This window comes from Alosa pseudoharengus, unplaced genomic scaffold (genome assembly GCF_046254945.1).
Source record: "Alosa pseudoharengus isolate Yale_2024_CS ecotype anadromous, Long Island Sound unplaced genomic scaffold, YU_APseudo_1.1 YU_APseudo_1.1_scf_13, whole genome shotgun sequence".
Classification (NCBI taxonomy): Eukaryota; Metazoa; Chordata; class Actinopteri; order Clupeiformes; family Clupeidae; genus Alosa; species Alosa pseudoharengus.
Genome location: NW_027468598.1, coordinates 33,066,835 through 33,131,311, shown reverse-complemented (window position 1 = coordinate 33,131,311; position 64,477 = coordinate 33,066,835). Strand labels below are relative to the sequence as shown.

The 64,477-nt window shown below is 43.4% G+C and overlaps 1 protein-coding gene across 2 annotated transcripts; it reads right to left on the bottom strand.

Annotated features, from left to right (window-relative positions):
- Positions 1 to 14,610: 14,610 nt before the first annotated feature.
- eml2 (EMAP like 2) lies at positions 14,611 to 52,305 on the bottom strand. 2 transcript variants are annotated; one of them, XM_076282878.1, is made up of 22 exons: positions 52,228 to 52,305; positions 45,939 to 46,124; positions 44,711 to 44,837; positions 41,436 to 41,540; positions 33,206 to 33,234; positions 32,027 to 32,156; positions 30,794 to 30,943; positions 28,868 to 28,937; positions 28,153 to 28,263; positions 27,096 to 27,191; positions 24,652 to 24,786; positions 23,590 to 23,689; positions 22,869 to 23,023; positions 20,213 to 20,338; positions 19,249 to 19,380; positions 18,493 to 18,560; positions 18,043 to 18,131; positions 17,389 to 17,486; positions 17,052 to 17,139; positions 16,699 to 16,794; positions 15,846 to 15,976; positions 14,611 to 15,211 (listed from the first exon to the last, which is right to left on the bottom strand). In XM_076282878.1, the coding sequence occupies exons 1-22, from the start codon at positions 52,292 to 52,294 to the stop codon at positions 15,086 to 15,088; spliced, it is 2,415 nt and encodes an 804-aa protein (XP_076138993.1). In that variant the 5' UTR covers positions 52,295 to 52,305; the 3' UTR covers positions 14,611 to 15,085. The 2 variants fall into 2 exon arrangements, with proteins under 2 accessions (XP_076138993.1, XP_076138992.1); XM_076282877.1 differs by lacking the exons at positions 41,436 to 41,540; positions 44,711 to 44,837; positions 45,939 to 46,124; positions 52,228 to 52,305 and adding an exon at positions 37,421 to 37,582.
- Positions 52,306 to 64,477: the final 12,172 nt, after the last annotated feature.

The following is a 64,477-nucleotide window of genomic DNA, read 5'->3' as shown; positions in this document are numbered from 1 at the left end:
TTCGGAGGGTGTCATAATGATCGTACACTTTCAATTTCTTGCAGTTTTGACCATGTCAGCCAGAGATATTGTGATGAAAACACCTAATGTTTTGCTTTTAAATGTTTAACTAGGTGGCGCTATACATGAAATAAGTGGTAATGGGATAGGTTGACATGCCCCCTTAAGACCAACATACAAAAAAAAGGTGGACCTCCTAGGCCCTACGGTTCTCGAGATATTCACAGAAAACTGTCTCCAGCCACCTACAGGCCAGTTGGTGTATAGTAAAATAAATTAATTTATTGTGTGGCGCCCCCATGAATGGAATTCCACGAAACTTGGCGTGCGTTCAGAGGGTGTCATAATGATCCTACACTTCCAATTTCGTGCATTTTTCACTATGTTAGGTCACAGATACCTGCGATTACAACACCTCATTTTTACTTTTTTGTGTTTAACTAGGTGGCGCTATACATGAAATGAGTGGTTATGGAATGGGTTGACATGGCCCCTTGAGATCAACATACAAAAAAAATGGTCCTCCTAAACCCTACGGTTCTCGAGATATTCACAGAAAACTGTGTCTGCCCTACCCTCCTTCGGGGGGTCCAGTCCAGCGGGGGGGGGGGCTACAGATCAAAACGAAAAAAGGAGGTTCCATGTTATCCATGTGGGGTTACATGCCCACCAAGTTTCGTGTACCCCGGTCTTACAGTGTCCCGGGAATCCTTGACGGAAATATGGACATGCGAAAAAAAAAAAGAGTAAACCTATATGACCGCCGCTTCGCTGCGCGGCGGTCATAATAACAAGTGGGTAATGAATGGCTGTGGACGTCTGTCTAGTCAGTATATTCTGGTAATGAATGACACTGCCAATATACACAAGCTACGATAATCCAGTGCAAACACCGCTTCTGGGTAAAACCCATACAAGGGAAACATCTGTGTTTTCAGGCAGAATACTCATTCTCATTTCCAATTACTAAAATAAAAAAATGTTCCAGTCATCATTACCAGTAGTTCTTAGGAGAAGAGAAAGTGTAAACACAACGGCTACGTCTTTCTTGTTCATGATGAAATGGTGGAAATGGTGGAGTATCCCTTTAAAGGGTTCCACTGTGAGTTTAAGATGAACCAGACCAGACTAAGACCTACAGTAAGACAAACGATCTGGCAGTGAGTAGACCATGACAAATGCAGACATTTGTAGAGATGTTTGTTACTGAGATGCTCTCAAAACCACCTACAGCGACTCCATTTGTTGGGGAATGCTATTTGTGCGGTTGTGATTTGAGATTTGATATAGAATGAAGACTCTTGGCTTTGAACCAATAAGGAGAGCCAGTGTTTTTCTAGCGCTTTGATCTTATTCGCTTATTCATAGCAGGATATTTGTCAGCTTCCTCCACTAAATTGTGTGCAACTCTTTACTGTAAAGGTCACTTCAGTTACCTTTTTCAAAGCATTTCCCACCAAACTTTTTTTTTAAAAACGTTGCATACCCCCTCACATTCTGTCTGGAATTTTTGCATCCGGTGACCGGTAAAACCCATACAAGGGAAACATCTGTGTTTTCAGGCAGAATACTCATTCTCATTTCCAATTACTAAAATAAAAAAATGTTCCAGTCATCATTACCAGTAGTTCTTAGGAGAAGAGAAAGTGTAAACACAACGGCTACGTCTTTCTTGTTCACAGAGGCAGTGTGCTGCATGAATAGTTTCAGAACAGATCACGGATCCAGTCAGAGAGTGAGTGCTGAATTTGATCTGAATATCCTCTGATATTAGCCTAGAAATCTAGATGCACCCTAGCGGCAGCAAATGTAATTTGCAGCAGGGTAGTCGTTGGTTTGCGAGCTGGAAAAACCAAACTCTAGTCAGGCCAATCACATCGTGTATAGAGTAGGTAAACGGGCTTAACATAATGACGACAGAGTTGCGACGGTACCGCGTGAATTCCCTGCTACTTGAAAACAAAGAAGATGGATGCTGCTGCTGGCGAACAGCGGTCTTTGAATCGGCTTGAGTTAAGCTTGTTTTTTTTAAGTTGGCAAAAGTTTGATCAACTAGCCAACTAGCTCCGCTGGTGGGAAAATGCATGGGACTCATGGGTTGTAGCGCTATTGTATTGCATGCAGAGGGAATTTGAAAGACAACCGTTTACCCCGCCCCACGGATTGAGCACTGCCAATGGTGAGTTCCAAGACCTTACATCTTGATGTGGGTCTGGCTTGTCAGGCTACTCTGATATGACACCATAATCACAATGTTCAAATCTCTAAAACCATCAAGCATGGAAACACTGATCTGCTTCACTAACTGTTTTAATCAGATTGTACGACATGCCTCCATGGCATGTTGTTGCCCTTACAAAATGTAATTACAGTACTTTTGGTGATGGTGATGACATCATAAAAGTGCAAAACAATGAATGTAGCCTCTGACTGGTCCTGGTTTAGTCATTTGCCCAGAGTTCTTGTGATCAGAGTATTGAGATTCAGTAGGATGAACCAGTGCAAGGTGAGTAACGTGTAGGTTGCTCACACACACATTACACACCCTCTCTCACACCATCCTCTAGCTTCTTGAGGTCTTTATACATCAGTTTTTTCTTGAGAACTTTAATCATCTGATCACATGGAACCGGTTATGTGGTTCACCTGCAACATTGTTCAAAACTTGCCTCCTTGGGCAGCGCTGTGGCGCAACTGGCTACAGCATCCGTACCGTGTTTGGGTCCAATTGCCCACGGGGACCCAGGTTCGACCTGTAGTCATTTCCCGATCCCACCCCATCTCTCTCTCCCACTTGCTCCCTGCCGTACTACACTGTCCTGGGCAGCCGTGGCCTACTGGTTAGCACTTCGGACCTGTAACCGGAGGGTTGCCGGTTTGAACCCCGACCAGTAGGCACGGCTGAAGTGCCCTTGAGCAAGGCACCTAACCCCTCACTGCTCCCCGAGCGCCGCTGTTGATGCAGGCAGCTCACTGCGCCGGGATTAGTGTGTGCTTCACTTCACTGTGTGTTCACTGTGTGCTGTGTGTGTTTCACTAATTCACGGATTGGGATAAATGCAGAGACCAAATTTCCCTCACGGGATCAAAAGAGTATATATACTATACTACTACTACAAATCAAAAGCCCAAAAATATACTTTAAAAAAGTTGCCTTATGTATCATCTAAAGCAGCACAATTAAAAATCCATATTTATCCCCCTTGGTATCAATATAACACCATTTAGCTCTTTTGACCAAGTTTAATGTTTTATTACATTTTGTCCCTGAAATCCCTGAATCCACCTTTCTGTTGGGATTAGGGTAATCCTAATTTTTTGGATCAAATTTATCCCAATCCAACTCAAAAGTTTTGAACAACACAAAGTGAAGGTTTTATCCAGATCAAAACCTAGATTATATGACGTGATCCAATCCGATTCCAGGATCCTTTTTTCCTTTTGAACAACCCACTTTCAAGATTTGATCCAATCCGATAGCCGAAATCCGATCATTTCTTTTGAAAAACCGGGCCAATGTCTCTCGAGGAAAAAGTACCTTTAAGATTGTCCTGTGTGTATGTACTGTCTGAACCGCGTCTGTGACACCATATGAGACACTCCACAGCCTTCTCTATCTTATCGGAGGGCTTTGGAGAGAGCCGAGGTAAGGCAGTGTGTTGGGAGTCTCATTTCTTCTGGCAGCTGAACAGTTTGTCTTTCAGCACGGCCCTGATAACCGTATCAGAGCTTTCACAGGGAAAGAAGGACCGGGGTCGGGGGTCACTTTGCGGCTGCGGCGGATGTCCATTCATCTATCTCCGTGCTGGGGTCTGTGTCAGTGCGGAGAATCGAGTGTTCTACATGTGTGGCCTACAGATGAAACCTCGGAGTCTTGGAGTCGACTCCCGCTGCACGCCGGCACCGTCCCAGAACACAGTGGGGAAGAGCGTGGAAGTGTAGCATGAACCTCTCCCTCTCTCCATCTCCCTCTCTCTAGTCTCCATCTCTCTCTCACACTCTCTCTCTCTCTCTCACTCTCTCCCTCTCACTCTCTCTCTCTGCCTCTCTCTCTCTCCATCTCTCTCTCCCTCTCTCTAGTCTCCCTCTCTCTCTTCCAGAGATTCAGAAATTCATTAAATAATATAAATTATTTTATGTCAACATTGAAATACCAGAAATAAAGCCAATAGATAGTATTGCATTTTTTGCTTCCCAATCTATGAGGTTTTGGTTGTACAAACATTTCTGTTTTCTACATATCCCATTCTAACAGCATCTTATTCAGTGACCTTTAATACTATTTTTACATATGCCTGCAAGTCCTTATATTGTACATCAGCATATCATACAAGCATTGCTTTGTCTTCTTCTTCCATGTAACTCATGCGTCTGTTAGTTCATTTGTATACAGATAGACTTAAGCTGTAAACTGATATCAAAGTCCATCTCGTGTAGACCAACATATTATGTACACTTTATATAGTAATTCATTACTCCTGACTACACAAATACATACAGTCTAGTTTGCATGGCCAGGTTTTCCTTATAGGACACATCCATGATATAGCACAGTGATCTTAAGACAGACGTGAAGAACACATCTTCATCATCATCATTCAGCCTCAAACAATGTGCTTTCAAGAAAATATGTTGGAGATTCATAGCCTAGAAATCTAGACGCACCCTAGCGGCAGCAAATGTAATTTGCAGCCAGTCTAGCAACTTTCTGTTGGCTTGCGAGCTGGAAAAATTAAACTTCTATCAGGCTAATCACATCGTGTATAGAGTCGGCGACGGTTCCGCGTGAATTTCCTGCTACTTGAAGACAAAGAAGATAGATGCTGCTGCTGGCGAATATCGGTCTTTGGATCGAGACTCGAGTTAAGCTTTTTTTAAATTGGAAAAAGTTTGATCAACTAGCCAACTAGCTCCGCTGGTGGGAAAATGCATGGGACTCATGAGTTGTAGCGCTACCCTATTGCATGCAGAGGCAATTTGAAAGACAACCGTTTATCCTGCCCCTCGGATTGAGCAGTGCCTATGGTAAGTTTCCAGACCGTACGTCTTGATGTGGGTCTGGCTCGTCAGGCTAGGAGATTCAGGGAATGTCACATTAAACTTCCATATACTTAAAATAAGTAAGTAAGTATTGACAAACACATATTTCCCAACGGCTTTTAAATCCTAACCCATAGTGTTTATATGAAATAATGAATAAAATCACTTGAATTAAGAGATTAAGACACAGTCACTCCAGACAATTTCTAAGTGAAAGAGAATGTGCACTTCTGCATGAAGACACAATTTCTTCATCCCTGGCTACCCTTAACGTATGGCACTGCTCCGCATAGAGTGATTACACTGAAAACATATGTGCGTGCCGTACACACACAACACACATACACACACACACAACACACATACACACACACAGAAAAACACACACTCTGTCACACACACACGCACACACACACAGACACACACACACACAGAAAAACATACACTCTTGTCACACACACATGCACACACACACACACACAGAAAAACACACACTCTGTCACACACACACACATACACACAACACACACACATACTCTCTCTCTCTCTCTCTCTCTCACATACACACACACACACACGTACACACACACACACACATTCTTTCACACACATACATACACACACACACAAACACACATACTCTCTCTCTCACACACACACACACAGAAAAACACACACTCTCTGTCACACACACACACACACATACACACAACAACACACACACACTCTCTTTCTCTCTCTCACATACACACACACGTACGCACACACACACACATTTTTTCACACACATACACACACACACACAAACACACATACTCTCTCACACACACATAGACACATACTCATACTCTCTCTCTCACACACACACACACACACACACACACACCGAGAGGGGTGCGGAGAAGCGGCCAGCTGTGTCTCAGCTCCTCTGGGGACGGTGAGGAGTCAAGGCTGCGAAGACGCAGTTGAATGTGCTCTGCCAAGGAGGATGGCCTTGGACCTGGCCAAAGCAAACAGGGCGTGCAAAAGCAGGACAGCAAATAGTGCAGCCTCAGCTCCGCTAATAGGGTGGCTTAGGGTCCGGGTCAGCGCCCTTAAGAGATGCTGCCTGGCCCAGACTCATAGGGATACAGCTCTCGAACCGGACTGTACGCCTGCCTGTGCTCTCTCTCTCTCTCTCTCTCTCTCTGTCTCTCTCTTTCTCTCTCTCTCTATCTCTCTCTGTCCCTCTCAAATTCAAAAGTTGCTTTATTGGCATGACAAATGAAAACTTGTATTGCCAAAGCAATTGGTACATGTTAAAGGTAAGACATAACAACAATAATTACAGAGACACTACATATACTGTACATATACTTTAACCTGATACATTTGTATAAACATACTACTTCACTGAGATGTGTGAACAATAGTACAGTACTTAGTTTTACATTGGTTCATTGAATAGTATTAATGAGAGTTCATTGAGAGCAGTATGGTGCCTGCCTGCATGTGGAAGTGGCTGTATGTGAGTTCATCAGCGTGTTTGCACATGTGTGTGTGTGTGTGTGCGTGCGTGTGTGTGTGTGTGTGTGCGTGCGTGTGTGTGTGTGTGTGTATCACTCATTGTCCCTCAGCTGGTGGCAGGTGAAAACATATTGTGCAGCTATGAGACAGCTGTCCTTTTTCTCTCCTAGCAAGTATGGTAGTTTATTGTGTTAAATAATTAAATCCAGGGTGTTTCTCATCAAGTTTTGGAAAGTAGAGATCACAAACTGACTGAAATGAGTTGCACTCGGTCAGAAAGTGTAGCTCTGTCTCAACAACACTGTCTTTGCACTGCTGGCATAGGCCCTCTCTCTCTGTCTTTCTTTCTCTGTCTCTCTCTCTCAATTCAAAGGTGCTTTATAGGCATGGCAAAAAAGGTATTTGCATTGCCAAAGCAATTATACAAAAGAACTGTCTCTTTCTCTCTCTCTGTCTTTCACAGAGCAACAGGTGCTACATGGCATTCAGACACTTGTGTCCACCATAAACCCATAATGCACATACAGTAGAGACGGTCATTGTGTCCATTTTAGTTATACCCACTCTCTGCTTTTCACGTTCAAACATTCTTCAAGTACAAATGCACACTCTCACACACACACACAAACAGACAGATACACACACACTCTCTCTCTCTCTCTCTCACACACACACACACACACAAAGAGATGCACACTCTCACACATACAAACAAACAGACAGATACACAGACACTCTCTCTCTCTCTCTCTCACACACACACACACACACAAAGAGACATACCCACAAAGAGATGCACACTCCTGCATGAAGGCACACAAATGCAAACACGCGCAGACACACATACACACACACACACACACACACACACACACACACACACACACACACGTGTATTGACAGAGCATCTAGTGGCGTACAGTATTTACATTCAACAGAAGACCCGGTGTGAACTCCCCCTCAGTGTGGACGTCTCCATGTTCTCTCTGTGGACCTCTTTGCTTATTTTCTGTTCTGCTGCATTGTCTCCAAGGGACTGTCTCTCTCTCTCTTTCTCTCTCTCTCTCTCTCTCTTCCTCTCATTCTCTCATCTCTCGCTCGCTCTCATTCGTGGCCCCAGCCAAGTTCGGACTCTCCAGTGTCGAAAATCAGAACTTAGGGGCCTTTGAAACTACTAGAAACGCCCACTGGAGGATGGCCTGCAATGTCTCCTGTTGACCATGTCTCAGTGCGTGAGCCAACAAACCCATTTCAACTTCCACTGGACTATTCTACACTGCAGTTCATTCACACAACACAAAGGACACTACATACCAGAACAATAGCCTAGTGGTTCCCATGCACTTCTAAACAGAGTGGGAAGGATATGTAAGACAAAATTAATTGAATCAAAAGGATTACAAAAAGGAAGTACATAGCAGTACTAGTAATAATGACAGCCATAGTACATGGCCATGTGCTTGTATATTTCATACAGGGGCGTAGCACAAGACCCTGGGCCCTATGCATAAGGAGTCCTGATGGCCCCCCATGATAAATATAATAAAATATATTCCAGACTTTTCAAGGGCCCTCCCTCCCCTATAGCTTGGAGCCCTAGTAATCAGTACTGGTTTTACCCCCAGTCTGACACCCCTGATTTCATAATATGTAACCGTCTTTGTTACATAATGACAGCCATGGTGACCCATGGCAACCATGAATATCCCTTTAGTATTTGATGGCAATACCATAGGATATAGCATAGAAGTGCATTGATCTTCACCATATAAATCATCTCTTCATGACTTGTTCATGGCATGAAAAGCCCTTTAGTAATATGTATTGTGCCATGGGTTTTCATGATACTAGACCACCATGCTCTACCATTAGGATCAGGATGTCCTCCCTCTGCATCCAAGGGACATCTAACTCTCTGTAGGGAGAGAGTTTTCAATGAGGTTAAGTCAAGCATTAACCATCAATAGATCTCTCACTTAAAATATCATCTTTTGACAATTAATTTAGTCTCACGATGAAAACAATGAGGAAGAGGGCATTTATTCTAAGAAAAATACCTCAAAGAGATATATGTTTTAAGCAAAAGACAAGTGCCCTGTATGTAATGCTTTGTAAAGCCTCTCTTTGCCTCACCTTATTGGTTTTCTATGGAGTTTCAGATCAGGGGACTGAGATGCTTGTGGCAGGTGCTTGATTTTGGTGTCAAGCCATTTTTGTGTTGATCTGGACATGTTTTGACTCATTCACCTGTTGATCCAATCATGACCCACGTGTAGTGACAGATTTTGATTTAAAAACAAACTCAAGATAATTTTGTCCCATGTTTGTTCTCAAGTGGTCTTGAATGATGTGAGGCAGTTTTTATTCCAGAGGCCATGAGAACTGTCATATGAACTTGCCTTTGGCTTCAGGCTCAACATACCCCCCTGTTCTGTTGTGGGTACAACTGTGCTTAAAGGTAAACTATGCAGTATTGGCAATTTCCTTATACTGTTTTCTCCGTTTTTGCTTCTTTTTCACTGGCTCTGTCATGACGAATGTCTGAGAAACTCCATCGCTACCTTTTTCTAGCCGGTGCCTGCGTGTATGTGTATTTGAATGCAGTAAAGCAATTCGTTACACTCGTACCTGGATCACTGTATGAAACATTTCAAAAACATAAAAAATGACATATTACATAGAACTGTAAATCATCTGATCATCTAATATTTACAGATATCTAGGCTATATTTAACATTTATTTTATATTTGGCCTGTTATGAAATCGTATTGAACAATTTAAGCACAGCTCAGCTTTAAGAAACTCAAATAGCCTAGATGCATGCTTAGCATTTTGTCATCATTAAGGCTACTTTAACAAACTCTTAGTCAGCTGTATATCCTCTGATTTTAATATTTACCGACATCTAGGCGATATTTGTAACATTTATTTTGTATTTGGCGTGTTATGAAATCACGTAGGAAAAAAATTGTGTTGTGAAACTTAAAGCCCAAATTTGGAGACATGCATGTCGAAATTTGCTTCAAATTCAAAACCGGATTACTCTGGAATGGCTAACTGTACAGGGGACTGCTTTAAACCTTCGTGTTCGGTAAGGTCTGCTGTTTATTTTGATGGTTTGCCATGTTTTGAACGAAGGGTTCGTTAAGTATTCCAAGATGAATGGGTAGGGAGATGGGCGCAGATCCTAGAATTTATGATTCAATTTAATCAGTCATATTTGTCTCGCGAACCGTTCACCAAATGGCTAACATCGTTTAAAAGCTGAGAAAAAGCTCTTTCATGTGATGTGATAGGCCTACTTGTGATGCCTGTATGACGAGTAGGCTACTTCGCAAGTAGTTCAACTGAGAAGAATGGGAATCTGGACGCACTTACTTACTTGCCGTGCGCTGTCACTTTTCCACTGCATAAAATGCTACAATAATTTGCGCTGTGAAAGATTATTTTGTCAGGCAATAGGCTAATAAAATACGCTATTAGTCCGACGCAAACCAGAATATTGAGAGAAGGGGGCACCAAGGCCACAGTGGCCTGTAAACCTCTGATTTTCAAAGGTGCATCTCGGCCAACGCAAGGGGCTACGACGGCCATGGCTGTCGTGGCCGCCGTGAAATTCCTACCCTGGTCTGCACCCTTCTGCACAAAATTAGGGACTTTCACTGGTTTTCAATCTAATGTCTTACTCATTAATCACAGACGAAAAGACACATCTAGCTATTCCAAATATTTTGCAAGAATGCAGAAGAGTTTAAGATAAGTTAAGTTAACTTATGAACCGATATACTGTTAACATAATTAAAAGGTATCAGTAATTTGACAGTAATTTGATTTTTTTTTGTAATTTGTGTAAAAACACTGTTTATGCACCACTTCATATAAACAAACACTATTTTGGACTGGTTCCTAATTTTATGTATTACAGCACAATATTAATGTATCACAATATTAAATATAAAATGTACAATACTTAACTGGTCATTTTAGTTACCAGCAATACTGTAAATGCACAACATGGTGCTGTAATTTATCATTAAAACCTGACTGTATAAATAATGTAGGCTATTTCTACAGTAAAAAATCCCAGTATCTCCTTTCAACCAACATTGCAAACATTGCATCAAACTGGCTTTTTAGTGTGGAAGTGCATTTTTAATGTGGGGGGAGACCCTTTCAGGCTTGCTTAAGACTAGGCTTGATACACTGCAGACTCCTCTCAGAACCAGTGATTCTCTTTATTACTCAGAGCCCAGTAAAGGAAGTGGGAGAAAGGTTTGCATACCAACTTGACCATGTGGATTGTGTTCCCTTGAGGACAGTTGGATGTTTTTCCATTGGGGGTTAAAACGCAAACACAATTAGAGGAACCATTCAAAACAAATTTCCATTGAACCTGAAATGAAATTTAGTCACACTCAGATAAGAAGAAACCACGGAAACTGCAATGACCAACACAATAAATATCTGATTCACCCAGCAACCCACACAGAGACACCCTCTGAAATCCCGGAATTTCCAACGGCATTAACAGAAAATGGCAATCATTTGCAATGATTTTCTTGAGACAGCTGCCTTTAACGCACTTAGCAGATGTTGCTAGACTGAGTCATTGATTGGGCATTTAAAGAGATTGTCTTCAACTGGTCTCATTTTCCTTCCGACCGGACATTGTGCACCAAAGGTCATTATGATGTGTATTTAAAAAAAATTCCATTATAGTTCCATTATATCAGACTGCACTCTGATTCTTGTTAACAACAAATCAAACATCTGTATACACAACATGCATGAATCAGTAATCACAAGGATTAGAAAAGAGCATCTCGATCTCATGATAGCAACACTGGGAACTATTTTCAGACTCCGCCATTGACTGAAATCAGAGCCTGTTGACAAAATCCCGTTTTGAAGGCTGACTCAGTGACACAGCAGCTGCTCTGGAACCCCCCCCCCCCCCCCCCCAACCAATCTCCCCTAATTCCTCTTAAGAAATGTCTTTCTTTATTTCTACGAAACCAATATCACAACCTCATTCCTCCCCTGGTGCCAAGGCCAACATAAAGATTAGTGTTCCAACACATAAGGGCACTACCATGCCTGCATCCATTCCACTGTTGCCAAGCAACCAGTTACTCAAAGATATGTACTCTCTCTTTGAAGATTAAATCCTGTAAACCAACACTTGTGCTTGAAGTGGTGTTGCCTGTGTGTTTGGTACATAATAAGTAAGAGGGGAAAATGTGGAGGAGGTTCTGTGTTGTGTGTGACTAAATGAACCCTTGAATTAGATATGTTTTATTAGGCCTATTTGCGGAGTAGGCTAAAATATGAGCATAAGGATCCATGATCAAGAATACAGTGGACTATTGCAAAAGTGAAATATTACAAAAAGACAGTGGAATATTATTGTATTCTTGAGGCAAATCTATGCACCCAAAAATGTATAAATGTCTGTCCCCCCCACAAAATAGATCTCTGTTTCTCAGAAGCCTACCATTTCAATACACAACCACGGGAAACATGACAAAGTAGGCCTAAATCAGTATCCTCTGGTGTGTCTGCGTTGCCATTTAGCTGATGACCACTGAAAAGAGACTGATGTCGGAGGGAGAGAAAGCAAGAGAGAGAGACGGAGTGAAGGAAACATGTAGCTTTGACATTGGACCCTGGCCATACCGTAGGCTAAGAATCATAATGCAATGGTTTTAAAGAAAAGAGAGAGAGAAATAAAAAGAGAGATGAAAGATAAAAGAGATATAAAAGAGATAGATGGATCCTCCAGAACCTTAACGGGAGCTCACAGGTTTGCTCTGGCCCACAACTATTCAGCTATAGGCTACACGAGTCCAGTCCCCACTCACAACAGACTTACCAGAGGCAAACATGTTGGGTCTGCTCTGACCCACAACTATTCAGCTACACGAGTCCAGTTCTCACTCACTAGACTTAGCGGAGTCCCAGTATTCAGGCTCCTGACAGACGTTCTGAGGAATGAGAGGCTGGTTGGCGCGACATCGCAATTGGCACAGCTGTGCACTGAACTTTAGTAAACCTGCGACCCTGAGTGCGCCAACCCGGTCCACATGCGCTGCTGGTTCCTGAACGGGCGTCCATCCATATGGGCCAAGTGGCTCCAGCCTCTGGCTCTCCTCAGAGACAACCATGTGTGATCTCAGGTGCTTCCTACAGCTCTGAGAACAGCTAATGACATTTACAGAAAGGAACAACCAAAACAAAAAGCTGTAGAAGACATAATTTCCAGGCACCAGTATTTTATTTATTGTTTATACCGTTACAAGCTATATACATGTACTCTTTAAGACAATGGCTCTTAAATGGTCTTGCTTTGGGACCTACAGTTTCCCATGTTTACTAAGTCGCGACACATAGGCTATAGGCCTATATATATTTTAGTCTATGGTCGCGATTCATATATTTTTTTGCGAACAGGCCGATGGATACAGTGAGCAGTGTTGGGCAAGTTACTTCAAAAGCGTAATGCATTATTTATTACTTGTTAATGTCATCTCAAAGTAATTTGTTACATTACAATATTACTGTCTTTGAATTGTAAGGCATTACACTACGTTTACATTACTTTAACCAAAATAACAGGAAATATGGATTTGGTGTTCTCAATAGATCTTCATGTGTTCCTTACACAGCAGGAGGTGATGGTATGGCATAATGACTTAGCTAGGCTTAAGGCTAACAAAAGAACAATATAATGGTTGCAGTTATGGCTCATGGGACAATGTAGGCCCCAAAGGCCAAAGGTCACTCACAACTTAATATAGTAAAATATAGCCATAGTGAAATTGTATGTTGACTTTAAATGGTTCTCATCATAGCTGGTTGCCTTTCCTTCCACTTACAGTGGTGTAGACTTAATGCAAATAGTTTGAGAATAATGGCTACAATCTTTGTCTGTAAAAGCAACATTTTAGTTATTCTCACTGCTTGAAATGAGAAGTATAGTCTAACCATGTTAGATCTGTTGCATGAATGGCAGAGATAACTCAAATTCCCTTTCTACAGTCATCTAAACAAGGCAATCAAATTCCAGGACCAGCATAGATGACTTTTTTTTAATTCTTGGATAATCTTCTCTGGTGCCAATTGAGCATTTCTCAATTTTGGATTAAAAAGCAAAGTAACTTCAGTTACTGAGAATTGTACCGAGTAAAATATTACTGGAATTGTATTGGTAATGCCTTACATTACTGCATTACAGCAAAAAGCAATGCATTACTGTAATTACATTACTTTTTTAATGCATTACTCCCAACATTGACAGTGAGCTACATGGTAAGACACATGAAGACACGTGCCTACCTACTTGTTTGGAACATGCTGATGTTTTGCATTACATTTGAGAAGTCTTCAACTCCTGATGTCACCTTTCAAAGTACTCGGCAGGTTTGTCTTTGACAGGGCTGCTTTGTTTCCATGTGGCACTTTCTCTCATGTGCCAGCAATTCAGTGAACACCACACACTGGGGTTTCTGTCCCATTTTGTTTTAAGTGAAAACATATCCTACTTCAAATATTCAGGGTCATAGCCTACTTGTTTACCACTAAATGATGTCTAACAGGACCTGTCACATAAACATTGTCTATGTCCATGGCAATGACTGACATAAAAATAAAGTCTATCAAAATAAAGGTCCAATATTAGATCTGAGGTAGCATTTAAAATGGCTATATTTTTTAAGCTCTGCAACCCACATTTGGGTCCCGACCCATCAGTTAAGAAACACTGCTTTAAGAAATACTATTAATATTATCATTGTAATAACTTATTTGTGAACCTTTCTAAAATTGCAGGGCTAACATATATTGCCTCTGCTATCTCAGGACGTATCCGGTAGGCCTCTGCTATCTCAGGATGTGTCCACATTGTTTTTGTTCTCAACATGACAGTTATTGGACTAGAGTATTCTTTAAATAGTTGACTCTGGCATGGTCAGATTACAGAAGTACATTAAATATTACTCATGATTAACTAAGAACAGGCACTGTGTCAGTGTGCGGTCTTTCAAAAACACTCAGAACAGAATACCTCAGATCATTGTAGAAACTTTATTAACAAAACAAAAAAGGCAAAGCACAGCTTAAGCTCAACTGCTATAGAATGCTAATAAGGTGCCACAACTACATTCATCACTTCTGAATATTAAAATACCATGGTCACTCTATGATATTACTGCATACTGCACATATATCTCTATCGGCCAATGCAACACAACAGCAATCAGCAGCTAAAACCTTATGTTCTTTAAATAGCCTTTAAATAGTTTGTGGAAAGTTGGGACATGCTTCTCTTCCTGATCCAGTACTCCCTCTGGTGGCTCTTCGGCAGAACACTCAGATAGTTACAGAGGCGGCTGGGAGGACTAACAGGTGAATGGGGGAGGGGTTAGGCACAGCAGTGCTGCCCTCTACTGGGCAGGAGGCTACAGTGAAAATGCAGCAGATTTTTACTTCAGGTTTTCCCTGGGTTTTCCAAGCTAGTTCTAGCGCTAGGTATAGGCTAGGCTAGGCTAACACCCACTGCAGGATACTTGTGTCCTTCCCTCCTGTAGAGATGAGGTGACTGTCATCGTGGAGAAAGGCAACGTTGGTTACGTGGCTGCTGTGTCCACCGTACTGATGGCTGGGAGCCTGAATGGAGGAAATCCGTGCAGAGGTGAGGAGAGGAGGAGGAGGAGGAGAAGGGAAAAGGGGAGTGCAGTGGAGGAGGGAAGGAGGGAAGAGAAGAGAGGAAAGGAAAGGAGAGAACGGAGGAGGACAGAATGACATCATCAGTAAACGTGTCGGGCTTTGCCCAAATTAAAAACAAATTAAAAACTAGAATTACCGTGTTGCTTAAATGTTTACATGTTATTGGGACATGTAAATAACATTTATTTGAGTCAACTTTGTGACATCTGACCTATAAAATCGAACCAGTTTATCTTTTAGTCCAAGTGAACATTCATACCAGATTTTAAGAACGTGCCTCAAGGCAGTCTTGAGATATCACATTCACAAGAATGGGACATATAAGTGGTCACAGTGACCTTACACTTTGACCTTTCACCTCCAAAACCCAATCAGTTCATCTTTGAGTCCAACATTCGCCCCAAATTTGAAGCATGTGCCTTGAGGCATTCTTGAGATATGTTCCCGATGTCGGGACGGACAGATGTACGGACGGACAATCGGAAAACATAATCTCCGGTGTGAAGGCATAAATATCATTAACTTAAGCGTGTGCCTTCCCCTGTCACATAAACCAAACGGCGGCCATTCTCACCCTGGGCTGGGAACAGGGGCTGGAGAACAAGTGCACTTTGCCGAAGTCGTCGGCAGACGCCAGTAGAGCACCATCGTGTGACCGGCACACGGCGTTGAGGTCAGTTCCATCAGCGCCGTCGGGCCAGATGCCTGCCAGGGACACAAGCACACAGGAACTGAGAGGTGAAGCAGAACACAGAACCGAGAGGTGAAGCAGAACACAGAACCGAGAGAACCCAGAGGAGCAGTGTGGTCAACGGGAAGCACACCAGACACTTTCAACAGCTTATTTATCCACATATCAGGCCTCGCCTCTCCCCTCTCCTCTCCCTACTATCCCCACAGGGCTGAACACACTCATTTGGAGTCATATCAATGGTCAGATCAGAAGATGTATTCATTCATTTATGATTGTTTGTTACTAAATTCATGCCGAAATGCATCTTAACACTGTATGTTTATGTTGTGTTATTCTGGACACAACAATTCTAGAAGAGGTAGAAAACACAGATTCAATTTTGTGTTCAGTGATACTGGTCCCAATGATGCTGAATTCTACTTCAGTATTACGGTTCATGTAAAAAGACCTTGATGTCAAACACCAGAGGTGTAAAAGCCCAGCTTCAGAAAGTTAAAGTCCTGCCACATTTTTGTTCCAACCATTCACTTAATCAGCTGATTCTAATTAACACAACTCTTAAGCCAGGTAGATCAACTAATTAGTGAAATCACCTGTGTTAAGTGCACAGGTAGAACCAATACATGGCAGGACTTTTACTTTCTGAAGCTGGACTTTTACATATCTGGTAAACACACTGTCTGTCAGTCGCACACTGAGGTGTGTTTTCTCCACGGTCTCGGTGGTGACTCACCAAACACGCTGAAGCCCAGGACACAGGTGGAGGTGGCCCATTCCAGGTTGCGTACAGCATCGGCGCTGGTGATGTGTTTACCACTGGACGCTTCCCCTGGGAACAGAGGGTGGGCAGGACGTGGTATTAGTGTGTGTGTGTGTGTGTGTGTGTGTGTGTGTGTGTGTATAGTTGTGCTTATGTGTGTGTGTGTGTGTGTGTGTGTGTGTGTGTGTGTGTGTGTATGTGTGTAGTTGTGCTTATGTGTGTGTGTGTGTGTATGTAGTTGTGCTTGTGTGTGTGTGAAAGAGAGAGATATTGAATGTGAGTGTCTTTGTCTGTAAATGTCAACAGGAAAAAAAAAAAAAACTCACAGAATAGGATCTCGTAGTCTCCTGAGTTGGTGACAATAAACTGGCTGTCGGCGGACCAATCCAAATGGGTCACAAAGCTGGAGTGTCCCTGTTGAGCAAACACACACACACCACACACAAACCAGGGAATACACACACACATACACACACACACACACACACACCACACACACACACACGCACACCAGGGAATACATACACAGACACACACACAGACAAAACCCAGAGAATACACACACATTCAATGTAGTATAGACATATACACACCTTTAATCAGCATAAAAAGAGACATCAGTTAGAGAAGGAGCTTCAGAAGTCTATCTCTATGGTTACTCACAGTGCATTTCCCCACACGGCTGTACTTCCTGCCGTTGTCAGTCACGGAGTAGATGTACACAAAGTTATCATGGGATGCCACAGCCAAGTATGCCCCATCTAACACAAAGAACACACAGTCATTCAGCAGCAGAGCTAATTTGGCTAACTTATTGCACTAGTCTGTACATAATTTTAACTACAGTATGCCTTCCTTATTGTGACTTAATTGTCTATTGCATCTTTTCTTTACTATGAGGGGTCTAATTTAAAAGGTGATAAAGAGCAAAGATAAATAGATATATAAATCATACTTATTTACTACTAATAATGCTCAGTTAGGTCACATACAGAAAGTCCCCTACACTTGGCTGACTAAAGAAATGGCCTGCTACAAATGTGCTAACAGCTAACGATAGGCAAGAATAGGCAGACATAGACAACACTGTAACAGAACAGAACAGAATACATATGTGATTTTTCTAAGTTAGTACAGCGTAAATCCTATTAGACGGAAGCCACAATTCATAATCATAAGACAGAAGTGATGCCAAAATGAAGTATGAATGAAAGGAAATAATGAGGTATACTGTGTATGCTAAACATTAAGCAGCACACATGAGTTAGTTGTGATTGGCAATGCTAGTGCTAATATTGGCGTGGTCTTATACTGTACCTGGTGAGTACTTCACAGTAGAGATGATCTCATTGCCATCAGTGTGCACAGACACCAGGTCTCTGGTCTCAGTGTCCAGCACCACCCATCTGCAGCAGAGGAAGAGCACATAACAGGATGACCTCTGACCTTTACTAGGTATGCTGTAAGTCACTGGTTCTCTATGTGGGCTTCCGCGAAACAGTTTGCTACAAATTGTGAACTTATGTTGTATCGTGAAAAAACCCCAAATAACTACAGTTCAGTATTGTCTGCCCGTACAAGCGTATTATATTCATTACTAGTTACAGACTAGGAACACAATTTAAAGGCTGAAGATAATATCCACACAGCCTGTTGCTGCAAACGCGCTTCATACTGGGATATGTTCCCAAAGTTGATATCATTAAAAGCATTATGTCAAAGTTGAACGTAGAGGATTTGACTGAACTGGAAAAGAAAAGGACTAACCGTCCTGTCATGGTGCCGACAGCCAACACAGCACCGCTGGGGTGGAACCCTGCACAACGTGCGGGATCCTGAGGAGAGAACAGAGTTCCGGAAGATCAGTCTGATGCCATGTTAAAGACCAGTATCAGAGATGCTTAAAGGAATATTCCGGTATTTAGCACTTTGAGTCCCTTTTCTGGTTTGTTTTGGATGAACTAGAGTGGTGGACACCGAAATTTTGACGATTGGTCCTGTCTCGACTTTTCTGACTCGTTTTGAATCGCCTTTGACTAGTCAGAGTGGCTGCCTACAGGCATGCTCAAACATGTCAACAACCCTTAATGGTTAATGTGAATTTTCCTTTACACGTTCTAGTTGCTAGAACATCACTTTTGTCTAATCTCACACATCACAAGTGATAAAATAAGCATTTGCAACAGGATCCAAAACAACATTAAGACCTTTTATAATTATTAAGAAAAAAAAATACACAAATACCATATATCGAAATATATCGAATATCAAAAATGACACAAAAATGTACAAAGCGATTCATTTACAGTAATAGTTGACAACTGAGCGATTCATTGATTAATTACTGCAGCGCTAGGGCATAACTGCTATACCACTAATGCGGTATTGGCACTGCACTGATTCTCCGCTAGTGCTGCACTGGTGCTACATTAAGGAACATATATTGCAGTCCTGGAGTGTGGTCAGGGTGTATCAGGGTGTGCTTGATGTATTGGGGTGCAGTGGCTACTGTATATTCAGCACCTCGATGGCTTTGCTCCATAGGGGCTGGTGGGAGGTGGTGTCCCAGAGGTGGACCTGCTTGTCCTGGCCGCACGTCACAAACTGTTCCATGCTGGGATGCACATCCAGACCCCACAGCTCATCTGTGTGGCCCTGAGACAAGAGAGGAGCAAGAGGAGGAGGAGGAGGAGGAGAGAAAGAGGAGGAGGAGCAGGAACAGGAGGAGGAGGAGAGAAAGAGGAACACGAGGAGGAGGAGCAGGAGGAGAGGAGGAGGAGGAGTAGGAGGAGAGGAACAGGAGGAAGAGGAAAGAGAGGAGAGACAATAGACAGGAGAGAAGCGAAGGAGGAGCAGGAAGAGGAGGAGGAGGAGTAGGAGGAGAGGAACAGGAGGAGAGGTAGAGGAGGAGGAGCAGGAGGAAGAGAGGAGGAAGAGAGGAAGAGGAGCAGGAGGAGAGGAAGATGAGGAGGAGGAGGAAGAAGAAAGAAAGGAGAGAAAACAGACAGGAGGAGAGAAGCGAAAGAGGAGTATATTAGGTTAAGGAGGAGGGGGGCACCTCAACATGAGAACATGGGAGGAAAGAAAGGGAAAAGACTTTAGAACATCAAACAATTCCAAAGACATTCCAATAATGCAATCACCATATTCAGCAGTGAGATCAGCTGCCCAGACAGTTTGGGTCCCGCTATGAAGCAGCTGGTTTAGAGTGCAGGGTTATCATGGCTGGGCTGGTTTAGAGTGGAGGGTTATCATGGCTGGGCTGGGCTGGTTTAGAGTGGAGGGTTATCATGGCTGGGCTGGGCTGGGCTGGGCTGGGCTGGTTTAGAGTGGAGGGTTATCATGGCTGGGCTGGTTTAGAGTGGAGGGTTATCATGGGAGTAGCTGGGCTGGTTTAGAGTGGAGGGTTATCAGGGCTGGGCTGGGCTGGGCTGGGCTGGTTTAGAGTGGAGGGTTATCATGGCTGGGCTGGGCTGGGCTGGCGTACCTGTACGATGGGCGAGAGTGCCCCGGAGAAAGAGCCCTGCAGGATGGCGTTACGGGTCGTGCCCACAAACAACTCCTCCTGCTTCCCCTCCGCCAGGGAGCGCACAGGCCCAAACGCCTCGGGAACCTACAGGATAGGAAGGAAGGAAGGAAGGAAGTAGGTTTTATATAGCGCATCTTTTATGCACACACTGCAACCCAAAGTGCTCCAATAGCAGGGATGGGCAAAAATACATCAAAATGTATTTTAAAATAAAACATCAAATACCCTAATTTTAAGTGTATGAAAATAAACTCAAAATACAGTAGCCATGCCATATCAATATAAAATAGCGTATTTTTGTATACTATAAAAATCACTTTGCAAACCTTCCATATCTGTCTACTTAATCTATTCCTTCATAAGTACACTGACTGATAAGGACACTGTTGATTAAGTGGACAGTGTTTGAGAGCAACAACTTCTCTCTGCCTACGAGACATGCTGACTATGCCTGTTACATCTCATGGCCTAATACTGTATCAGAAATGTACTCAAAAAGTCACAACTGAACTTGTCAAGTGGTACAAATTAACCACCGAACCTATTGAGAGCCACAGAATGTGGGCTTAAAGCAACCCAATACAGTTCTATTACTTTGAAAGAATGACTTCAAACGTATGGTACACTATAATATGGAGAATGAAGTCTCTGACATTGTCAGTGCATGCCTGGAATGCTTGATATTGCTTTAGGTGATACATGGGGCTAGCCTAGAAATCTAGACGCGCCCCTAGCGGCAGCAAATTACATTTGCTGCCAGGGCTAGTCTAGCAACTCTCCGTTGGCTTGTGAGCTCCAGAAATCGAAACTTAATCAGGACATTGAAATCGTGTATAGAGTCATTTGGTGGGGTTAACATAATGATTGATGGCAGAATTGCAACGGTTTGGCTTGAATTCCCTGCTACTTGAAAACAAATATCCTATTGCGTCCTATTGCGTGCAGAGGGAATTTGAAAGACATCTGATTATCCCGCCCCTCGGACTGAGCACTGCGAACGGTGAGTGCCCAGACCCTACATTTTAATGTGGGTCTGGCTCGTCAGGCTAACATGGGGCAGCTATTTGAGCAATGTTGATGATTAAAGTTCTCAAGAAAAATAAGTTGCCCAATATGAAAGAGAACGTGCCACAACAACAGTACTCGAGAACGTTGCCCAGCAACATTGCTCAGAAAGGTGCCTTGTGTCTCATCAGCTTTGGAGGACACATACTGTACACATCACAGTCAAAGTTGTTCCAAAGTTCTACCAAAAACAGGCAAACTTATAAGTGTGGGTGGGCAAGGGGCCGTGTGGTTAAGTGAGGGGTTGGAGTGAGAGTGTATTGTGTGTGTGAGCAACCTACAAGTAATTCTAGATAACTTGATGAGATATCCCTGGCTGAATTCAAAAACTGTGCCTAAGAACATTGAGGGCTGGATGTACAAAGACCTAATAGCGAGTTTTTCTGAGCACAGAAAGCTAACGCTGTGGCCCATATTGCATGGAATTTACTAAGCTTTCGCTTCAATGCTCATCACCGCCTGTCACCGCTCTCTAAGCGCAATTTACAGTGCCCATACAGTAGCAGAACGGTAAAATTAAACCACAAGTGCAGCTGAATGAAGTTAACCGATGGCAACATTAAAATAAATCAAAAATTTAGCGATCATACAAACATGATAATAAGATGTCAACAAGCAGTGACATACAGAGCAGTAGTTCTACTCCACTTTAAAAAAAAACTCAAACTATTTACTGCACGTAGGCTTAGGCTATGACAGACTTAATACCCTAGTCCTAGATTGGGAAGTGGATGGCGTGAAAATGAAAGTATGACATTAGAAAGACAAACAAAAGTTAAGGTTGCTTTTGACATATGCAGAAATATTTCACCGCAAAACAGATGATGTGCGCTGTTTTCATACATAAGGCGGAATACCTAATCAATCGCTATTAGCACTTCTCCTCTCATGTGTTTGCACGCTACTCCCACTTTCCCCTCGACTTTCCCATAATGCATTTGCATGAGTAAGAGAAGAGCGGTTTGCCATTCTGCGCTAACCTGACCCTCGCCAGATGAATTTCGCTCCGCCTAGCTCCACTCATCCATCTGGAACCGATCCATTGGAATGGTGTTTCAGAAGGCTGGGCCTAATCAAAAAATGCTTGCATATGATTGAATAAGCCACTTGTCCGTCATCTATTGACGTGCTACTTCAACCACTCACATCGAAGCCAACCCGTGACACTGATTACAGTCTCACGGTCGCTTCTCCACTAAGTCACATCTATGAAACTCCCGCCCTGCGTCCTGATTGGCTGAACCATAAAGTCGGTTGCAGAAATCACTCTCAATGGAAGATGTCCCAGATGGATGTGAGTGAAGCTAGGCGGAGCTAAGCAGAACGAAATTCATCTGGCGAGGGTCAGGTTAATTCTGCGCTCCAGTGGCGGGCAAAATGCGCTCTTATCCATGTGCGGTCAGTTTTGTAAGTAAGATGGCATGTTTTAAGGTGCAAATAGTGTCAGAAATAGGCGGTAATTTGGCGCTAATTCTTAGCACATCAGGCCCTGAGCCCTGTGTAGGATGGGATGAGGGGCGTTTGGATGGCTTCTGAGGCTCCACCTCACCTCGGTCTCGGCCTGCTTATGGTACTCGTGGTCCCAGTGGACGACCCGGCGGTCTTTGCCCCCGCCCGACACCAGCGTGCCGTCCTTCAGCACGCACAGGGAGAAGATCCCGCCCTCATGGGCGCCCGACACCGCATGACTGATCCTGTTCCCACCTGCCAGTCAAACACATATGCGCCAATCAAACAGCAGATAATCACACATGCGCCAATCAAACACCAGATAATCACACATATGCCAATCAAACACCAGATAATCACACATGCGCCAATCAAACATCAGACAATCACACATGCTAATCCAAATGTGCAATGCTGAACACCTAGCTAAGCACAATCCTTAAGGTTTCTGTTAGAAATCAACCACTCAAAGGGAGAGGATGAGACCCTCTCAGAAACCTGCTTCATTCCTAATGGAAGTGGACACATTGTATATTCAGCACATTATATATTTAGCATCTTTACATGGCACTTTGCACTTCCAATGGTTCTTTTTTCTCCCTGCAATATGCACTGTGGATAAACGGAACCGTAAGCGGAACCGTAGGCTGTGATAAGCGGAACCGTAAGCGGAACCGTAGGCTGTGATAAACAGAACCGTAAGTGGAACCGTAGGCTGTGATAAACGGAACCGTAAGCGGAACCGTAGGCTGTGATAAGCGGAACCGTAGGCTGTGATAAACGGAACCGTAAGCGGAACCGTAGGCTGGTGTGAGCCTGACCTTTGGCCCAGACGTAGATGTTGCCACTCGAGTCTCCAGTGATGGCGTCTCCATTTTCAGCGAAAGCCACACACAGCACGTACTTGGGCTTCTCGTGTTTCTGAAGGGGAAATTTTCACAATTGTCACATTATTAAATGTAGTCGTTTACAGAAGACATTTCATGCCCAGTTTACAGTGCAAAATATTCATGAAAAAAAAAAAAAAAATATGAAATATATTTATGAAATGACATGGAAGCATTTCCTCAGTGACTGTGCGAACTGGATTGTGGTGTATGTGTACAAACACACACTGTGGTGTATGAGCATGTGTTCAGCCTTGTCCCCCACAGGGCATTTGACCAGCTGATATTTTACTGGCCTCCACTGCAGCCTGCACATGTTTTTGTTTTGCTGGAGCCCAACGCAGCTGATTATCCAAATGACTGCTCCTAGCTTAAAGAGGTGCTAATGCACACAAAAATCAGCTGCTAAGTGTTAGCCATCGCTCTCTCTCTCTCTCTCTCTCTCTCTTTTCTTTCTCTGTCTTTCTCTCTTCTCTTCTCTCTCTCTCTCGCTTGTTCGCTCGCTAATGAAAACCGGCCTGATATCTGCTCATCAGCATGGCGGTTTGCAAGACTCTGGTGGTTTAGCGTGAGAGCTAGCAGCCCTACAGAGTCTGCTGATGTGAGTTTGGCACTTGTGAGTGTGAGGAGAGCAGACAGTCTGGAGACAATCTGCTGCATCTGTGAACGAGACAATGAAAGCGGCTGCAGCAGCTACTGTCTTTTGCTGTAAAACTGGTGTCTGGCCTCAACACAGCCTTGCATGTGAAGCTGTAGCTGTGTTCACCACTGCTGTCTGAAGACATGTCAATATAGACCCTTTCATCAATAAAAACAAAAACAATGCTTGAACATTCTATTTGGTTCCCAATCTACTTCCTCTGCATTAAGATTATATATGGAATGTTAAAACGGAAGCCTTGTGGGGCCAACTATGATGCTGATAATGGAACTCTCTTGAAAGGGTCTATACGTTCTGCTACATGAAGCATGAGACAAGTCGCACGCGTACTGTACCTCAAACAGGCCTTGCCTCTTGGTCAGAGTGTTGCCCTCCATGGTCCAGAAGTTGATGTGGGATTTCCCGCAGGTGACGATCAAGCTGGCCTCCATGGGGTGGAAGGTGGCTCCCAGCACGGAATCATTAGAGCACTAAGGCATTCAGAAAATAAAAGAGTCTCTTACTGCACAATCAGCCAGCGTTCTGTCTTTCATGTGTAATGAAGAAAACAACTCAAATGGCGCAAATCAGGAGTGCAAGTTAGATACTAGGTGGTACTTAATTGATCAACGCATTACTAGTTGAAGGGGACCTTCATAAACATTTTCATAAACACTGAATAACATATGTACAGTTAAACATGTTATACATATTAGGGCAATACATGATTGTACATGAGGATCTCCATCTATTTATAGCCATGTATTGGCCATTCAGACACTCATGGCATGGGGAAACTCGTAAGATGTGAAAGATTAGAGGATACATTAGTATGTCAATACAGTGCAATTTCATTATATGCAATGTTGAGAGTACTGACAAAAGTTATCCATCAGTGTTGTAACATCATTTTCAAATAAATTGTAAATTGACTAGTGTTTTCACTTTTAAACCTACTGTATATGGCAAGAATGCTTGCTAATGTCTGGTTTCTAGGATTTGTTATTCTGTGAGGACTCCTGGTGGCCTGTGAGTAATTGCACCACTAATGAGGTAAACAACAAATTTCCCACTGATGTAACGTACAGCGAGTCATCGCATCTTAGCCCACAACTCCACTGCTGAAATAACCTTAATGCACTGGCAAATGCCAAGCTCCATGGCAACAGACACATAAAGCAGAGCACTTAGACAGTCCGCACGGCCTTTCAATTTACCCACTGTCCGTTGGGAGATGAGGGAAAAAGTCACCTTGAGGTTTTATGACTCTACCTGCAGCGAGCACAATTCACGCTCCACTGGGTTTTACTGCTCTCAGGAAATGAAGCGAGGGGGCAGGGGACATCCTGAGATTTATCTAAGTCTGCGCAATACATAATGATAGCAATCTAACAGCAGAGATGAGTATCTTTCTATAGGATCCATCTATATGCGCACTGTTCTTTTTTTGCCACACTGTGCTCACACTGATGGCGATCGTGCTTGTGGTTTGCCGTGAGAAAGCCTACAACCTCAAACTAACACCCAGATCTTAACACGCAGAGGAAGCTGTGGTGTAACTGTGTTTTGTAGTGCTATTATCCACAATAGTGAATTAGTAAACATTGACGACTATACTGAGATTTGCTGTGCTGATCGTGCTTTAGACGGCCTAAATTTAGAGCGAGAGAGCGAGCGAGAGAGTAGGCTACTGTAAAGTATTGATAGGCTACTGTAAAGTATTGATAGGCTACTGTAAAGTATTGATAGGCTACTGTAGTGTATTGATAAGCCACTGTAGTGTATTGATAGGTTACTGTAACATATTGATCGGCTACTGTATTGACAGGCCAATGTAGCGTATTGATAGGCTACTGTAGCGTACTGATAGGCTATTGATAGGCTACTGTAGCGTACTGATAGGCTATTGATAGGCTACTGTAGTGTATTGATAGGTTACTGTAGTGCATTGATAGGTTACTGTAACATATTGATCGGCTACTGTATTGACAGGCCAATGTAGCGTATTGATAGGCTACTGTAGCGTACTGATAGGCTATTGATAGGCTACTGTAGCGTATTGATAGGCTGTTGATAGGCTACTGTAGTGCATTGATAGGCGACTGTATTGCATTGATAGGTTACTGTAACATATTGATCGGCTACTGTATTGACAGGTCAATGTAGTGTATTGAGCTATTGATAGGCTACTGTAGCGTATTGATAGGCTATTGATAGGCTACTGTAGCGTATTGATAGGCGACTGTATTGATAGGCTACTGTAGTGTATTGATAGGCTACTGTAGTGTATTGATAAGCCAATGTAGCGTATTGATAGGCTACTGTAGTGCATTGATAGGTTACTGTAACATATTGATCGGTTACTGTATTGACAGGCCAATGTAGCGTATTGATAGGCTATTGATAGGCTACTGTAGCGTACTGATAGGCTATTGATAGGCTACTGTAGTGTATTGATAGGCTACTGTAGTGCATTGATAGGTTACTGTAACGTATTGATCGGTTACTGTATTGACAGGCCAATGTAGCGTATTGATAGGCTACTGTAGCGTATTGATATGCTATTGATAGGCTACTATAGCATATTGATGGGCTATTGATAGGCTACTGTAGCGTATTGATAGGCTGCTTACAGAGCCTAAACAATGTACAAACACCAGAGCGCGCACACAAATCGGACAGCTAAAGGACAGTGATGACTAGAGATGTTGACAAAATATTTAGAAAAGAAACTGAGCATAGAGCAGAGAGTAGTAAAAGTTGAAAAGCTGTGTGTGAGAGGGATGTTTGGGGATCTGACCTTGACTTCGGCCAGCTGCTTCTCCTTCTGCCAGTCCCACACAGACAGGATGTGATCGTTGGCATCATCCACAGCACACAAGTGTGCCCCTCCATTCTACTCACACACACACGCACACACACACATGCACACGCGTGCGCGCGCGCACACACACACACACACACACACAAACACACTCACACACACACACACACACACACACACACACACACACACACACACACACACACACACACACACACACACACACACACACACACACACACACACACACTATTTTAAAACAGAAACACACACTGTGTACAAATGCATATTTATACAGTATCTGACAACAATTGTCTTCCAGGTTAAAAGGTTCAAATCCATAAGCTTGATGAATGAAAGTACCAGCACTAGTTTACTAAGTAAGCAGTGGGAGCGTGACTAACCTATTTGCCTTTATATTGAGTAATATTGTTAACGTTATCATGTTATGAAACAAACTGCAGTTTTTTTGTTCATCTTCTGCAACAGGGCTGGAGGGGTCTGTGAATTGATGTCATTAAGGTCATAACACATCACTGCTCACTGTAAATAAGCTGGAAAAGGATCAATACAGGAAGTATATATTCTACACAGAGGGCAAGTGGCTTGGACATGATCATGATCATGACACATGATGTGATGACACTGAGTTCCATTTAACCAATCAATGTCTGATCTTTCCACCATTACTGCCACTGGATGGTTAGGATCGGCTGGTGGTCAGTATATCTCAGGCAGAGAGACTCACTAATCCATAGCAACGTGGCCCATACATTATCACTACACATGCAGGGTGTGTTTTGGTTTAATGTTATTTAAAATATAAATGTTTATTAACAAAGCAATCATGAAGGGGCAGTGTAATGAGAGTGTCTCCTCATGTCTCCTCCAAATGAAAGACTGAGCTAGCATTAAAAGGCCTATATCATTAGCATCGTATTTATGAATAAAGACATGCCTGCCCCTTTAGAGCATAAGGGCCATGTCAGTAACACAGTGCAGCATGTGTCTGGAGCTTGTACTGGAGCCATACCGACTTGGAGAAGGCCACACAGGTCACGGCGCGGTCGAACACGCCCATCCCGATGACATGAAGGGTGTTGAGGCTGACCGAGTCCCACACACGGGCATGAGGGGCCAGGGCCTTCACAGACATCACATAAACACACACACACACACACACACACACACACACACACACACACACAAACACACACAGACACACATCATCACGTCAACATTGACAGAGCAAAGCTTCACACAAACATCACACAAACACATCATCATATGAACAGCATCAACAGAGCAAGGCTAATCTTGCAGAACCTGGTGCTTACAACACTAATGTTATGGGTTCAATTTATTCCCTGTGGGTACACAAACTGATGTTGTGCGTACATAACATAACTGGAGAAAAAATTGTTTTAGATTTGATTTAATTTTTCAACAGTATGCTAAAGGAGTATTAGTATACATAGGTTTAGAGTCAACCCTCAATATCTCAGTTCATACAGACACATAACATTTAGATTTACAATTTAGTCAATTCAAATACACAATAGCCTACTTGTCTGGAAATGATATTATGTCATTCATTATACACATATCATTATACACACATTTCTGTCATTCTTGCACTCCCTAGTAATTCAACTGTGTTTGGAACACTCTGCTCCACCACCAAAGCCACAGTAGGTTAATGCAAAGGCTTTTCAACGGTAATGAATACGTTACAACACGCGCATTACCTTGCCGTCTTTAGAAGTTCCAGCTACTTGTCCTGTTGCGATGGTGACCATGTCTGGGTGGATGGCCAAGCTGCGGAGAGAGCAGGGTCAAGGTCATTGGCTGGAAGAAGCCAAAGCTTTCTCAATAGTCACCCAGGGAACGGAGCCTGGCGAGCATCCGCTCGATCAAGCAAACAGTTATTGTTCAACTTGGCCTCTTTCAACATAAACCATGCTCTGCGCCAACAAACGCCAGCATTTTACATGCTTACGAAACTGAACTTTAGCTCATTGTAAATATTTGTGAGATTTCAGGAAATACATCTTAGGTCAGTTCAAAGATTTTAAACTTGTGAAGTGTGGACTGCCAAGTTGATATTTTAAAATCCATGCAGCTGCTGTCTCATTAATGAAGCCTGTAGTCTACAGGGACCTCTGAGGCCCTCTGACCTAGAAGGCATTCATCATTCACATGTCTATTAATCTAACTGTGTGATCCAGGAGGAAGGATGAGGGTGTATCACTGTTTTTGCTGCTGGGAATGTTTTGGATAAGGCCAAAGGGAAAGCAGATTATTTTTAAATTATCTTTGTATAACACAAAGGAAGCTCGGAGTCAGCCAATAGAGGACAGATAGGACTGATAGTTCGGTCGAATGCAAATCTGCCTGGAAACAAACCGTGTTTCCTTATTAAACATCATCACCATCTCATTTGGCTGTGCAAACGAGTGCATGAGGCCAACTGTTCCTGCCAGAAGCACACAGACCTCGATCAGGAAAATACACAGAGCTCACTAAACACACACAGCTCACAAAATACACATCCTGGCCCTGGCAGTCATTGGCTCAGTGGCACGGCCCCATGTCATGACTGTCATTTCTAAAATGAAATTTTCGAAAACTCTCAAATTTGCACTTGGAAACCTACAGTAAGGGAATTTTTTTCTGAAGGTGTGTAAGTGCCAGTTTATGAAGTGTGAGTGACCACGCTGGATTTAAATACTGGCTTTCAACGCTGGATTTAAACCTTTGATACATACTGTACACTATAACATTTCTATTGTTTTCCTTTAACCTCATAAGTGCAAAATAACTCCTGCTATACCATGGTCTAGGTTGAAAAGGGTGTCGTTTAAAAAGTGATATACTACACCTATGAAGTAGATCTGGTAAAAAAAAGTTTAATCGCTGTTCCATATCAATGCTTATGAATGGTAACTATAACAACGATAGTAGGACGACGGTTGAGCCTGGAGGCAGGCTTCGCAACAATGGAATCAACTGTAAACAGCTGAAAAAACTAACGATTTAGTACTACAGTAGCTCTAAAACTCATTTAGTATTAACAATTGATTTCATATTTATTTATTTTGTAAGTGACCATGGTATAAACGGGATAATGCCCTTCGATGCGTCCATTATCAGAAATAAATGGACTTCGCGGAAGCACGCCTCCGTGTCGTCCATTTATTTCTGATAATGGACACCTCGTCGGGCATTATCCCTTACTTAAACAAGACATTACAATAAACATTCTTTATTTTCATACTTTAACTTTTGCCTAGCATGGCCAGTGACTATGGAACTTTATTTATAACTTTAAATATGTCAGTGAACTGAGGGCTGTACTACGAAGCAAGATAACTGGCTATCCCGGGTCACTTTGGGAGTCACCGCTGATCTCGAAAAGAACATTTCACTGAGCATCTGAACATTTCACTGTTTCTAAAGTGGTGTGCTGTTTGGAGATCAGAGGTTACTCCTGAAGTTACCTGGGTACGCCAGTAACCTTGCTTTGTAGTATACCCCTCTGATGGTAAATCACTTATCTGAAACCTTAACCCCTGTCTGTTCTACTGGAACCTTTGCAGGATGAGGATGAGGAGGATTAGAGAGAAGAGGAAGAGGAAGATGGAGCAGGAGGAGGAGAAGGAGGAACATCTCACCACTTGACGTCATCGTTGTGTCCCAGATAGTGTCGCTGCTGCTGCTCCTCCACGTTATATAGCACCACCACGGAGGCGTTGAAGTACACGATCTCGCCCGTGGGCAGCAGGTACAGGTTGGTGCGGCAGTCGCGGCCCCGGTAGCCATATCTGAGCCGCAGGGAGTCAGGGAACACAGCGCCCGTCTCAGAACAGGAGAACGCTTACTGCAGGGTCCCCAGAATAGTCACGAGGCATCAAAACGTAATGACATAATAACAACGTAGAGTTACAGTGCCTTTTAACGAAACCGAAGGATGCTTTACAATGAAGAAAGTTCCGTCATAATTCATCTTTTTATCACGTTCAAATAGATTTTGTTGTCCTTCAGCCTGCATTTCAGCCTACATTTTTGACCATAAATATCAGAGTAGGGTCTTACTCTCCAAAGAATCGTTTTTTGAACTACTATATCATATTTTCTGTGATTTGTAATATATGTGAATAAAAACGACATTTTAGAATCCTAAAAGGGTTACACAAACATATTTCAATACAAGGATGACCTGTCAATGTGTCAAAAAGATGTTGAGAGTGTGTATACTTAACACATGCAAATCACAACTGAGAAAGCTCCCCTTTTAAAACGTCAAAGGACAGTGCAGAGTACTGTAAGCCTGACATTACTTAGCAATGCCACATTTAGCCTTCAGTGGTGTTAAAATACAAAAATGCAGCTGTAACACAATTGTGCCCTGCTAAAAGCATATGCAGTTTGATTGAATGGAAATATGCCATGGCCATGCTAACTGACTGAGAGCTGGAGGGGGCTCCCTGCTTATCAGAGTGCATCACATCCATGGAGTGGTTTTTTAACAGTTCTCTGATTCAATCAAGCCTACTTGATTTGATTTGAATGTAGTTTAAATTAATTGAATTCAACATGCTTTTAACAAAACAGGCGCTAAACCACATGATTTACTTCTAACCAACAGGGGGAAAAAATGCTTTCACTGGCTTTGCCTTTTTCTGTTCAAAACACTGTCCTCTGTGAACAACTGTAGGAACACAGCAAACTGTGCAAGAGGGGAGAGGAAAAGGCGTAAGTGTCTTAAATAAACTAAAAGTAGCCTCATCATGATGCCCTTGACTGTAAATGTCAGAATATGATTTAATCTTAAAAACAAAACACAACTAACAGCGTCAGGAGCTGTGCTGCCATCTGACTCTGAAGCGTCTGACTCTGAAGGATACACCCACTGCAGTTTGAGCTTGCGGTCTGGCAGCGCCACCTTCTGGTCAAGGCTGTAACTGTCCCTCAGGTCATCAGGCATGTGCATGGTGACTGGACGGCCACGCAGGAACATGCGCACGTATCCATCTTCTACATCATGGGAGAAAGAAGAGCAAAAATCTATGGAAAGGTGCATGTATTCTGTGCAGGAAAAAGACACCTTGGAAAAAAATATTTTTTTTAAATACATGAATAAAACCCTTAGGAATTTACACTATCAATATATCCACACTTCAGCAAGTACCACTGGAGTAAAATGTTGAAGAATTAACATTCTAAAGAATATCTGAGTCCTTAGTATTTTAGAATCTTACATTGAGGAACACATTATTTAACTAGAATGCAGAAGTATGGCGTCCTCTGTCTGAGCTCTAGCCCACAGTGGGCATTTCTGTAATGGGCGTTTTCACAAAGCTGTGATGCTAATAACAGTAATGCTGTGCTGTACATCTTGTACTGAGATTCCATTTAGCTCAAAAGCCTTCCATTTTCAACATCAAATCTGACCACAGACAGTGTCATTAGGCAGACCGGCCAGATCAATTAGGGGAAAATCCATATCTCTCTCTCTCCCTGTCTCTCTCCCTCTCTCTCTACCTCCCCCCTTATTCCATCTCTCACTCCCCCCTGTCTCATTTTTTTCTCTCTCTTACCCCTCACCCACCCTCTCTCTTTCTCTCTCTCTGCCTCTTCTCTCACTCTCTCACCCCTACCCCTGCCCCCCCTCTCTCTCAAAGTCTTGGACACTCTCTTACCCCCCCCCCCCTTTCCATCTCTCACTCCTTACACCCCCCCCACCCTTTCTCAAGGTCTTGGCGGCACCCCCCACTATAGTGGACTTCCCATAACTCCTCTCTATATGCTGACTGCACTGCACTGCACAGCACAGGGCCTTTCAGTAATTGGCTCATTAAAACTGAACATGGGGGCTGAATGCAGACGGCAGCCTTATTGTAATTGACTGTCTCTCCAAACCCAAAGTCACCACACAAAGGCTCTGTACCCTTTCCCAGAATCTCTCTTTCCCTTCGCTCTCTCTTTCCATTCGCACTCTCTTTCCATCCAATCATCAATCGATCCATCAAAAATGCATTTAGTTTGTTTTGCGGCAAGGCACCACGGGAGGGGAAAAAGCCTACCTGCGTTGAGTGTGCATTCTTTTGACTTGCTGAAAAGAGAAGAGAGAAAGCACATATTAATATTAGTACACAGTGTTACAGCACCGGCATGTTGCACAGTACGTTTGAAACATTAGCGCAGAACATTACAACTCATGAATTTGTTTTCCCCTCTACACCCTGCTGCTATGCCTCAGCGTCTTTGCTGGTGAGTAAATAATGGATTCTGTTCATTAATTTTCTCTTCTCTCTCTCTCTCTCTCTCTCTTTTCTGCTTACCCATCCTGTCAGTTTCATGGCAGGTCCATTCAGAAACAGTGTCAGGATAGCTCACTCTACAGTATGCTAGCCAAAGGTGGGGGGTGGGGACAGACCCAAGGCTTCTCATATTTTATGCAGCGTCTTGATGTAGAAGGCTAAACAATCTAAACATTTGTTACATATTGATTAAAGAACAGGGATTTTCTTTGTTGTTAAACTATTATTTTTATATACAAATAAATTGTATGTATTGAGTATGTGCCCGTGTGTGTATTTAGGATGGATATGTGTGTAGTGGAAAGTTGTTGGCATCTGTATGTGAGAGAGGGTGTCTGTCTGTGAGACTGCTTGTGTGTGCGTGTGAGTGTGTTTGTGTGCGTGTGTTTGTGTGCGTGCGTGTGTGCAGTCATATGTGGCAACGGATATGAAACTCTCTCTTGGCAGACAATATCTCTCCTGGTGCTTCCCTTTTGCCCTCCTGTTGCTGTGCTGTCAGAACTCTGCTGTCATGGCGACAGCTTGACTGACAGGTGGTTCCGCTCTGCCTCAGACAGAGAAGTGCTTTCTGCTAGAGCCAGCAGTACCAACAGGGAGCCCCTTCTCACACATTCTCCACTAAAAGCACTATCTCGCCTTCTTCTATGTAAGTATAATACTCTTTTGATACCGTGAGGGAAATTTGGTCTCTGCATTTATCCCAATCCGTGAATTAGTGAAACATACTCAGCACACAGTGAACACACAGTGAGGCGAAGCACACACTAATCCCGACGCAGTGAGCTGCCTGCTACAGCAGCGCTCTGGGTGCAGTGAGGGGTTAGGTCCCTTGCTCAAGGGCACTTCAGCCGTTCCTACTGGTCGGGGTTCGAACCGGCAACCCTCCAGTTACAAGTCAGACGACCTAACCAGTAGGCCACGGCTGCCCCAACACATCCTGCACATCCCTCTCTCACTTATTCCTTCTCTTCACCATCTCCCTCTCTCACACACACAAATACAAATCAAATCAAACCAAATGAACAGAGCCACCAGACTGCATCAATGATGTGTCAAAGCCAAAGATAGCTGATTACTATTTCATTGCCTAATCAACATAATGACTGTTATGGACATAATTGAATGGGTCTATAGTATTGGGTCTGTGTACGGGCCTAAAAGGAACTTCAACTGGAACCGCAACTTGCCATAGGTTCCCATTCGATCCCGCACCAAACACACACACACACACCAGGCCTAACTAGTGCATAATTCATTTCTCATCTCTGTCACCCACACAAGTGCTATGCAGACACACCACTCTACTCAATCTGCAAAGTGCACTGTCATGTTTCCTTCTAGGTCATCTGTCCAAGCCACAGAAAGTAATGGACATCATCTGAAACCCCTCGAGACAGAAGCAGGTGACAGCTAACTGCTCATGAACAATTTTACTTAGTGTAGGTGTACAAGACTAGAGATACAGTATAAGGATGGAATGAATGTCTCAAATCTGCATAATTGATGCAGTGCTGGTGCTTAGACTGAGCCTGCCATTATGGATGAGTTATCAGTACTAATCTCCCCCATCACTGACATCCATTTGTTCCCGTCTGGCAGGCAACAGAACGGGTGCAGCTCGGGTAGAAAAACACGCTCATTGGACGTGAAGGAAAATCTTTAAAATGGCAGCAGCCTGGTCTGAGGGGTGGAGGGCGGTGTCCTTTGAGAACGGGCTCACAAAGCACTATTTGTGTCCTGTCGGCTCGCCAAAAGCACCGGCAGTGTGGGACAGACGACTGTGGGCAGACTCCTCACTCATCCCCAGCCAGATACTAATTAGAGTGTGAGAGTGTCACGCTGGCACATTAAGGAAACGCCAATGGGAAGGAAGGGAGTTCGAATGGAAACTACAGGAAGGAATGATTTGGTTTTCCTTTAAAGATTCTTACAGTTGAATGCAACTGTGGCAATGTAATGTGCATGCTAAATGCACATTCCCGTTCATGTTAAATGTACAAGAACAAGCCTGCATGGGAAAGTTTAAGTGCTTCTTGGTCATTGGGGAAAGCCCAGTTCAGAAACTTCAGTCAGTACAAAGCCCTTTTAAAAATAATCATGCTTGTGGTTCACATGACACCTCAGCCATCCAGTCAAAATCATTCATCCAAATTATAGTCAAATCCAACTCATAATGACTCTGGAATGGAGTCGACACAGAGCAGCCAAGCCCTTAAAATTCCTTCTCCACTGAGTCAAATCGACTTCCATGCAAAACAACAACTCTCTGGAGCAGCAGGACTTTCAGACTAGCAGCTACCTGGTCCACAAGGTAACACAGGGTGAGCCCAGTGGCAGCATCCTCTGAAAGCCTGTCTTACATAAGAGGGGCTTTATTTGAGTGCTGTGCAGTGCAGTTGCATGCCACTGCGGCAGTGTGGCAGTGGAGGGATGGGGGGGGGGGTGGGGGGCGGTTAAAACCACAGAGCTTCAAAGGAATCGACATGATCTCTCTTACAAAAGCACATTATGTCATCAATATCACTGCATTAGCACTATGCCATTCCATAACAATAAGAAAGCATGGTGGCTTTAAAAGACTGCCGTTTCAGAGAGTGAGTGGATGAAGTGCACTTGGATGAGGTTGGTTTCCATCAAACACGTCTGTGGCTTTCACCCACGTGACGGGAGGTGCTGACACGTGCAGAGACGATGCACGGGCACTTTGAGGGAATCGCACGCAGGCTGGAGGAGCGACATGAAACAGACAGGCCCACACGTCATCACACTAATCAGCTGGCACAGAGAGGCTGAATGATAAAGTGGGCTATTGTACAGAGAGCAACTTTTTCAGGCTCTTTTCCTTGCCAAGGTTTTGCCCACGCACAGATGCTTTCAGGGCATTTACATGGCAACCAGGATTCCTCATGCTTTCCCAGCTCCCTGCCTCAAAAGCAATTAGTAGCCTGAGAACACACAACTACACACACACATGCATGCACACACACAGACATCCCACACACACACACACATGCACACATACACACACACACACCTGTACACACAACTACACACACACACACACACACATGCATGCACACACACACATACACACACAGACACACACACACAAGCTAATATGTTTAATGCATGTCAATAAGGCAGGGTGCAAATCAATATCCACCCTGTGGTGGCGGACAAGCCCCTGCTGCCCACTCAAGCAAGCATCGGACTGCGGAACTTTTTTTCACTCCACCCAGCCCCTAGCATGATGGAAATGTCCCACTCTGTGGTGGCGGACGAGCCCCTGCTGCCCCACCCAGCCCCTAGCATGATGGAAATGTCCCACTCTGTGTCCGTCTGACGTCCGTTTTTTCTGATGTTGGATGTCAGTGCTGTTTTTTTCCAGTACCTCTAAATCACTTCCAGACACCCAAAATCAAACGCTCACCCCTCCTTTTGCCTCACTGGGGTAATTAAATTACCCTTTTGGCATAAACAAGGACCAGAACTGCACAATCACACTGCCAGAGCCCGAGTTGCTAAGAACTTTAGGCAGAAGGCTTTTTAACATTCCAAACATACAGCTGACGGTATAATGTGGCACACACACTCACACACACACACCCACAAAGCTAATAGTGCAGCAATGTGCAGTTTGAATGAACACCCTCACAGATTTGTTATGTTTTTCTTCCTGATTTTATGAAGAGCTAGAAGCTAAGTGATTACAGATGCAGACTAAAGCACAGAAGATGAATCATTGCAAAACAAGTTATTTTTTTCCTTTCAGAAAGTTGCAGATTGCAACAACAAAAGCTATCCCTAACTTCCCTAACGTCACAACTGAAGGAATGTAACCAACGCAACCCAAAACCAAAACTGAAAACATACCCCCCCCCCCCAACTTGAAACTTTCCACCACTTTAGCTCTACCATAGACTTCCTGAAAGAGTTTGGGTTTTTGTACTGTAAAGTGACAACCATTCAGCAGTTTACCTCTCTGATCTCTTCATGGTGACTTTTCCGTTATGCAACAGCGAGAGACTCGAGTAACAGGAGGGGATCAGCACGCCGGGAAGACAAACTCTCGTGTCAAGCAACAAAAGCAGCCAAACTGGAGTTCCTGGTTTTCAGAGCCTCCCAACTTCAGCTGACTGTGTAAACTGTGTGAGTGAGTGAGTGAGAGCGTCCACAAGCCCTTCCCTGCTGTCCAATCACGGGCCACTTCCTGAGTTTGCATGACTGCCCCTTCAGAGGAGGGCCACACCTCCCTGCGGTGTTAGCATGTGGTAACATGAAGCACGTAGCAGCCGAGGGCTAAACGCAAGAGCAGCCCAGAGAGAGAGAGAAACCCAGCACAGGCTAACCACAGAGAGATGTGCACATCCAAGCCCAGGGGACACTTAGGGCCAGTTAAAAACTGGTCATGCTTCATGAAGTAGGCCTGAGCTGTTAAAGCAATGTGGATAAAATGGCTCAGCAAGCAAGACATACAGTATAGTGTGACGTGACGACACAGTAGAGACTACACTAACTAGAGAAAGGTGCGCATCCATGCCAAGTGGTCAGTCAGGGCCAGGTACTAGGTTTTTTAAAAAAAAGGTTGTTTGGTGTGCTTGATGAGACGTCAGGTCTGAGATGTCCAAACGAGGCAGATCAAATGTTTCTACAACCAAAAAAAAGAACTTAACCTTTTGTTGTAATCTAGCATACACACAACACAACACAACACAACACAACACAGCACAGCACAGCACAGCACAGCACAGCACAGCACAGCACATCACAGCGCAGCACAGCTGGCTTGATTCTGGCCCGTTTCAGGCCCAGATCCGCCAGTTCCTGCTGAATAGACAGCAGCTGGACTGGGAGCAGCTCTGGGCCAGTCTCTGCCTGTGTCAACAGCCCTGCCACCTGCTCCTTTCTGACCGGCCATAAAAGCCTGCGGTAAAGAGGAAGCCAGCCTCAGCTTATCTCACTATCTTCGTTCTCAAACAGTGGACAGGTGTGGCATAGATAGATTGCGTATATCATATTTCTTTCCTGCTCACAGGATGAGAGCCTATGTCTGTTGCCAAGCATTTATTAACAAGGTGTCCCTGTCTTTCGAGACACCTGGAATGGTGTATTTGTAAACACTTAAGTCAACAAGCAACACAACCACAACACCCAGTTTTGCCTGTTTTGGCTTTTTAATTTAACCCCCAATAGGCTGCACATAGGCCTACTTAGGCCTACTTGTCATTACTACATCAAAGAAAACTTGGGTGTTGTCATAGCCTAGAAATCTAGACGCGCCCCTATCGGCAGCAAATTAAATTTGCTGCCAGGGCTAGTCTAGCAACTCTCCGTTGGCTTGTGAGCTCCAGAAATCGAAACTTAGTCAGGCCAATGAAATCGTGTATAGAGTCATTAGGTGGGCTTAACATAATGGTTGATGGCAGAGTTGCAACGGTTTGGCTTGAATTCCCTGCTACTTGAAAACAAATAAGATGGATGTTGCTGCTGGCAAACAGTGTGACACGAGTTAAGCTTTTATTAAGTTGGCAAACGTTTGAACTAGCCAACTAGCTTCGCTGGTGGGAAACACATGGGACTCATAGCGCTGCCGCTGTCCTATTGCGTGCAGAGGGAATTTGAAAGACAACTGATTATCCCGCCCCTTGAACTGAGCACTGCGAACGGTGAGTGCCCAGACCCTACATTTTAATGTGGGTCTGGCTCGTCAGGCTAGTGTTGTCAAGCTTTACACAAATACCACGCTGTTTGTGAAGCAACACAATAACGGGGTGTCAGGTTTCTTTTAGTGCCTGGGGTCAGTTATCTCCAGACATTTTCTATTGTCTGTTCTACTCTACCCGCACACAAGGGAGCTTAAATTATTCACACGCAGCTACTAGGCTACACTGTCAGATATCCTCTGTCCATCAGGGTAAACAAGCAGGACCAGGGTGTGACCAGCCTTATGGCCTTTCCTGAGATCTACTAGCAGAGAAACACAGCAGCCATTTTGTCTGTAGCCGTGTTCAAAATCTTCACTATGTCACTATATACAGTAGTGCACTAAATACTAAATAGTGCACAGCGTAGTGAAATAGTGAAGACTGTGAACACAGCGTGTGTCTGTGCTATACATAGAAAACTGTCGGCTGTTTTGGGATCAGGGCTTAAAGGTGGAAGAGGTGTCAGAACTACACTGACAGGTAACATGGCTCCTTGTCAGGGTGTGTGTGTGTGTGTGTGTATATGTGTGGTGTGTGTGCGTCTGTGAAAGAGTGTGTGTGTGTGTGTGTGTGTGTGTGTGTGTGTTTGTATGCATGTGTGTTTCAGGCGTGTAATGAGACAGAGGACAGGAGACAGGAGGGGTGCTTTTATTTTTATCTGACGGTGACGCACACACACACACACACACACACACAGACACACACACACACACACACACACACACACACACACACGGCAAGCGGTTCTGAGATGGATGCTGTGCGGTAGTTTTGTCAGGCTGTGAAGTCTGAAGGTGAATGTTAGGGGACTCTACATGGCCTGACTGCCACGCTGTGTGCTTTGCAAGTGAACGCCAGAGGGCATTTTGCACAAAGGCACTGTGAGTGGCCCCTTGGGGATCAATAAAGTATCTATCTATTTACAGTATCTATCAATTCAAACAGCACAACTAGGAAAGAGATTTTCTACAATGGTCTGTAGAACCATCGCTACATATTTATGCTATACCAGGAAGCTAGCTATCTAGGAAGGTAGCAACAACAACAATAACAACACATACAGACACACAGACACACACACAGAATTTTGTTTGTCTCCACACTGGGTGCAATTGATTGATCGGGTGTGAATGTGGCGGTTATTTACAGGTGTAGGAAGTGTTGTGTTCCTACAGTAGTTAGTGAGGGGTTAGGTGCCTTGCTCAAGGGCACTTCAGCCGTGGCCTACCGGTCGGGGTTCGAACCGGCAACCCTCCGGTTACAAGTCCGAAGCTCTAACCAGTAGGCCACGGCTGCCCTCTAATCAATGCAGTCAACTGTCCATGTGGACACACTGCAGGGAAAGTTAAGGAGTTCCACTGAGACTAAAAAACTTAAAGCAACACTACAGGCAACAAGGTGCCTCTTTTTTAAGTACGCGTTCATTAGGCAACTGGCTTTGGAATCTTCTTCGAGTTCATTTTGACGGTGTATGATCATGTGCTGAACAGGTAAACACACCTGTGCTGTTGCCTCCAGCCATCCAGAATATTTGCATAATGCAGTTCTGTGTTCCAGGTAGGACGCAATGCTGCTTTAAACTAATCCCTATGCTGACACAGAATAACTGTATTATTGTAAACCTCCAGGCATGGTTTTACAAAAATCTAAATAAAACCAACATTTCCATAGCTGCTTGATCCAGCAGAGCAATCCCCCTAACACCTGACCCGGGAGTAGAGCGTTGGATTGATTATCAGAGTTTCTACAATTACTGTAGTTTGTTCATTTTCACCTCAAAGTGGGATGACTGAGCCAATTTATTTTACTACAAGTAGACAATACAACCACACATACTCTACTATACTAATTACACTTACAAGTGTTCAATTTACTGTTAGCTACAAAACCCTGATTGGCACACTGATTCAAGAGTTCTTCTCAATTTGACCTACAGTAGGCTACATGTTGACTGTTGGAAGATAGAAGAACATTTGGGTTAGGGCTGTGGAAAGAAGATGAGACAGAGGAGAATGTGTCAGACAAATGCAGCAGGACAGGTCGTGTCACGTTTGGCATTTCAGAATTTTCTTCCCCAGAACAGTAGATATCGCTAAACTTTGATCAAACAGTTCTTAATCCAGCGAAGAAGAACAAATGAACTACAGCTTTAAAGTCTCTAGATGAAGCTATGTTTCTGATCTTTTGGATATCTTCATTTGGAGTTTTTCCTGAAGCCATCATATTGTATGTCATTGCTATTACATATGCATGGCAACTGTGTGTTAGGTGCAGCGTTGAGAAGTCACCTGTCTCTCTTGCCTCCGCCAGAGCTGCTGGAGGAGGTGGTCCTGCTGCGCGGGTCCGAGAGGTCCCTCCGAGAAGTGGACAGGCGCTCAGTGGACATGCTCTTCCTGCGGACGCACAGAGAGCAGGACACAGAGTCGGGTGTGAGATTACCGTGAGACAGTTAGAGGAGACAGAGGACAAGGGATGAAGAGACGCCATGCTGAGGGCCAGCTGGTTTAAGACAGCTGGTCTGGATACAACAGGAGGAACGAAAATTAGCAGAGAGAGAGGGAGAGAGAGGGAAAGTGTGAGAGAGAGGAGGAGAGAGAGGGAGAGAGAGAGAAAGGGAGAGAGGGGGAGAGAGAGAGAGGCAGAGAGAGGGAAAGTGTGAGAGAGGAGGAGAGAGAGGGAGAGAGAGAGAGAGAGGGAAAGTGTGAGAGAGAGAGAGGGAGGGGGAGAGAGGGAGAGATCCTTATCTGATCCTAAAAAAGATAATATGAATTGGCAGAGTATCTCTGTCAGAGGTACGAAACAGAGGCAAATCCTGACCAAGTACAGGTTCAGTGAACACAATCTAGCAGTAGAAACAGGCAGACACAGAAACACCTGGCTGCCAAGAGAACATAGAATATGTGGTCACTGTCAGGCAAAGAAGGTTGAGACACTTTATTTTACACTGCACAAAATATGACATTTTAAAACAGACTTTTTTCACTAACTTCCAAAAAAACATACCAAATATTGAAGACATTGAAGATAATGAAAAAATGGGCATATTTCTTGGCGAAGGGCCCTCTGCTGCCCTGAGCATATGCGTGCTCAAGCTCACACTCACACTCTCTCACTCACACACACACACACCTAACTATCATCCTACTATTATTTCTGCTACTGTTTATTCCGCGTTCACCCACATTGCTGTATTGAGGTGCATTAGAAAAAAGAAAACACATATACCTGAAGGAAACCAGTTACTACAAAGAAGAAATTCAAATAATTCAAAAATAAAGATTTCTTAGCTTGAAAAGGTAATGTTGCATTGTCTGTTAAATTTGACTTCAAATGCCTATGGATGTAAAGTAAAGGGTGTAGGCTAGCCTAGTTATTTGCATTTCATAATTATTGGCATGATGCATTTAAGAACTGTACTGGTCAGTTACTGTAACTACCTATATTTAATGTTAATACTACTGTACATGCATGTGTGTAAATACTTTCTTGAATCTTTCATGCTAAATAGAGTGTCATCTATGGTGTCTGGTGGTTGCTTTCAATTTGGTTCAATGTTCTGTCATCGCTAATGGTAGCGCAAGGAAGCATGATAGCATGATGATCCCATGTTATATGCAACCTAGCCTGCTAACTTTGTGCCTTGCTAGCACCAAAGATCTTTTGCTAGCACCAACAGCAAACCCAAATAAAACAAATGTTCTAACTATGCCTAACCCCCCCCCCCCCCCCACACACACACACACACACACACACACACAGATTCAATGTAGTTGTTTACTAAAGCTACTTTGCTCAAAACTATGCTAATGTTAGCTAACATTAGGCATGTGGTATTTCCTTTAATGCTTGTGCTTTGCAGTGAGATTAACTGTAAAGTGTCGGTTACAAATCCCTTTGCTATTTTCTTAAATTAAGGTATAACACCACAACCAAAAATGTTTTTTTGATGGAAGAAAAGTAGTTATTACCTTAAATGCTATCCTTCTGTTGACTTAACAACTCTCAACAAGTAGGCTATAACATACAACAATATTTTGTTGTCTTCCAATGCCATCTACTGGCCAAATATTGTTTCAACAATTACTGTGACGTTATCAGTCAGTGCACTGTCTGTAAATGATATCAGAGAGGGTTAAAGCTAGGGTTACCAACTTTCTGATATGAAAATAAGGAACGGGGGGGGGGGGGGGTAATACACTTCAGTACACCGGCATCTACTTCAGTTAGTGGGGGGGGGGGGAATTGAAATTATGTATGTATTATTGTACTAAATAGTGCATCATTTTACAAAATTGTGAGCCATTATTTACTAAAATGCGTACATAATATACTACATTTTTATCCACAATCTAGTAAAATGAGATCATAATTGAGTAAAACAAGTGCACAATTTGGTCAAATGAGCGCACATTGTCATAATATATTTTTTTAAAAAATCTTGCAATGACGCCTCCAGGGCTCCATATTGAATTAATGTAACCTACTAGCCTACTCATTTTCTATCTGGTGCAAAACAAGAATAATTTTGATGCTAAAACACTTGATAAAAAATAACTGTTTGTAGCCTATTATACTCAAACCAAACAACTCTGAAAACTGAACTGGCAGATATGCTGTCATAGAAAAATATATATTTTGAACATCACCAGCAGCTGTAGAAGCTCTGAATTTGGTGAAGCCTTATTTTATTTCTGGCTTTTTTCTGTCTCTGCAGCAAGTAGGCTAGCCTATTTGTTTATCTTGCACAGATGCACTGTAAAACTCTGAGCAAGACATGTCATCTCATGCTACTAGGCTATCAGCGTAATATACGTGACTCACAGTGGCTCAAACGAAAAGTGCATTCTCTGTTGGGATAGTGATGACAGACAAACTGAGAGGGATAAAGGACAGCAGCAAAGTTTTCCTTTATCTCATAAAAATCGTGAATTTTTCATTCAGTCTAACTATCTGTCATGGATTTGCACGAGTTGATTCTCAATAATATGGAACAAAATGCGTTCCGTATCAGTTCAATACGGAACACATCTTTTTCCTTGCAAATACGGGACGATTCCGTATTTTACGGAACGGTTGGCAACCCTAGTTAAAGCGGAGCTTTGGTAATAGTGTAACGGATGCCAGCTAGCTTAGCTGTGCTTGTGGAACGTTGGTGGTTCAAATATGCACATCATGAGTGATAATTTTGTAATATAGGGGTGGTTGGATTTATTTGGAAAGAGAGAGACTTTGTGCATCCAGTCTGAAAAGATGGCCATTTTTTTACAGAAGGATGTTATGTATTGTAGTCTAGGGGACGGTGTGGGGTGAAATAAATGATATATTCTATGATATCGGACACAATAGCCTGCCTAATTTCTAAAGAATGAGTAATGGAAATCTAAGCATGTGTGTGTGACAGACACATCTGTTTATGGACCTCATACAGTTCGCTTTCTCCTGATTTCCCTACCACACCGATATAGAAAGATTACACTGCACCCTCCTTGGGAGCAAACTTAGGAGCTACAGCCTCATACAAAAACCCTTAGTGAATGTTGTATAGTTTGAAAATTGCTCTTACCTTTTGATGGACATCAGCACCTCCTTTTTGGGTGAAGAAGGCGAGGAGGGGTACCCTCCAAGTCTCTTCTGTTGGACATACCCATTGCTCACAGGCTTGGAGGGTAAGGCTTGCAACAGCTGGCGGACTAGAAAGGCAACAGAGATAACATACTGTGAGCGGTGATAAGTATTCAATCCATTGTTTAATTACAGTACAACCATGACAAGTCTTCCTAGGTACCATAGTCCAAACTAACAAACTTGCAACCCGACTGTGAATAATAAGTTGACCAATGCAAATACGGATAAGAGATAACACATGGCCTGATATGAAGATTAAAAGAAAACAAACTGAACAGATGATAGCATCTCTTTAATCCATCCAGAATAAATAAGCAGAGAAAAAATAGACAGTTCTGCTCCGAGCAGAACTAACAGCAAGTAAAATGGCTAAATGCTAGAAGCAAACTCATATTGGGAAAAAAAATTGACACCAGAATATCCTTTGGTCTTCATATGAAAGCCCTTTCCGGTTCATTTCAAAACTTCAATAACACAAATTTGGAATAAATAAAAGGTTTCAAGCTGTACAGAAAACCCCTAAGATTTCTTGACCACACCTTCAAGTGCTTATTTGTCAAGAGCTAAAGAGAGTGCTTGTGAGATTCTTGTTTTTCTGTAGGACATAATATACAGGAAACCCTTTTGAATAATGCTGCTGGGCAATAATATGATTGCTGCTTGCTAATTTTCTGCTCTGACGATTGCAACAAGTTGCCTGTTGTTAATGAGTGTTGTGAACTATGTGTTGCCTAGGGGGCGCTGTGGCACAACTGGCTACATTGCCTGTACCAAAATTGGGCCCAAGTGCCCATGGAGACCCAAGACCCAAATGACTCAGGTCATTTCCCGATCTCCCCCACTTGCTTCCTGTCCATCTCTACACTGTCCTACACAATAAAAAGCCCCAAAAATATACTGGAAAACAAATGTGTTGGCTAATATCAGAGAGAAAGTGCCTAAACTACATCGGTCAATTAGTCCACCCAGGACGATAGCCTATCGGTCAATAATACTGCCCAGCAAAATTGCTCAGAAAGGTGCCCTGTGTGTCATTGCCTTTTCAGAGTTTACTCTTTTCTGTCAAGGGCCACATCGAAACATCGAAAAAAAGTCCTCGAAAGTGGCAGTGGCTTTCCCCACATCACCATACCACCTTTGACCTGTGCTGTGACGTGACCCCTGACCTTTGGTGGGTGCGGGCCTGCGCGGCCCGGGCTGCGTCTGATCCTCGCAGAGGCCGAGCCTGCGTAGGGCATCGGCCAGCGCAGCCTTCAGGAGCTGGATCTCGTCCTCCTGCAGCTGCAGCCGCTGCTCCAGGTGGGACAGCCGGTCGTCCACCTCCATGGCGCTCCCCGCAGACAGGTGATCATCTGGGAGAGGAGGAAGAGGGGGAGGAGGAGGAGGAGGGAGGAGGAAGGAGGGAGAGGAGGAGGGAGAGGAGGAGGAGGAGGAGGAGGGAGGAAGGAGGGAGAGGAGGAGGAGGAGGAGGAGGGAGGAAGGAGAGGAGGAGGGAGGAAGGATGGAGAGGAGGAGGAGGAGGGAGAGGAGGAGGAGGAGGGGGGAAGGAGGGAGAGGAGGAGGAGGAGGGAGGAGGAAGGAGGGAGAGGAGGAGGAGGAGGAGGAGGGAGGAAGGAGAGGAGGAGGGAGGAAGGATGGAGAGGAGGAGGAGGAGGGAGAGGAGGAGGAGGAGGGGGGAAGGAGGGAGAGGAGGAGGAGGAGGGAGGAGGAAGGAGGGAGAGGAGGAGGAGGAGGAGGGAGGAAGGAGAGGAGGAGGGAGGAAGGATGGAGAGGAGGAGTAGGAGGGGGGAGGAAGGAGGGAGAGGAGAAGGAGGAGGAGGAGGGAGGAAAGGAGTAAAAGAGGTAAGAGACGGTGAGAGACGGAGAGGGAGAGAATGTGGGAGTGAAGGAGGGGTGAAACAGAGAGAGGGAGAAGAAAGAACATTGGGAGAGAGAGAGAGAGAAAGGGTGGAGGAAAGGAGGGGGAGGGGGAGAAAGACATAAGGAAGGGGGAAAAGTGAGAGAGTTTGCATTTTGATAATATGACTAACAATTTGCATCTGCTGTTTCAATGAATTTGCATGGGGTTTGTAATGCATCCTGAGAATAGCTCACTCCTGTCCTTTAACCCTTTTAGTATTGCTCAACTGAAGCTAGCCCACAATGCACATCACAAGGAAATGTGTGAATGTATTTGACAGATGCCTAAAATAATATGAAGTGCATCAAATGACACTGAAACACTTGAATATCCCTCTGTGTCAGCAGTACACTCTATACCAACATGGACTTGGATTTGACTGAACGCTGCCTGGTGTGGCAGGGTCACTTCTGTAATGGGAGGAGGAGGGAGACACAGTCGCGTGTAAAGAGGTGATGCTGTCCTGCACACAAACTCCTGTCCTTGTCCTGTCCTTCCCCTTCCTCGTTTTAAATCGGTGACATTTCCCACTCTTCGCCGCCCATCCTAGATGAAGCAATTACGGAGATTAGCATCATTTAGCGCTGCTTTGCCCTAATTTAGATCTCACAGACTCAGAAGCGCCTTATTGCCATCCCCCGGGGATCAATTAACAGCTAGGCTTCATCTCATCTCTCATCTACACAAGAGCCACCAACCTCACAGCTCAAACATCTACATAGCGCTTTAGCAGGAGGTGGCAGTTTAAGCTGTCATTTTTTTATTTTACAAGTCAGTTTAGGATTTTAAAATTATAAGATGACATGAAAGTACCTGTGCTTTTAATAAAGCAAATACTATTTATACTAGTAAGACTAGTTCGCTATACTATTTAGCTTTCAGGAGAATTATCAGTTTATTTCATTTTCATTCAATTCCTGTTTCCAATGTAATGTATAGACCTAGGCGATATAAAACACCTTAAACATTACTGAAACTGCACATATAAAAATACTTTATAGTCCTCTCTATACGATCCCATACACTTCTATATACTGCTATTGCTCCCCTGTGGGTCGTATGTAGTATGACTACTGACGGGGCCGTGCAGTGATGTGAATACCAAGCGCAGGTCTGCGCTGCTGAGAGTAGCCTACAGCTGCCTGCTGCATAATCAGATGCCTGAATCTCTTACATCAGCCAGTGGCCCCCGATGCAGTCAGCCACAATGACGTGTACACCCCACCACAGCACATCTCAGGCAGGATGGTTTAGGTCACTGCCAGCAATTAACCCACTCTTGCTTTAGTTCACACACACGCATGCACGCACGCACGCGCACACACACACACACACACACACACACACACACACATACACGCACACACACACACAAACAGCCCTTCACATAATTCAGAAGCCATGTGTCTTAATGACAACAACAGATTTGCGAGTGACAGCAAACACTCATCAAGACTTTCCCAAGCAGAGCAGCTCTGTCTTTGGTACCCCCAACTCACCCCCCCCCCACACACACACACACACACACACACAGCACACTGGAACTGTCTGCCCAGCAGGCTCTCAGAGTAACTATGCATATCTAATGATGACTGGGTCTTTAGTGCCTAACAAACACACACACTACACTACACACACACACACACACACACACACAGATGGCAGCTCCAATAAAGGCAGCAGGTGGCGGTCATATGAAAGATGAGTGATTGCTGTGGTGTGAAAATGAGCTATGAAAGCCAGTAAAAAGAGCAGAGGATGAAGAGGAGGAGAAGAGGAAGAGAGAGGGAGAGAGAGGGAGAGAGGAGGAAAAAGGAGGGAGAGAAGGGAGCATGGTCCCAGGACGGGAAAAGAGGACAAAGGGAGGTGGAGGGTGAGGCGGAGGGTGAGGCGCAGTCCGAGGCTGGAGGCTGGATGTCCGACACCTGCTGAAATATTAATCCGTCTCCTCCTCCAGCCACCATCAGCATCACTTCCCCTACCTGCCATGCCAGTCAGGGATCAGCTCAGTCATCCAGTCCGTCAGTCAATCCTCTCTCTCTCTTTTCTCTCTTTCTCCTTCTTCCTTTCTCTCTCTCTCTCTCTCTCTCTCTCTCTGGGGGCTGTTTTCCAGAGGCGCCAGAGTTCCAGTAAGGGGTGATGTTCCTTGCCGGACCTCCCTGACAAACAAGGCATCTGTTGGCTGGCCCTTCTCTCCTCTCCCTCCCTCCCTCCCTCTCTCTCTCTCTCTCTCTCCCTCCCTCCCTCTCTCTCTCTCTCTCTCTCTGCCCTTCCCTCGCCTCACACTACACACCCCTTTCATGTTGTTCATGTTGGAGAGGAGGGGAGCACGCTCAGTAACAGGACACTCCTCCCTTGAGTCAGATATCAGCGCAGTGGCTACTGCTACCCACAGTACAGAGAGAAAGAGGGAGGAAAGGACAGAGAGAAAGAAAGAAAAAGAAAAGAGGGATAGAAGTAATGAGGATGAGTGAGATAGAGATAGAGAAAGGGTAAGACTGCTGCTGTGTGTGTGTGTGTGTGTGTGTGTGTGTTAGAGAGAGATAGCGATAGAGAGATAGATTGCTGTGTGTGCATGTGTGTATAACAGAGAGAGAGAGAGAGAGAGAAAGAGATAGAGAGAGAGAGCTGCTGGACTGGCATGAATCCAAACCTGCTCAATGCAGTGGCCAGGCACCACCAGGAAGTGCAAGAGCAGGGCTTCTGCTCAAACTCCTCCATCAATGACACACACACACACACACACACACACACACACACACACACACACACACACACACACACACACACACACACATTAAACACACAGCCCAATGTGAGTCAGCTGAATCTACAGCAATGTCATTGTTTTGATGAGACAGGGGGACTGTGATTTGTCTGATGGCTTCAATCTGAAACCTGCTGAACGCAGCCTATTGAACTTTTAATATCCAATTAAATATCTGAATCATATGTAATGTTACATTTCAATACACTAGTCAAACAAAGAAAATGTCAGTATAGTGACGGCATATTATGTCATATTCAATAATTAGGTTAAACTTAAAACTAACCTTCCCCAAAAAGTGAGAAAACATGATCTAAGAGCACCTTTTTACATGGAATGTGTACAGAAAGTTAAGTCAATTTACTCCTGTCAGATCTCAAAATCATGCATCTCTCAAAACAGCAATGCCTAATAAAAATGCTCCTTGTACTAAACTGAATCATTGTCTTAGCCAATTATTATCCAATATCTGATTAACTTAATAATTGACATTCTACAAACGATCATGTGGAACAAAAGAAGACATGGGTTGTGAGGGAACATTTTGACAGCACTCTTCACAGCTGTCTGCATCCCTAGCCAACCATCTGCCATTGTAACCCATCACTCACGCACAGGTGGTCAATAGGGTTCACCAGGATGGCAGCTGACCGTGGAAACCGTTCTGGCACAAACGCGGCCCTGATCTGGCATGAATCCGTTACAGGGCACCGCGACTATGAGGAAAGGACTTAGCCGCCTCCCGTGGATCCAACTGTTTCCCAGTCTGGGTTTCACTAACAGCTCGAGCCTTTGAACCTGGCAAACACCAAAACCCTCCATCCTCCTCCTGCTGGTCTCGTCTCTGCTGGGGCTACTGGGAGCAATGGAGCTCCACCCAACATGACCAACATGGCTGCCATGGGTAACGGTGGGGCTGCAGTAATAGTTATACCTTTTAATAATCTGAATAAATTAGAAATTATAATGAATTATACTCAGTTGACTCTGCCTCAGACTGCCAGGAAGTCTTGTCCTCTCTTTCAGAGAGCCCTGCTGTACTCTCTCACCCGGACGCTGATAATGAACCACACCCAACCACATGGATCAGACACCACCCTTCCATCTGGAGGAAGAAGCTAATAGCCTGAATGGCTTGAGGCATTGTAACCCTGGCCAGGGTTTCAGTAGCCTTGTACTGTAACCTCAGATGATAGCCTACCTCGTCCTGAGCTATGATGCTTCAGGCAAATCACGCTATTAGCCTGTTTCTGAAGTGCGATACTTTCTTGTGAGGGATGCATGTGTCATGGAGGCTACTGAGTAGTTAAGTGTTTAAATCTCATTTTCCTCTCAGATATAGCACCCATGGGTTTTGGTCACCCTTACAAGCACATTAACCATCTTGCCCATGGCTGCATGTTCCCATCTGATGCGATGTTCTAGACTACATCTCATAACACAGGTCACTCTCACTCTGTCAAAAAACATCCACCTGAAAATCTAAAATTGTCTTCTAAGCATGACAAACAAATGCTTTAAGGGAAAGGTGAAATGTCCCGTTTTGCTTCACGTGCCAACAGGTTTACAAATATACAAGGATACAAGGAAGTTTATTGTCACATGCATATAGTTACTGGAGTGCAGTGGAATTATGTCTGGTGTCAGCCTATATTTGTGCATTTATGGGGGGGGGGGGTAAAAGGTGCAGTAGAAGAGGGGTTTAGTAAATGGATGCAAAATAGACTGTAGACCACATATATTTTCAATGATTCAACATGACTGACTTTGTCTGCTGCACTGCAAGATCTCTAAGCCACGCTGCAAAGAATGAGCGCAGATGGCAGATCATGTGCAGTGGGCAGGAGATTGACACTTAGTCAACATCAGATCTCACTGACGTGTAAAAGTTACATGAGTGCCACAACATTCGATCAGGAGGAAACAAAGGAAATAGATGATTCATTAGGCCTACATAATGCAATCTGGCACCAATCATCCAGCAACTATAGGCTACAATGCCTTTCTACAGCTAGGCTACTAGGTTACAGGTTACACAGTAGCCTAACAATCGAGCCATGTTGACACAAACACAAATGCAGACATGTATTTTTGTTTCTGTAGCCTACCAAACATACAGAAATGGAAAGCATATCACAGGCAGCAGACACCATTGGCTATCGACACAATGTTTTGCAACATCTCTCACTGAATCAATGGGTTAAGCTACTATTTAAGGTTTTCAGTTCACTCACATCAAAGGAGAGATTACATAACTGATGTAGGCCTATCTAGATAGCCTACTAGCGTTTCATCTTACCTTCTCTGGCAGTAAGTGGACGGCTCGAAATCATATTTTCTGGCCACTGACGAAACGCAGTGTTCTCCATACTCTTCAGCTGCCTTCAGAAGCGCCAGTTGCAAACAGATGCAGCCAATATCACATCAAAATATGGTTGACTCAACCATTGTGTTTTACATGTATGCAAATATTTCTGCCCATCAAAGTATCTTAATAATACCCCTGTCCGGTCCTACACAACACAAGGGTAAAGTTAGCTTAGCTTGCTTTAGGTAGCCTGGTATAAATGAACCGGTGTTGTCTGTCTGTCTGACATGGACATGTTAACAGATTCTGTGACAGGCGACAGTAGGCTAAAAAAAAGCATAGTAGCCGCCTGGACCTGACATAACACGTATCGGTCGTATAAAACTAAGTTAGCTGACGGTTTGGTCTGGAGATAATTTGCATTGATAACCTCTCGCCGTGCGACAACCGTATCTATAAGGAAATCCAGTCTCAACTTACCGTTGCAATACTGTAGCAGGAGAGAAGCGTTATCAAGGCTTCCGCAAGATGCGATCCTCTCCGTCATATCTGTCACTTTTATCTGATCCCTCTTCCTTTTGCCTATTCCCCCAGTCCCCACGGTCCCTCGCTCACTTTCCCCACATCCACCACAACAGCCAGCTAGGCTACCGTTCTACACCTTCTCACATACATACAACCATCCAGCCAGCCAGCCAGTCATCCAACCAACCACCCCCCCACAGCTGCTCCACCGCTCACTACCTGCGTGCCCGTTTCTATGGCAACAGCCTCACTATCCAAGCCACTACTTTCAGCAGAACTACAGGCGGACGGCTCGCGGCACGCATGGTGGGTGGAGGGTAGCTTGTGCTTAAGGCAAAAGCTATAGATCATGAAGGATTATTCAAACTGCAGAAATATTTCACAAACTAAGTAAAGCCTACCGTGACTAGGGTTGCCAACCGTTCAGTAAAATACGGAATCGTCCCGTATTTGCAAGGAAAAAGATGTGTTCCGTATTGAACTGACACGGAACGCATTTTGTTCCGTATTATTGAGAATCAACTCGTGCAAATCCATGACAGATCAGTATTATAAGTTAGGGCTCTTACAGAGTCAACGCGAGCAAGCAACGTTAGCGACGCAGCGACGTGCTCCCTTTCATAGTTTACACGGTGGACGCAAGCAACGCGGCCGATAAGTGAAATGCACGTCGCTCACGCAACAGGGGGTAGCAGTGACTGACATTCTGAGTGATATTCAAGCTGTCTGTAAAAGTTACATCCCAAGAGGCTTTTTTGGAGAGCCACGGATCATATTTAATTTAGAATTCTCAAAAAGACTCCAGTATGACATGGAGACACGTATAAAAAGTAATATCTAGCTTTGTTGGGTGACAAACTATAGACGGGAGGTGAGTGTGATTCGCTGTGCTAGATTGACTGCATGTTACAAGGACACTGGGTCATGTCATGTGAGGAACATGGTACTGTAAATAAACGGAAACATAGCCTACATTGCAAAGCCACTTCAACTTTATTGATATATGGTGAATAAATGTACACTAACACATATGCACAGCCCCATGGTTTTCTGACGTGACGATGCTAGCACGTTAGCAGCGGTTAGCTAACTATACTAACGTAAGTTATCTACAAGTCTGAAGTCTCCTCCAAGTGACAATCATGTTATACACAATGAATAGCATGTAACCTACAATGTGGAGCTCCATAGACCGTAAAAGAAAGCTTGCTTAGCTAATTAGAATTAGCTAGTTGTAGTGCTACGACGAGAGCAGATATTCTCTGAAGAGCTGGGTCTTCAGGAGTTTTTTGAAGATGGAGATGTCCCTGCTCTAATAGGAACTGGTAGTGCGTTCCACCAACAAGGAACAACAAATGAAAAAAGTTTGAGCGTACCGATGGCAGAGCTAGACGTCGTAAGTCTGAGGAGCTCAGCGGTCGGGAGGTAGCATATGCCTGTATGAGGGCATTCAAGTAGGTGGGAGCAGAACCAGAGACTACTTTGTAGGCAAGCGTTAGAGACTTGAATTTGATGTGGGCGGCCATAGGTAGCCAGTGTAGCTGGATGAGCAGCGGGGTAACATGTGCCCTTTTGGGTTGTTTGTAGACCAGGCGCACTGACGCATTCTGGTCTGGATCATCTGAAGGGGTTTCACTGTGCAGGCTGGGAGACCTGTCAGGAAGGCGTTACAGTAGTCGAGTCGTGAGATTGCTTGTACCAGGAGCTGGGTAGCATATTGAGTCAGGTAAGTCTTGATTTTCCATATGTTGTAGAGTGCGAAACGGCTAGTTGGTTGTCGAGAACGACTCCTACATTTCTTGCAGCCATGTAGGTATAACAGACAGGGAGTCAATTTTGATGTTGATGCCATGATGTATAGTAGGTTTAGCTGGGAGGACCAGCAGTTTGGTTTTTGAGAGGTTTAGCTGGAGGTGGTTTGCCTTCATCCATGTAGATATGTCTGAGAGGCAATCCAAGATCCATGCCGAGACCAAGGGGTCATAAGGTGGAAAGGACATATAGAGCTGTGTGTCGTATGCATAGCAGTGGTATGGGAAGCCATGCGAACAGATAATCTGTCCCAAAGAGGTGGTGTAGATAGCAAAGAGAAGAGGGCCCAGCACTGAGCCCTGGGGGACCCCTGTGGTGAGATAGTGAGGTGCAGACAGCTGTCCAAGCCATGATACGTTAAACGAGCATTCTGTGAGGTAGGATTCAAACCAGGAGAGAGCAGAACTAGAGATTCCCATGTATAAGAGTAAGTGAAGTAGAATGAGTTCTGATGACCGAGCGGTTGCCTTGGGTTCCTTTAAGGCTTCTATTACAGACAGCAGAGCCGTTTCGGTTGAGTGGCCCCTCTTGAACCCAGATTGATTTAGATCCAGAAGGTTGTTCGGTGAGAGGAATTCAGAGACCTGTTTGGAGACTGCTTGTTCGATACCTTTGGATAGGAAAGGTAGGAGTAAAGCAGGATGGTAGTTCTCAACTTGAGCAGGGTTGAGAGAAGTTTTCTTAAGTAACGGTGTTACCCGGGCCATTTTGAATGCTGTTGGATAGTTGGGTTGATGGACTGAAGTAGGCTCATAGGTAGGGGTACAATGAGCATGTGGTTGGACGGCTGCCCGTCAGGAGTCTATCTCTCTCTCGGAGAGTCTTCTCTCATCATCACTGCTACTCTCATCTGAGCAGTCATGAGGTGTGACTCAAAGAGTCATCATCAGGTGGGAGATGGATTGTACTCATATTCTTCAGTTTGTGCCATTTGGAAACTGATCTGGCCTGCTGAATAAGTGTACAATCCATGTCCCACCTGATGATGACTCTTTGAATCTTCATATGGAAAGGACAAACTACCTTTCATATTTCCAGCTCCATTACAACCTGCAAGAGCATCTTGAGAACAGAAAGTGTCAACCAGTGCGTCACACCCCCTTGCCCCAGCAGCTCACACCTCATGAAAGCTCAGATGAGAGTAGCAGTGATGAGAGGAGTCGGTGTGGAGATTCAACAGATTCAGATGGAGAGTGTTTTTTGTTAATTCAATAAATAAATCATAATAAATAAATAATAAAAAATGACAGACATCTGATGACCTATGTGTATGTTGTAATTTTACTGCCCATAACTGAACTCAGTGTGAGCAGAGCTTCCATTTGAGCCTAATATTACAGCTCTATGACTATTTTGAAACATCAACATTTAAAGAGCCAAAAATTGGTGGCCATCTTGAATTTGAAGGTCAGAAATAGGTCAAATCAATAAATCTATCATTTATGAATTTCTTGACCTAAATAGTCTCAAAAACCATGTGTAATTCAGCGCTGTGGGCAAAACCATTAAAAAGTTCATATCCAGCTTGGTTTACGGCAGCCATATTGGATATAGGGCTCTCACAAAATTTCCCCACATTTTTGTGAGGGGCACTCCGGCTAATTTTTTTCTTTAACCTTTATAGATGACAAATCTAGTGAGAAACGAACCTTCGCTCTCCACGTTCACGGAACTGCTATAGATGACCCAACTAAATGGCCCTGTGTCCATATACTTTGACTTACCGGTATATATTCAAGTGCTTGACTTCTTTTGAAAGCAGAGGCCTTGTAGATTATTTTGGTGCCAATTCTTTCACACAAACATACGGGTATTTGTGGGCGTTTAAGGGCATTTTTGGGAGGTAACCAGGTAGGCTAGCCTACGTAGCTACGCCATGCTTTTGGAGGTGCAAACAAACGCTGCATTGCCATTGAGATCACATAGTAAGGAGCTGGCTCAAGGGTTAGAAAAGTATTTTCTCGTGTTTAGTTGTAAAAATGAAGGCACAGTTTTTATAGCCATACATGCATGTTCACTTCTGACTCCTTGGCTATAAATTTGGTAACGAAAACGGGCTATTTGACGTCTTTAGAACACTAAACATATCGGAGGTGTCAAATGTTGAGTTACTCCAGTGTAGATTTTTTGACACTCCTATGATGTATTGCTATTGTCTATCCAAAGTAAAATGCCTGTAAAAGGGCTGGAATTGTCCCGCCTGCGGGCCACCCGCAGTGTAAGCCCATGCCATCCACTGAATATCACAATATCTTGCAGTATAATTTCTAACCGCTAGGTGGGAGTGTTTTATCACCATTTTCACTTAACCTTTGCAAGCCCTCTGTAATAAGGTTTAATGATGCAGTTATGGGGCAATGTTCTGGAGCTTTGCTAGGAATCAATAAATCCAAATGGATGTTCTTTTCGCTGTGGTGGTTTTCATAGATAAATCTAGCTTTGTGTGTTCAGAAGAGACATATTTGACACAATGTCAGGAAACAGATCACATATCATGAACTGCATAATGATCTTTGTATTATCTACTAAAATATTTTAAGGGCAATAGAGAATGGGATGTTCTAAATAAATAAAAATATATATTTATTTATGAGATTTTCCTTCTTCCTAAATTTGATTCCCTTCCAGGTTGGATTTTTCCTCATTGTTTTCATTGTGAGATTACAATAAATCACCAACAGATTATTTTTTATACCGGTTTTTAGTCAACTTTAGCAAAGGTGCCAAAAATTCTGGAGGGTACTGTATATAAATGTATGTGACCTGACAGACAAGCATGTCTGGATGTATAAAGATGTACAGTGGTGCACAGCTCTGACCAAGGGGGGGTTTACTATACATTGGTCATTGTTTTATTGGCCATTTTTCATTTAAACAATGCTGTAAAAGCTATTTATTTTCCTTTATACAGTCACAATGTCTGTCAACAGAAAAAAACTTTGAAACATATCCACTGTCTTGGAATCAACCCCCTCCACACACAATAATGTGTAACTTTGTTGGTTTGAAAGAAAAAAACCTAGTGCTGCCTTGCACATTTTTCATTAGAAAAATACTTACAGAGTAACTGTCACATTGACGACAGAACAATTTGACTGTCTTGACATAAACAATGGCAGTTTCATTGGCATAAATATTTGCTTTTGAGGCATACGCTAAGCCTTTTGAGCAAGATACAATTAGATTTGCAGGTTATCCACTATGCAGTGCAGTTTGCACTAATTCCTTTGAGAAATGCACTAACTGCTGTGCAAATGTGCATTATGATCAAATGCAACAAAGCGACTGAGAAAAACTGTAATTGTCTGTACAGTCTACTTCCCAGCAAAGTAATAGTAGTATAAACATCAGCAGCTTCAGATTCTGACCAATACAGTCCAGTCTTTGTCAATTTCTTTGTCAAATTACCTATGGAGTTACCACAGAACACAGGGGAAATAAACTAACATACCCTATGGTAGTCAAGGGAACCCTATGGTAGCCAAGCAGACTCTGGCATCAGAGAGCCTGTGAAATGTATTAAGTAATGCCATGAGACCAAGGTAACGTCATAGACCACATGACCATCTTTGTGCTGCCTGCTAGAATCTTTAAAGGCTAATAAAATATGAGGATGTTCTAAATCTGTTCTAGGCTATTGTCAGTTGCTCATTAGACACAATTAAGCGCTTTTAAATCTCTTTTAAGATAATCTCAGATGACTTGTTATTATATCATTATTTCAAATTACCTCCCTGAATAACTTGATAATTATCTGGTTTTGTTTTACATTTGTTGAGTAGTTATGCTAAATATGGCTTTAATTTTTGGAAGTATGTTGAAGTTTGAAGTTTGTAGATTTTTCTTGATGATGACACAAATAATTGGCTTTGCTATTTTAAGATGCCTAAACTATATGCACAGCCTCTGCTTAGCACAGCAAAAGAATCATCATCATCAGACATGGGAAAAGTCAAGTAAATCCTGTTTTTACAGAGTGGCTAATAACAGACACAGCCTCCTTTGAAGATATATTGCAAGATTTTATGATGGCGGGGGTGAATTTGACCAGGTCTGATCTCATGTCTTACATCCAATTCCAACTGCATAATGTCCTGTGATTAAGTATTCTCAAGTAGTGTTTCCTGTTTCCTACCTCCCTATACTGCTGGTTTTAAGTAGTTGTTAGCCACTTGGTGTCACTGTCTGTCTGCTCTTGTGCTAATTTGTCTGCTCAGTCTATTGCCCAGTGTACAGCATAGTAAACAGGAGCAGCATCGGCAGCCTCCTCAAATTTCTAACACATCCATATTACACTGCAAAAAATAAAATCTAACCAAGTGTTATCAATCTATCTATTTGGGATTGTTTTTAGTATGAAGAGACTTACCTAGCACTCTCTCGAAAGATCATTTTGACTTAATTTAAGACTTTGACTTATTTTAAGGAGTTTTTAAGGGTCAAGACAAATTTACTTAACGCACTGGCAGACACATTTTCTTGTTTTTAGGACAAATTTGCTTAACGCACTGGCAGACAATTTTGCTTGTTTTCAGGATGAGACGTCTTAAAAAGGAGTCAAATTAAGTCAAATTAATTTACGAGAAAGTGCTAGCTAAGTCTCTACTGAAAACAATATTAACTAGATTTTTTGATCTTGATATAAGTTTAATAACACTTTTTATTAGACAAGTAGTTTTTGCAGTGTACAAGTCAGTTGGTAGCCTATGTCTTTGTCTAATTGCCCAACAAATGGAATTATCACAGACCACACGGCAGAACTGGCTGTACACAGGTCGACTCAGCTCTGCATCTGGCACCCACACAGAGCCTGTAAAATGTATTAAGCAGCACCACAGTGAGGCGACAGACCAATATATTGTCTTAACCATCAATCAATCTTTTTTTATATATTAGCCTTTTGTATGCCTTTATTGCAGATAGGATAGTGGAGAGTGAGTGGGAGAGAGAGTCAGGGTGGGATCCGGAAAGGACCACTGGCCAGGAATCGAACCCAGGTCGCCGGCGTACGGTGCAGGTGCCCCAGCCAGTTGCGCCACGGCCAGGGCCTTAACCATCAATCAATCTTAACATGTTGCCTACCAGAATCTTTAATGGGAACTACATGTAAGTGGGAATGCTGTAAATCTATTCAGTATGTGGGGTATGTGTCACTTCTCCATGAAACACAATTAAGGAAACTATTATATCTGTACATATTATCACGTTGTACAAGGGTAACAAGTATGTTTAATCATACTCCCAATATCGCATATCAGTCTCCCTTCAACCCTAGGGGATAAAGATGGGTTAGTGGAGATCATCCAGGCATGGCATAGAAGCACATCCATCATTGTGTGTTGTATTATGCTGTATGCCTCAAGCCTTTTTGGAAGGGTGGGCTCATCACTGTAGCCTACCATGTGCATATTTGGGCTGTTTTACGAATGCTATTTGAGCAAATGCATTCAGGCATGGCAAGATAAGTTCTCAGGAAAATGAATTTGAGAGGAAAGGTGTGTATTTTGTTAATGATTTCAGGGTATGAACATATGTAATTTGTTTGCCATCATAGTGTTCATACTGTTTTCTAGTTGTACAGCCTATCCATCTATTAATACAGTACTTTTCCATTTAATGTATAACAGAATAACAGCTTTCCTGTCAGCAAACTGACTATTATCAATGCATAGAGTAAAGTAAAGCTATTAGTCATACTTGCTACAAATAATACCTTGATCCAATACAACAGTGTAGAGTGTGTCGAGCTTATTATCAGGAGCAGCTCGGATAGAGCAAAAAGATCATGCCCAAGCAGTGAGTTTTCCAGCCCGGAAGGGAGAAGGTCAGCCTAATGTTCATATCAGGTCAAGAAAAGGAATCTGTTCCCTACTTTATTCACCAATTGCTTTTAACATTGAAAAATCACACTGTATTATCCACCTTCACAATATGTACACTCATCATCACTCTAGGAACCCTTTGATACCACTAGTATTGTTATAAATATTGGACAATAACCTCCACCTTCATCAAACATGTTCTGAATGCCTTTTTAAAAAACCCGTTACCGCATGGCGCAGTCCACCTTACCATGATCCCAGAATTGATACCCACCTCTTATTTTACCACTTCACCCCTGATCACGTAATGCCAAAGTCAGAGGTGATTAAAAAAAGAGTTTCCTGTGTGATAGCTCAAATCACACCAGTAGTCACCTCACCTCCCTTTCCAGGCCTTTAAAGGAGAATTTTGGATGGTTATGATTATGCCCCCAGAGTGAAGTATTGCATGATTATGATTATGCCCCCAGAGTGTAGTACTGTAGCTCCCTTGCTGCTCTGGCTGTTGGTAGTACTCGGCGACCTTGGGAAACAGAGATCTATTTGAAAAATGGCAGGCATTCTCCTTTAATGTTCTGAGAAGAGCCCCATAGAAATATCCAATGTTCTAGTTGGCACTTTTAACGGTTCTAGCCAGCTCTTAAACACTGCTGCTACGCTATCTCTGTTCCAAAAGATAACTTAGCACAATCCAACACAGTTTCTTAAATGCTCTAGGAAGCATCAGAAGGCAAAGTGGAGTTTGCAAAACCTTGTAACTTCATTTGTGTGCCAGGAGATATTTTAATTGAAATGGATCCATTGTAAACCGTGTGGTAGTACTTAACAACATCAACATATGTCTACTGTTATGTGCCCTATCACATTGTTATGTTATGTTTGGTTGTGTTTTTAGGCTTGCTGCTGCACAAATTGCCCATTGGGACAAATTGAGAATATACTGGAACAGATCCAGAAAGGCTGTTAGGGTACAGAAGACGCTCTTAGATGTCCATTGAGAAACTCCTTGGTTCTGGGTAATGACATCTGTTTTATATGGCCTATTAGTCACGTTGAGGATTCAGCAGCCACATGCCTACTGTGTTTAACCTTAATCTGAAAACCATGCCATTATCCCCATGTTGCTAATGATGTGAGAGGCATGTGGTGATTTGTGCACATGGTGTGCTTCGAGTCTGTTTGAGTCCCATTTGCTTTGACAGGTAGACTCCCGGGCTGAGCACGGCACGCAGGCCCCCCACCGTGCAGACGCTCGTGTGGGGGAAATAAGTGGACACACATGCACAGGTTTGCCATCACATGCACACACAGCTACGCATGGCAGATACAGAAATATGGACACGGACACACACACACACACACACACACACACACACACACACACAAGCATGCAGAAACACTCAAACAATGTTGGGGAGCAGTGAACTATTGAAAGTTTTATTACATTTTGTGGTAGCAAAACTACACTCATATTTGCATACTACATGCATACATGCAAACTACACTCATATTTGCATTGTAAATCAAGTGAATACATTATTTTGGGCCAAGGGAAAGGAAATATGTTTGGTTTATTTTACAAATGATTTTCTACAGTAATTGAATCCCTTTGATCAGCTCTTTTACTTCAACTCTTGCCACTGTAAAGGCATGTCCAGGCAATGCATTCGTCAGACAACCACACACACACACACACACACACACACACACACACACACACACTTGACATTTAGCTTGCACATGGGCACATTGTTCAGTGCTCAAACTGACAATGCCATCATGGATAAGCCTCACACATTTCAGCCTGAAAAAGAGACATGGCTATACATACTTACAAGCAGTTATGCGTAAGACTGGCTAATTTGGTCTGTGAAACATTTGTTTCATATATGCAATCACGTGTCATCATGTTTACTGCAATGCCTCCACCCCCCCACCCCCCCCACACACACACACACTGAACCTGAACCCCTCCACATTATTATTCTGATTGTATACACCTACTCAATGAGTCACACACTTGTCTTTCACTAGCCTATCCTCTTTCTTTCTCCATTTCCTTTCTTTCTTAGGAAGTATGTTTCCCTCCCTTCTACTTCATTTATTAGATCCTCTCTCTTCTGTCTCTTGCTGGCATCGCTTTCTTTCTTTCTTTTTCTCAGTTAAAGCTTCTTTTAGCCTTCTGTTATAGCTGGAGAGTGCTACTTGACTTTCCCTTTGTAATCCTCACAATCCAGATTTACAGTACTGTGCTTATTAAAAAGTTTGGATTCTGTTAGTGTGAAGTTACGTCGGCAGAGCAGACCAGCACAACTCCAGAAGAAGGCCTGGTGGCTGGCAGGGTTGGACTCTCATTATCGTGTTGCCGAGCTGCATTCTGATTAGTCTTTGTGTTGGGGAATCTATGCTTGTTCGGGGAGAGTGAAACACTTCCTCTACCTCTTCCTCTCTCTAATTTACACAACAGCAAGCAGCAAGGCCATCACGGTTTCAGTTATTTAGTGAATCCAAAGCATTTTTCTTCTATTCTCCTTTACACAATTCAAATATAAAGTGGAGTGGAGAAATGTTGATTTGCTGATCTGTCCCCTCAGAGTCTTTTCTAAGCTGCTTTTGTTGACGGACTAACTGAGTGGAATTCGACTAAAATGAAACCTTTTGTGTTATTCGTGACACGTAAAAGTGTTGTATGCTAGACTACTCAATTTACACTTGATTTGTAGCACAGTGTGTATTCTATGAATCAATAGCCAAAAGTCCTGTAGGCTACATACATGGTGAAAGACAACTCTCTCTGCGCTGCATATTAAACACATTTATTAGTTTAATCAAACCAAAGGCCCACCATGTCTCTCGGTACCGCATTCTCCTTTGGTGTCATGTCAAACAAGTTAACGCAACGTGCATTTCAGTAGCAGCAGAACACAATGGAATAATTATGAGTTTGATGTTTTTGGGGCTAGGCAATGGCTTAGGTGATTGTGTTTAGCCAAGCCTATGAGCAAGGGCTTTACCGGTGATCTTCCACTCTGTAATTATTCTGCCCACTGACCATAGAACGGTGTTTACGGTGTTTACGCTTTACACTAAAAGCACTGCGCTGAATTTACTACCAGAAGGACAGCTCATCAAGTAGACCAATGTCTCTGGTTGATTTAAAAGCTTAACTCACAACCAACCAAGTGTGTATAGAGATAGAGAGAGAGAGAGAGAGAGAGAGAAAATAGATTCCACTTGTTAAAACAAATCCTCTTTGGCATTTTTTGTTGATGTTCATGTTTATTACGGTCTTGTCTCTAGTCTATTCTCTATGGAAACGGTCTGTAAAACTCTACAGGACTCAGACTTGTGTATAGTACATTCCTTGCATGATAAATCTGTGGTAAAGGGTTTGCATACACATTCCTAAAATGGCAGAATGCCTTTCAACATCAATATCATATATGAATATAAAATATTGCAATACATTTTTTTCCATATTGCTGTATATGAAAGGGGACATAATTATGTCTGTTCAGCTTGTGTTGTCAGTTTCAGTAGAGTACAGTTTTACAAATACGTGATCGGTTTGTAGATTGCTTCCATGACTGTGATGTTGTTAGCAAGTTGCTCTTTTACGAAAGCAACTGCAGAACTATTTATCTGCCTATGAGGTTGTTTCTTTTCCATTTGCATGATCACTCTGCAACACGCTCAGCCATGTGTACATATTTCTCATTACTGAGATGAAGAGCAGAGCGGAGCACAGAGCTCAGTTACCTGTCAGCTTGTCTGTATTTGTAAAGCCTCTGTGCTTTTGGGGCATGTAATGTCTCCTAGATCAGTGTTTTTCAACCGCTGTGCCGGGGCACACTAGTGTGCCGTGAGAGATCATCAGGTGTGCCGCAGAAAATTACCCAAATGTCACTCACTGGTCCAGAAAAGCAACTGTTGCATCAAAGAATTTATAACCACATGCTCTCATTGATTGTATGATTGCACTATTTGTGATATGCAGGCATTGTACAACTGGGGCCCCATATCCAGTATTCACAGATCCAGTACATAACAACAATTAAATTAGATATAGTCACCATAATAAGGCCATATCTGTGTATTATTTGAAATTTTAGGCTATGGTATGTTTATTTTTTCTTCACACAGGATGTTAGTGTGCCTCGGGACAATTTAAGTGTCAAAACTGTGCCGTGGCACAAAAAAGGTTGAAAAATACTGTCCTAGAGGGAACTATGAACAGTTTGGTGGAGGGTTTGTCTCGGACAGTTTGTCCGAGAATCTCACCAGACCTCTCTGCTTTGATGTAAGCCATTGAGTTTCCTCATGCGTGATGCCATTGAGTTTCAAACAGAATTGCCCCCTTCACACCATGATGCGTGATGGCATTGGCCGTGTTCGCATCGAGCGCTTACCGGTCCCTCCACAAGCGCGTTCACATCGAGCGCTTACCGGTCCCTCCACAAGCGCGTTCACATCGATCGCTTACCGGTCCCTCCACAAGCGCGTTCACATCGAGCGCTTACCGGTCCCTCCACAAGCGCGTTCACATCGAGCGCTTCACTGGTCTCTCCACA

Coding starts and splice junctions, on each gene's coding strand:
- eml2 (XM_076282878.1), bottom strand. CDS start 52,294: ATGACGGAGAGGATCGCATCTTGCGGAAGCCTTGATAACGCTTCTCTC. Junction 32,157..33,205: donor AGAATGCACACTCAACGCAG/GTAGGCTTTTTC, acceptor CCCATGATGTAG/AAGATGGATACGTGCGCATG. Junction 16,795..17,051: donor AGACTACGAGATCCTATTCT/GTGAGTTTTTTT, acceptor CTCTGTTCCCAG/GGGAAGCGTCCAGTGGTAAA.